General features: G+C 29.0%; 4 protein-coding genes across 11 annotated transcripts; 2 read left to right on the top strand and 2 right to left on the bottom strand.

The window, feature by feature from the left end:
• Nucleotides 1-12,795: 12,795 nt before the first annotated feature.
• Nucleotides 12,796-17,069, top strand: LOC130947609 (LRR receptor-like serine/threonine-protein kinase FLS2). Of its 5 annotated transcripts, XM_057876312.1 has the most exons (3): nucleotides 12,796-12,819; nucleotides 13,796-13,937; nucleotides 15,028-17,069. In XM_057876312.1, the coding sequence occupies exon 3, from the start codon at nucleotides 15,070-15,072 to the stop codon at nucleotides 16,858-16,860; it is 1,791 nt and encodes a 596-aa protein (XP_057732295.1). In that variant the 5' UTR covers nucleotides 12,796-12,819; nucleotides 13,796-13,937; nucleotides 15,028-15,069; the 3' UTR covers nucleotides 16,861-17,069. The 5 variants fall into 5 exon arrangements, with proteins under 5 accessions (XP_057732295.1, XP_057732294.1, XP_057732298.1 ...); XM_057876311.1 differs by lacking the exon at nucleotides 12,796-12,819 and having other exon boundaries at nucleotides 13,707-13,937; XM_057876315.1 differs by lacking the exons at nucleotides 12,796-12,819; nucleotides 13,796-13,937 and adding an exon at nucleotides 14,058-14,240.
• Nucleotides 17,070-18,348: 1,279 nt separating this feature from the next.
• LOC130951899 (high mobility group B protein 7-like) lies at nucleotides 18,349-19,863 on the bottom strand. 2 transcript variants are annotated; one of them, XM_057880648.1, is made up of 6 exons: nucleotides 19,601-19,863; nucleotides 19,427-19,472; nucleotides 19,224-19,340; nucleotides 19,081-19,138; nucleotides 18,935-18,979; nucleotides 18,349-18,853 (listed from the first exon to the last, which is right to left on the bottom strand). In XM_057880648.1, exons 1-6 carry the CDS (start codon nucleotides 19,830-19,832, stop codon nucleotides 18,515-18,517), a joined length of 837 nt encoding a protein of 278 aa, XP_057736631.1. In that variant the 5' UTR covers nucleotides 19,833-19,863; the 3' UTR covers nucleotides 18,349-18,514. The 2 variants fall into 2 exon arrangements, with proteins under 2 accessions (XP_057736631.1, XP_057736632.1); XM_057880649.1 differs by having other exon boundaries at nucleotides 18,349-18,810.
• Nucleotides 19,864-20,197: 334 nt separating this feature from the next.
• Nucleotides 20,198-21,621, bottom strand: LOC130951355 (high mobility group B protein 7-like). Its single transcript, XM_057880006.1, has 6 exons — nucleotides 21,340-21,621; nucleotides 21,184-21,229; nucleotides 20,969-21,082; nucleotides 20,822-20,879; nucleotides 20,671-20,715; nucleotides 20,198-20,589 (listed from the first exon to the last, which is right to left on the bottom strand). Exons 1-6 carry the CDS (start codon nucleotides 21,530-21,532, stop codon nucleotides 20,404-20,406), a joined length of 642 nt encoding a protein of 213 aa, XP_057735989.1. The 5' UTR covers nucleotides 21,533-21,621; the 3' UTR covers nucleotides 20,198-20,403.
• Nucleotides 21,622-55,297: 33,676 nt separating this feature from the next.
• On the top strand, nucleotides 55,298-63,477 carry LOC130948556 (helicase-like transcription factor CHR28). Of its 3 annotated transcripts, none has more exons than XM_057877319.1 (12): nucleotides 55,298-55,436; nucleotides 56,638-56,783; nucleotides 56,876-57,047; nucleotides 57,144-57,745; nucleotides 58,150-58,221; nucleotides 58,290-58,367; nucleotides 58,477-59,383; nucleotides 59,581-59,711; nucleotides 60,525-60,746; nucleotides 61,508-62,101; nucleotides 62,363-62,572; nucleotides 63,062-63,477. In XM_057877319.1, exons 2-12 carry the CDS (start codon nucleotides 56,673-56,675, stop codon nucleotides 63,164-63,166), a joined length of 3,204 nt encoding a protein of 1,067 aa, XP_057733302.1. In that variant the 5' UTR covers nucleotides 55,298-55,436; nucleotides 56,638-56,672; the 3' UTR covers nucleotides 63,167-63,477. The 3 variants fall into 3 exon arrangements, with proteins under 3 accessions (XP_057733302.1, XP_057733303.1, XP_057733304.1); XM_057877320.1 differs by having other exon boundaries at nucleotides 55,304-55,436; nucleotides 56,645-56,783; XM_057877321.1 differs by having other exon boundaries at nucleotides 55,304-55,436; nucleotides 56,908-57,047.
• Nucleotides 63,478-70,592: the final 7,115 nt, after the last annotated feature.

Raw genomic sequence — 70,592 nt, 5'->3', positions numbered from 1 at the left:
ATATTCCATTAGCTCCCTATACTTTCTTATTATCTAATTCTATACCCAAAAAAAAAAAAACAACTATCTAAGTGTTACGGGGCTTACCTAGAACCGGACGGTGGTTGGGCTTGTTTGTGAGACCCAAGCGCTAGAGGAAGGTGGTTTCCGACTTGGTTTACGTCTGAGAGCCGCCTCCGAGTTGTGTATGTGAAAGAATGGGGGGTGGTACCTGCAAAGACACTCCGATGCCTAAGTCAGCAAGGGTGTAAGCAGGTCTAGAGAGTATTGGGCTTAGAGATACCTGAGGGATGTCAATGTATTTATAGTGGCGAATCCATAACCACCGTTGGAGTAGTTCCGCCTTTTAAGGGGAATAACTGTCTCTTTATCTTAGGGAAGTTGAGATATTGCTCCTGGAGGTGGTTAGAGAGATTTTAGGGGCAGTTATCCTCTTGAGTGAGGGTTTACCTGCCAGCTAATCCCTCGTTCCCGACTTCTTTAGAGCAAGTCGTGGTAGGCACCGACTTTGTAGCTTGAAGGTCGGTGTAGGGTGAAGCTCAATCCTTTGGATTGGGCCTTTCGTTGGGTCCTGGGCCTTATCATTGGGTCAGGGTATAAACAGTGTCCCTACTCGAGCCCAATTTCTTTTAAGATTTGGGTTCGAGTATTCTACTCGGGGTCGTAGCCGACCTAGGAGGGAACCGACGTGATCATTGGGAGCCGACGTGACTTTTCGTGGCTTTTAATTTTCACAGTTACGTCTAATCAAACGTCGCGTCCGTTAGAGGTTCGCGTAGGGATTGATTACCTTGGTAACGGTGCACTCATTAATGACCGCTTCTGTTTTTACCATTATGCCCCTAACGTGTTTATAAATACTTTCCCTCTCTTTCGTTGTTTCGTTTCTGCGATTTTTCGAATTTTCTTCTTCTCATCTGTTCGTGGGCATTCCTTGTTTGAAGGCTTTCATCTTCTTCTTCCTTATTTCCAGATAAAGGTTAGTCTTTTCTTCCCTTCTCTTTTTACAACGTGCTTTCTGTTTGCATGCTTTTATTTTTTAGAGAGAAGTTGATTTGTAGGCTTCTGTTTGATTCCGTACCCCCCTTAGAGACTATGTTTTTTATTTTCTTTTCTTTTTCCTTTGTAGGTTTCACTAACCCTTTTAGGAAAAGAAAATGTCTTCCGTAGAAATTCTTGCTCAGTGGGTCGATGTCACAGTCTTAGGGGAGGAACCTTGGGTTGACACTGATTTTATTACTGATCTTCGCACTCATCACCGGCTCTGCACCTCTGATGAGGATGAGCCAAAGTATGAACTGCTTGTCCCGGGTCTAGAAGACCGGGTTTGCTTCGGTAGGGCTTCGGAGGCAGTCCCTCATTTCTTTTATATGTATGAGAGCATGATCACCTGCCTGGGCATTTTTCTTCCTTTCTCTGATTTTGAGATTGCTGTTTTACGTCACTGTCGTGTTGCACCTACCCAGCTTCATCCCAATTCCTGGGGTTTTCTGAAAATTTATCAGTTTGCCAGCCATGCTTTAGACTTTCCGATTTCTTTGAGAATTTTCTTTTTCCTTTTCCATATGACCAAGCCCTTCAGTGGGCAAAATAACAAGCAGCAGTGGGTGTCATTCCGAGCTATACAAGGTCGGAGGGTCTTCACTCTTTTTGATGAATCTTTCCATGACTTCAAAAATTACTTTTTCAAAGTTCAAGCCGTAGAGGGTCACCACCCCTTTTTCTTGGATGAGAATTCTTCTCCTCTCTTTCCTCTGTACTGGTTAGAGGCCTCCTCCTGTGAGAAATATGGTTTGGACGACCTGGATGATGTGGAGGCAGTCGTTGTGGGGTTCCTCCGAGAAGTGTGAGGGAGGGCCCCATATTTGGATACCAAAAAAATTCTCCAGGGGTCACCGACCTTTGTCCAGACACAACTAGGTAGCTTTTTTTATTGATCTACTTTACTTCCGACTTTTTTTTACTGACTTGTTTTTCACTGAATTTTTGGCTACTAATTGTTTTCTTATAGAGATGGCGAAGAAGAATTCCAGTGAGTCTTACCAGAGAGTCCAGGAGGCCAAGGCGAGGTCTCGCGCCAGGACCGGCGGTGCTAGGGTAACTAGGTCCTCTCTTCCTCCTCCTCCTTCTTCTCAAAATTTGGGGACCCCTTTTCGACCTATCATTATTTCCTCCTCGGCTTCTTCTCAGCCGCCCTCTCCCCCCCCCCCCGACCTTCTCCTGAGCCAGAGAAGAAGAAGCGTAAGACTTTAGAGTCTAGCTCTTTTTTTGAAGGTGAGGCTAAGGTGGATGCTCCTGCGTTTATCCGAAAATACATCTATCTCATACCCGTATAGGTATGGATGATGTTTCTATCCGGAACTACCTCACTATTCTGGCTCAGGAGAGTGTCAGGGCGGCGGCGGTGTGCACCAAGTTTCTTGATATTTTTGAGAAGACTCCTCTTAGCTCTCTGGGTTCAACCTTGAGGGTTGAAGAGTTGGAGGAAAGGCTTCTCATATATCACAAAAATGACAAGGAGTTGAAGGAGGAGGTCGCTAAGTTAAAGGAGGAGAGGGATGGTCTTCGGGAGAAGGAGAGCAAGTTACAAGCCCAATGCAATATGGAGGAGGGCTTGAGGAAGAAGGCGCAGGAGTGTTATTCGAGCTTGTTCAAGGACCTCGTGGAGGTGAGGAAGGACTTGTTGAATTCTCGGAATGCTTACGCCGAGTTGGAGGACTCTATTGCTGAAAGAGCCGAGGAGGCCTGGAGGATTTTTAAGGAGCAGGTCAGGGTCCTTGCTCCCGACCTGGATCTCTCTCCTTTGGATCCTGACAAGGTCGTCATTGATGGTGCCATAGTTTTTCCTCCTGCTCCCGAGGTTATCTCTGAGTCAGATTTGAAGACTCGGGGGCAGAGAATCATTGAGTCCCCTCCTCGTCCAAAGGATGCTCCGAGTTCCTCAAGGTTCCACAGAACCTCCTCTCCGTCTCCTATGGATACTTCTCTCCCTGGACCTGATGGCGCTCCGTCTGCTCTTCCCGACTCTGGTGGTGATCCGACTACTCCCTTCGGCTCTGGTGGTGATGTTCTCTAAAAAATTTATTGACTATATGGCGGCCCGGCCTGTGGGTCTCCCCTTTTTTAAACTCTTTTTCATGTTGTGGTAGTTGTTTCCTGACATTTCTCTTGGCCTTTTAAGGCCGTAAACAAAATATTTATAAATACCCTTTTTGAATAAGGGTTTTAAGTTAACGAAAGAATACCCTTTTTTGGATAAGGGTTAAGTTACCTTTTGCGTGCATGCTTTTTAGCTTTTTGAGAAACCCTTTTTGATCTTTTTGAAAACCTTTTTTGGGGCCGTCTGTCCTTTTTTCTTTTTCTCTAAGGACGTAGGACAGTCTTTAGCTTTGACATTTTTTATAGGTTTTTTTTTTATCTCTTTTTAGTATTTCTTATACTCAATTTTAGAATTTATTGAGTTCCTATAACTTAGGTTACTTTTGTGATGCGTTTTCTTTGCTGCTCGGTTCTTCATTCTGACTTATGAGTCGGAATGTTTCCGAGTTCTTCGCGATCAACCTTTATAACCTCTTTACACTGACTTGTACCTTGTCATTTTATCCTGACGACCATCTAGGTCGGTTCATGGGATTTTCACGCTTTGTCGAACTTAAGTCGGCGCGTTTCGTAGAAAGAAAGAAAAAAAATGAGAAGGAATTTATAAGAGATATTATAAAAGATCTTTATTTATTTGGGAAGGTACTTTACTGCTACTAAGGGCCTTTGATAGTCTATTTTCCCTTAGCCTCTACCGTGATGCCTCGTTAAAAACCCTTCTTCAGAAAAAACCCTTTAATTTTTGGGAAAAAATCGTGAAGTTAGGAAAAGAGTACATCAGGGAGTAGAGTTTGTTTTTAACTATAGTACCTTTTCAAGTTACAAGCATGCCACGACCTTGGTAACTCGGTGCCGTTTAGGTCGGTCACCTTATAATAACATTTTCCTAAGACCTCACTAACTTTGTATGGTCCCTTCCAATTAGCAGCGAGTTTTCCTTCCCCCAATTTGTTGACTCCAATGTCATTTCTGATCAAGACCAAGTCGTTTGGAGTGAAGCTTCTTCGAATGACTTTTTTGTTGTACCTGGTAGTCAACCTTTGTTTCAACGCTGCTTCTCTTATCTGGGCTTGTTCTCGGACTTCGGGGAGCAGTTCAAGCTCCTCTTTGTGCCCCTGTATGTTTCCGATCTCATCGTGGAGAATCACCCTTGGACTTTGTTCGCTGATTTCTACTGGTATCATGGCATCTACGCCGTAGACGAGTCAGAAGGGCGTTTCTCCAGTGGCAGATTGTGGCGTCGTCCAGTAAGCCCATAACACTTGTGGGAGCTCCTCAGCCCAGGCTCCTTTTGCATCTTGTAGTCTTTTCTTTAGTCCTGCCAGTATGACTTTGTTGGCTGTCTCGGCTTGTCCATTTGCTTGTGGATGTTCCACCGAGGTGAACTGGTGTTTGATCTTCATACTGGCCACCAGGCTTCTGAAGGTAGAGTCGGTGAACTGGGTTCCATTATCTGTGGTCATGGAATATGGTATCCCATACCTTGTGATGATATTTTTGTAGAGGAACCACCGACTTTTCTGGGCTGTGATGGTGGTTAATGGTTCTGCTTCCATCCACTTTGTGAAGTAGTCTATTCCCACAATCAAGTATTTGACTTGTTCTGAGGCCTGGGGAAAAGGACCTAACAGATCCATCCCCCATTTTGCAAAGGGCCATGGAGAAGTTATACTGATTAGCTCCTCGGGGGGAGCCACGTGAAAATTTGCGTGCATTTGGCATGGTTGGCACTTTTACACAAATTCTGTGGCATCTTTCTGCAAGGTCGGCTAATAGAATCCAGCTCGGATTACTTTCCTAGCTAGCGACCTAGCTTCGAGATGGTTTCTGCAGATCCCATTATGAACCTCCTCTAGTACTTCAGTGGTCCTTGAGGTCGGTACGCACTTCAACAATGGTGTTGATATTCCTCTTTTATAAATGATATTTTTCACCAGAGTGTAATGTTGTGCTTCCCTCCGGATTTTCTTAATCTCTTTTTCCTCTTTGAGGAGGATGTCGAATTTTAGGTATTCGACCAAGGGATTCATCCATCCGAGGTTTAGTCCAGTTACCTCTAGGACATCTCGTTTGTCCTCTACTTTTACCACATAAGGTTCTTGGAGAGTTTCCTGGATCAAGCTTATATTATTCCCTCCTGGCTTGGTACTTGCTAACTTGGATAGGGCGTCTGCTCTGCTATTGAGATCCCGGGTTATGTGCTTAACCTCGGTTTCCGCAAAGTGCCCGAGGTGCTCCAGAGTTCTTTCCAAGTATCTTTTCATGTTCAGATCTTTAGCCGGATACTCTCCATTTATCTGGGAGGTCACCACTTGAAAGTCATTGTATATCATCACTTTTGTTGCACCGACTTCTTCTGTCAGCTTCAATCTTGCAATCAGGGCTTCATATTCTGCCTAATTATTTGAAGCTGGAAATTCAAATTTGAGGGATACCTCTATTTGGGTTCCCCTTTCATCGGCCAGTATTATGCCTGCACCGCTTTCTGTCTTGTTTGAGGATCCATCTACGTAAAGTTCCCATGCAGTTGGCTTCTCTTGATCTCCCGCGTATTCTGCTATGAAGTCGGTGAGGCATTGGGCTTTGATCGCTGTCCGAGTTTCATACTTTAAGTCAAACTCGGAGAGCTCTATTGCCCATTGAACCATTCTCCCTGCAACATCCGTCTTTTGGAGGATTTGCTTCATGGGTTGGTTCGTTTGGACTCTTATCGTATGAGCTTGAAAGTAAGGCCGTAGCCTCCGTGAGGCTATTACTAAGGAGTAAGCAAATTTCTCTAATTTGTGGTACCTTAGTTCGGGGCCTTGTAGAACTTTGCTGATGAAGTACACTGAATGTTGTCCGACCTCGTCCTCCCTTATCAGGGCTGATGCGACAGCTTTTTCTACTACGGACACATATAGGACGAGATCTTCCCCAACTAGAGGTCGGGTCAGGATTGGAGGTTGGCTCAAGAACCTTTTGAACTCCTGGAACGCTCTCTCGCATTCTAGAGTCCATTCAAACTGGCTTCCCTTTCTTAATAAAGAGAACAGTGGAAGGGATTTTAATGCTAATCCTGCCAAGAACCTGAAGAGGGCTGCAAGTCGGCCATTTAGTTGTTGAACCTCCCTTAAGCAAGTCGGGCTCTTCATTTCCAGTATAGCTTGACACTTATCGGGATTGGCTTCAATCCCTCTTTGCGTCAGCATAAACCCTAGGAATTTTCTGGCCTCCACTGCGAAGGTACACTTTGCGGGATTTAGTCTCATCCCGTGCAACCTTATGGTGTCGAAGACTTACGAGAGGTCTGTCAAGAGATCAGCTTCTTCCTTAGTTTTCACTAGCATGTCGTCTACGTAGACTTCCATTAAGCTCCCGAGGTGGGGGGCGAACACCTTGTTCACTAGCCTTTGGTATGTGGCCCCTGCATTTTTTAGTCCAAATGACATGACCACGTAGCAGAAATTTGCTCGGGGCGTGATGAACGATGTTTTCTCTTGGTCTGGCTCATACATAGGGATTTGATTATATCCCGAGTAGGCATCCATGAACAACAAGTATTGATACTCCGAGCTAGAGTCTGCTAGAGTATCAATACTTGGGAGTGGATAAGGGTCCTTGGGACACGCCTTATTTAAGTCGGTGTAGTCGATACACATCTTCCATTGGCCGTTTTGCTTCTTGACTAGCACTACATTTGCTAGCCATGTTGGATATTTAACTTCTCTGATGAAGCCGGCTTCTAGGAGTACCTGTATTTGCTCCTCCACCATTAGGGCTCGTTCCGGGCCGAGCTTGCGCCTTTGCTGTTGTACAGGTCGGGATCTTGGATACACCGAGAGCTTGTGGGACATAAGCTCGGGATCTATCCCAGGCATGTCGGAGGCTTTCCGGGCAAAGAGGTCAGAATTGTCTTTTAGGAGCTTAGTCAACCCTTGCTTTAGGGTTTCCCCTAGGTTGGCTCCTATGTTGGTATTCTTCCCTTCCTCTTTGCCGACCTGTATTTTCTCGATTTTTCCTCCTGGCTGTGGTCGCAACTCTTCTTTGGCCCTTGCACCGCCGAGCTCTATGGTGTGAACCTCTTTGCTTTTTCCCCTCAGGTTCAAGCTTTCATTGTAGCACTTTCTTGCCAATTTTTGGTCTCCTCGCACCGTTGCTACCCCCGCTGTTGTCGGGAATTTCATGCAGAGATAGGGGGTGGATACCACCGCTCCGAGTCGATTTAGGGTAGCTCTTCCGATTAGGGCATTATATGCTGACCCTACGTCGATGACTATGAAGTCTATACTCAGAGTTTTGGATTTTTCCCCCTTTCCAAAGGTAGTATGAAGGGGTAAGAATCCCAGTGGCTTTATTGGCGTGTCGCCTAGCCCGTATAAGGTGTCGGAGTAGGCTCTTAGCTCCCTCTCGTCCAACCCTAGCTTGTCAAACGCGGGTTTGAAAAGGATGTCCGCCGAGCTTCCTTGATCTACTAGAGTTCTGTGGAGATGGGCATTGGCCAGGATCATGGTTATCACCACTGGATCGTCGTGTTCAGGGATTACTCCTTGCCCATCCTCCTTTGTAAATGAGATGGTAGGAAGGTCGGGCGATTCATTCCCGACCTGGTAGACTCGCTTGAGGTGTCTCTTGCGAGAGGACTTGGTGAGTCCCCCTCTCGCGAATCCACCTGAGATCATATGTATATGTCTCTCCGGAGTCTGCGGTGGTGGGTCTCTTCTATCTGCGTCATCTCGCTTTCTCTTCCTATGATTGTCCGACCTTTTCATGAGATATCTATCAAGTCGGCCTTCTCTGGCCAGCTTTTCTATCACATTTTTGAGGTCGTAACAGTCGTTTGTTGAGTGACCATATATTTTATGGTACTTGCAGTAATCGCTGCGACTCCCCCGTTTTTTATTTTTAATGGGCCTAGGAGGCGGCAGCCTTTCAGTATTGCAAATTTCTCTGTATACGTCCACTATAGAAACCTTTAGAGGAGTATAAGAGTGATATTTCCTGGGTCTGTCGAGACCGAGGTCTTCTTTCTTCTTGGGCTCCCTCTCCCTTTCTTTTATCGAGGGAGGGTGCCCAGATCGCCAACTCGACTCTCTCAGTCTGGCATTTTCCTCCATGTTGATGTACTTTTCCGCTCTCTCCTGTACATCACTCAAAGAGGTCGGGTGCCTTTTTGATATGGACTGTGAGAAGGGTCCTTCCCTAAGTCCATTTACTAATCCCATGATAACTGCCTCTGTGGGCAGATCTTGAATTTCCAAACACGCTTTGTTGAACCTTTCCATGTAATCACGCAGAGGTTCCCCGACCTCCTGTTTAACTCCCAGGAGGCTCGGTGCGTGTTTTACTTTATCCTTCTGGATGGAGAATCGTATAAGGAATTTTCTTGAGAGGTCCTCAAAGCTGGTAACCGACCTTGGAGGGAGGCTATCGAACCACTTCATCGCCGCTTTTGACAGGGTGGTCGGAAAAGCCTTGCAACGTGTTGCATCAGAAGCATCAGCCAGATACATCCGACTTTTGAAGTTGCTTAAATGATGCTTTGGGTCTGTGGTTCCGTCATAGAGGTTCATCTCAGGGCTTTTGAAGTTTCTTGGAACCTTCGCCCTCATTATGTCCTCGCTGAACGGGTCCTCTCCTCCCAAGGGCGACTCTTCTCGGTTGCCGCGGGAGTCTTGGGCTTTAAGGGAGGATTCAAGCTTTGTGAGTTTTTCTTCCAACTCTTTTTGTCGTTCTATTTCCTCCCTGAGGTTTTGCTCTGCCTCTCGTTGTCGTTCTAGTTCCTGTTCCAGTTGCTCCAAACGACCTTGGTGGCCGTGGACCAGCCCCATTAGCTCCGTTGCATGGGGTGGCCCTTCCTTTCCGGACTCTCGTCCTTTCGAGGAATTTGCCTTCGGGTTTTTGAGCCCAGAGGTGCCTTCTTTATGCTGGTCGCTGGTTCCTTGATGAAGAGTCAGGTCTGCGTCCTTGTTTTCGGTATCTGGATTTTCTTGCTCGGAATCAGACGCTGTATGTCCATCTTCTGGTGAGTTGTCCGCCATTACTGGTTGATCTCTCGGGTCCCCGGCAACGGCGCCAATGTTCCGGGGCTTACCTAGAACCGAACGGTGGTTGTGCTTGTTTGTGAGACCCAAGCGCTAGAGGAAGGTGGTTTCCGACTTGGTATACGTCTGGGAGCCGCCTCCGAGTTGTGTATGTGAAAGAATGGGGGGTGGTACCTGCAAAGACACTCTGATGCCTAAGTCAGCAAGGGTGTAAGCAGGTTTAGAGAGTATTGGGCTTAGAAATACCTGAGGGATGTCAGTGTATTTATAGTGGCGAACTCATAACCACTGTTGGAGTAGTTCCGCCTTTTAAGGGGAATAACCGTCCCTTTATCTTAGGGAAGTTGAGATATTGCTCCTGGAGGTGGTTAGAGAGATTTTAGGGGCTGTTATCCTCTTGAGTGAGGGTTTACTTGCCAGCTAATCTCTCGTTCCCGACTTCTTTAGAGCAAGTCGTGGTAGACACCGACTTCGTAGCTTGAAGGTCGGTGTAGGGTGAGGCTCAATCCTTTGAATTGGGCCTTTCGTTGGGTCCTGAGCCTTATCATTGGGTTAGGATATGAACACTAAGATTACTCAATCTCTGCCTTGAGGTAAGTAATCATATAAAACAATACCAAAAATGTATAAATACCAAAAAAAAGTAATCATATAAAACACCACCACCTGTTTTATTTTCTTGTTTATTTTTCTCTTGGACATTGTGGAGAGACAAAGAAACGAGTCAATTTTTCAAAAACTTCTAATTTCTAAACCTAAAAACTACAAACGGGTTTGACCAAAAAAAATATCTAACTGAAAGAAAGTTATACTTATATGGCGGTAATACCAACGGCAAGTAAGATTTGAAATTGAATGTCAGAACAATTAACAATACTTAAAAACAAAAATAATATGTATTTTAAATTTTTTTATTTTAACAAATTACCCAAAACTTAAATTTTATATAGTTTTTATAAAAATATTAATCTAATATTAATTAGATAGTAGAAGGCAGTATTTTGAGCTAATAAATTATAGTTTAAATAGCATAATTTTTTTATATTCATTTACGAAGTCGCAACATTTTGGAGTTGGAAGTAGAACGTTATCTTTCTAAGAAAACTAGGGACCATGTCACAAAAAGTCTTGTGCTTAAAAGTCTGCTAAATCGGATCCAAATCTCACATGGCGCAATCATCGCATACCATTATATTCCACCGTCAATTTTTGAATTAATATTACTACTAACGACAAATTGCTATTCAAGTTTGTAATCTTCTAATCATGATCAATAAGGTGATCTCAGCTATACTCAAAGTCGTATAAATTTTTAAGTGGAATTAGAGTTGTGATTAAGCAGTGATTAGCAGAAACAAGAGATATTAGTTTTCAATTTCAAATAAGTGTCCCACACTCCTACCAACTTCCACTTTCCACACTCGGTAGTGTACCCCAATCAAACAAATGGATTGGATCCACACATTGGATAATTAGTCAAATTTGACTTGCAATTACATTTAATTACTTTCAAATAATCACTCAATTTGGCCATTTCATTCTTAATCACTCTCATCTCTTGCCATTTATTTGCCTAAAATTAAAGAATATTTTTCTAATTGAATAAGGTAGCAATATTTGAAAATTCAAAAAATTTTATGTATGTAATAATTTATTTTTTTTATAGAAAAAACTTATTTCATGGATGCTTATAATTAAATACTTGACAATGTATCTTTTGCTTTTTTATATAAAAAAAGTTATTTGTTAGTATGAAAAGATGTATAACACAAAAAATTAACAAACATTAGTTAATTTATAAGAAAATTAGAAAGTAAAAGAAAAAGTTTGCAACCAATAAAAAGGATTCGAAAAATTAGTTGTCATTAATGTAAGTTGTTCCATTTGAGTAATTTTGGAGAAACAATTGTTATTAAGAAGCAATATTAGAATTAGATGCATAACTTAAGCATAGAGTTTTATGTGTTAGGGAAAAAGATGAAAAAGCAAGCAATAGTAGTTGATGACACATTCCATATTAGAAGGCCAAAGTGGAAGCATTTAATAATGTTTCAGATCCAGCCAGCCAGCCATAGCCACAATTTTATTCTTCGTCGTAATTTAATTGAATAACAGCGACAATTCTATATATTGCTGTAAAGGTTTCAAGCTGGGGCTGGCATTTGGTAAGATAGAGTAGAGTTTAAATTTTATTCTAATTTTATTTGTAGATTAAAAATTTTTTTAAAATTTTATTTTACTCTATTTTTAAATTAAAAATTTCTCAATCCTAACCTTACATGCACCCTAAATTTTTAAATCCTACCTTATTCGATTCTATTCGCAGAAAAATAAAAAAAAATTTAAGCAAATATAAAATTCAACCATTCCAAATTTCATACATATTAATAAAATAAAATATAAAAAATTAATTTTAAATTAAAATTAAAAATAATAAAATCTTAAAGAAATCTAAGATAAAATTATAAATAATATGATCATCTAGTTTAGTGGTTATTTCAAGTTTTTATAAGAGAAAAATTGTGTGTTCAACACTCACTTTCTTCTCTACATATCTTACCCTACTCTACCCGCACTACAACAACATTATCTATATATGTTGCTTTTACAACAACAACAACAATAATAATAATAAAATTTAATTATTTTATCAATTTTTATAGTTTTACTAAGTTTTCAATTATATTTTTATACTTTTTTCTTTTTAATTGATCCATATATCATATCAGATTTTGTAATTAAATCTTTGTCATAATAAAAATGTTGAAATTAATAGAATATTACATAAAATAAAATAAATATGGCTAACACTCAACTGAATATTCTATTTTTTTTAACATAATATTCTGTTAATTCTAACTTTTTTCGTAGAGACTTAATTACAAAATATGATATAATATAAAGATTTAATTAAAAATAAAAAATATAAATACCTAATTAAAAATTCAGTAAAATTATAGAAATTAGCATAATAATAATAATAATAATAATAAAAGTTTAATTATTCTATCAATCCTTATAATTTTACTAAATTTTTAATTAAGTTCTTATACTTTTTTTTAATTAACAAAATATTATATTAAATAAAATAAATATGACTAACACTCAACTGAATATTTTGTTTTATTTTATATAATATTTTGTTAATTCTAATTTTTTTTTGTCATAATAAGAACTTAATTATAAAATTTAATATAATATAAGAATTTAATTAAAAATTTAATAAAATTATATAAATAATAATAATAATAATAATAATAATAATAATAATAATAATAATAATTCACTTTGATGTGACATATTGTATGGTTCAAAGAATCACTGCTACTTACAGTTGTCAATATGTCTAATATAATATGATATTTTACATGCCTGGCCCTTCAACAACGGCAACATGGTACACAATCACAACGGCATTATTGTTCTTCTAGCTAATGTTACATTAATTAATTAATTAATTAATTATTATAATATAGTGTTAGTATGTGGGTTTCATTTTCATATTTGATATTTGAGTATTTTAGAAACCATGCTTTTGAGCTGGTCTCCTGTAAATCATGCGCCAAAATCGGTGTGACAAATTATGGGCTAAATTTAATATCGAAGTTATTGCAAGATAGATTATAGAATATAGATAGCTACTTTACTTGGCATTAATCTCAGGTGTTAATTGTAGTACTGCAACTTCCTACTAAAGGTAATGCGTAGGTTTCACTCTCTATCATACATATTTAGCTTCTTATATACATCACTTTTTATTTGTTATGGCATGTTGGTCTACAAATCAATAGGAATTTTTTAAATAAATAAAAATAATCAACCCATTCTAATTTATTTTTTTACTTATTTTTATTGAAGTAATAATGAAAGCTCAAGAAGAAGTAAGAATATTTACTTTACTCTGTTTCTTATATATGAATTAAAATATTGAGATGTTTTATGGTATTTATTTTTGTTACGGTTTAAATTTTAGAATTAGATCTAAAGCAATAGTTTGTTCACATATATTTTCTTTAAAGATATAGTTTTTATGACAATCAAGATAGAATTTTAATAAGATTATGTCTAAATCTAGAACAAATCAAATTAGATTTTTTGAAAATATTATGCCTAATAAAAGGTGCAATATTAGTTTCAAATGAGCGAAATTCTATCTTAATTCTTATTGCCTGCTTATTATATTTAGACAAAAATATTATTATTATTTAATTTTAATAAGATAAATAATATAATAACTAATTTATAATTATGAATAATTTAATGGTAAGAGCATTTTAATTTAAGAAATTAGATATCATAATGTTTAAAAATAAATAAAAAATAAATGTTGAACGGAAAATATAATTTATATCACTTTCTTATTCATGGAGGTTTTGTTAATTTGTCATTGTATTATAGTCAATACTAAATTTTTTTGATAAATATGGAAGTATAGTAGTTACCTTATTTTTTTATAGTCTAATATATAGTTAGAATTTCAAATGAAGTATTAAGCAGGTTTTCCCTCCTTCTGAACCAAGTAAATGATTCTCAATTTCTCACTACAAATAAGAGAAAAAAAAAGGAAAATGATGACAACGACAAGGAGGACAATAACCACACTTTAAACCCTTTTTGCCATTCCTGTTTTCAATCCACTCATCATTCTTTCTTTTGCTTTAAAATATCAAAAGGGGTTGTTGAAGTTGAAGGGGTGGAAATAAGTAGAGGGATGTAAGAGTAAGAGTACTAAGTTGAAGAAACAGAGAAGAAAGGAAATGAAGTGAATGTGTGAAGAAACAAAACACTATAAAGATCCATTACAAGTGAAACAAGGTAGGTTGTGCTATTTCCTTCTAATGTTCTTGTGTAATCTTATGCCTTTGCTTCCATTTTATTTATTTATTTATTTTCTTCTTTCTTAATATTTTGCTTCAAGAATCATTCCACAATATAATGATTCATCACTCTTAACTATCAAAATATAAATGATTGGATTCCCAAATCCTTCTTCTCCAAAACAGAATCATTACATTACATTAATTAATATCTTACAACACCCTCTACTCATCACATAGTACACAAAGCAAACAAATTTTGACCAACCAACCTTCATGGATTCAATCCTACAAAACACAGGTATTGTTTTTGGTTCTGTTAATACCATTTTAATGGGCTCGAAGTTTGGTGTGCTTATTTTAATGCTCCACTTCTCTCTTTTTTTTTAAGAGAAATTGGTAAATAAGAGGGATGTTAAACTCTATTTTGTTTTCCATAAATAATAACAATAATAATAAAATGTGTTCATGTTAAAAGGTGTTTTATATTCTGCATGGCAGACAGAGAAAAATGATGGTCCGTATAATAAAAGTGTGTAATATTATGTAAGCATGAAACATGTGGAAGAAAAACATAACCAGAAGAAGAAGTTGAATTCAATTTTATTTGATATAAAGAAGTTGAATTCAATAAGGTGAATTTGGTAATTGGCAATTTGGCATAGAATGTGATGTGAGGTAAGAATTTTGAATATGGTGCGCTCCAACGTTCAAATACTGCAGAGATCCCCGTGATTCATCAAACGGTCACAAATTTCCATGTGAATTTCTTTATCTCATCCAAGGCTCCATCATAGAATTGCCTCTTATTTCTATTTCATATACTTTGATTAATATGTAACTATAATAACAATAACAATAACAATACTATAAATAAGAGACTGCTCAATGATGCATGCAGATCTGGAACAACATTATAACTGAGTCACACTTACTCTTCTTTCCCCATCACTCTCATCATTATACCTTCTTCTCTAAGTGTAATAATAATAGTAATAGCAACTGGTACTTTTGTTACTTTACTTTCTTTTACTAAATATATATTTATTAGTATTCTTTTCATAACTGAAACTTTTTTATTTTTTCAGGCACCAACTGAGATCAGATCAATCAAGTTCCCAAGTTACAAAATGCGATTTTGGATATGGGGTCTCAACCTTGTTCTCATACTTTCAATCCTCAGCCAGTTCTCAAAAATTGCTGCAGAGGAACAGGCTCCAATCTGTTCAGAAGAAGATAGAGCTTCTCTGCTAAGATTCAAAGCAGGGATACTGCAGGACACAACAGAGACACTGTCTTCATGGACCGGAAAAGACTGCTGTGACGGCGGTTGGGAAGGAGTTCAATGCAATCCTTCGACGGGGCGAGTCAATGTGCTGCAGATACAGAGGCCTGAAAGAGATAGTGACACATTCATGAAGGGAACTCTGTCTCCTTCATTAGGCAATTTGCACTTTCTAGAGGTATTGATTATCAGTGGAATGAAGCATATTACTGGACCAATTCCTCCTAGCTTATCGAATTTAACCCGCCTTACGCAGCTAGTACTCGAAGACAATTCTCTTGGAGGTTACATTCCTCCCAGTTTAGGCCGTTTATCATTGCTGCAGACACTTTCACTTAGTGGAAACCATCTCAAGGGGCAAATCCCTCCAACACTAGGGAGTCTGAGAAACCTTGTCCAGATCAATTTGGCAAGAAATCTCTTGTCAGGTCCAATACCCTTGAGTTTCAAACCCCTTAGGAACATGCAATACCTTGATCTTAGCTACAATTTGCTATCCGGGTCTATCCCGGATTGTATAGGTGACTTCAAAAACTTGACTTATATAGACCTGTCTAATAACCAACTAGCAGGAAGAATTCCAGTGTCCATGTTCAGCCTTGTCAATCTTTTAGATTTGTCCTTGAGCTTTAACAACCTCACAGGGATCATTCCAGACCAATTTGGAAGCCTGAAATCCTTAACAACTCTTCAGCTCAGCAGTAACCAGCTCACAGGACATGTTCCACTATCCATATCAAGATTGCAGAACATTTGGTATCTTAATTTATCAAGAAATGGCCTATCTGATCCCTTACCAGCTATCCCTCCTAAGGGAATCCCTTCCCTTTTGTCCATAGACCTATCTTACAATAATCTCAGCCTTGGAAGTATTCCTGATTGGATCAGAACCAAGCAGCTCAAAGATGTCCATTTAGCAGGGTGTAAATTGAAGGGACCTCTCCCACATTTCAATAGACCTGACTCTTTGAACTCCATAGACCTATCAGACAATTACCTAGTTGGTGGCATTTCAAATTTCTTCACAAACATGTCTAGCTTACAAATGGTTAAGCTCTCAAACAACCAATTGAAGTTTGACATTTCTCAGATGAAAGCACCAGAAGGGTTATCTTCCATAGACTTGCATGGAAATCAGCTAGTGGGTTCACTATCCACAATCCTAAATAACAGGACAACAAGTTCTTTGGAGGTTATAGATGTATCAAACAATTTCATTTCAGGTCGCATACCGGAATTCATTGAAAGATCAAGCTTGAAGGTGCTAAACTTGGGGTGCAACCAGATATCAGGTTCATTGCCAGTTTCAATCTCAAATTTGATGGAACTAGAGAGATTGGATATTTCAAGGAATCACATATCAGGAAGCATCCCTACAGGTTTAGGTCAGTTGGTAAAACTGCAATGGCTTGACATATCCATAAATGGATTAACAGGACAAATTCCAAGTAGCCTGTCACAGATCAGTAATCTAAAGCATGCAAACTTCAGGGCAAACAGGCTATGTGGAGAGATACCACAGACAAGACCATTCAATATCTTTCCACCAGTTGCTTATGCCCACAATTCTTGTTTGTGTGGCAAGCCTTTACAGCCATGTAAGGGAAACCTACAGAAGAAGAAGATAGGTCAGTGAGATGCTGACCGAATCATCAAGCTAGTACAAGTGCTCATGAATTGTGATCACTGTTACATGAGCAATATAGAATAGGCACCACCACATTTCATTCTTTCTTTACTATTTCTACGGTTGACCAGAATCCTTAAGTTCATTTTAAATTCAATACTATTTATATTTATAATAAGACATGCCAAAATCTTTCATTGTTCATTAGATTCGAGTTCCGAATTGTCCAAACAAAAACGGCACATGTGTGGAACTTATACATTGCTCTCACATAACCAGAAAAACTATATTCAAGGCACCAACACACATAATAGAAACGTTACAAGTAATGAATCAATATTCTTAAACGGATGAAAGTTACTTCATCTGATGTAATATTTCATAACTACACAACATTGTTCCTAGAACCAAAGATGTTTTATGTAGCTAAATAAAAACTGAAAAGGCAGTGTTTTCAATTGAAATGGAAAGCAGCCTAGAAAATTGACACCAGAATTTTTAGTTTTTGGTCAAAGTCAAGCATAGTTGTGTAATAGACCAAGATTCTGATTGCTGAGTTCCACAAATAAATTCAATTCTGCAAAACTGGTTTATGAATTTTCGTGTGATATATACATATGCTTTAGGAAACTTTTGCAGAAACAAAATTGGAAACTCAGAAGCAAAATGAAAAATGGAAGAGAAACTCACCTTTCTTTTCTCCTTTGGAGACAGAAATCAAAATACAGAAACAGGGGAAAGAATGAAATTTCAAAGTCAAAAGTCAAAACCAACCAAAATTTGAAACTACCATTGACCAAACCCCAAACTAGTCCTTTACTGTGACATGCAACAAGAAAGGTTCAATTTCGATGATACCTTATCCACCATGCAAAAAAATCAAATTCAACCTACAATTTTTTATTCCGAACTACAACCACATCAAACACTTCTTAAAGTCATGAAAATACTTAAGTTCGTTTTAAACTAAATACTATTTATAATAAGACATGGCAGCATCTTTCATTATTCATTACATTCGAGTTCAGAATTTTTCAAAAAAAAAAAAAACATGAAGTATGCAACCGATTAGTTATAAACATCAAAAGAATGTCACATGTGTGGAACTGAGCCATCACTCTCACGTGACCCGAAAACAGAACTATATTCAAGGAAGGAACACACAAAATAGGAACGTCACAAATGATAGAATAATCAATATTCTTAAACAGATGAAAGTTACCCCACCTAAAGTAACATTTCATAACTACACAATGTTGCTCCCAGATCAAGGATGTTTTAGCATAGAAAGCTGATTGGTGCCTATAAAGTTGATGTATGCCAATTTATGTGAACATTATGTGTCGCATTTCCATCCAATACTACTACTGACAGTAATGCACAAAGCAACCTTCATCAATTGCTAGAGCCATAGAAAGCATATCACACTAGTAACATGAGACATATTCAAACACATCTGTTGGGGAGAACAATGAAATAGGTATTAACCAAGTGCTATTGAAGAATATTCCAAGAGAACAATACAAAAAGATGTTGCAGTGCAACTTCAAAGGCATTTGAACAGTATTAACACCTAAATGATAAAACCCCAAGTAAAGTGCATGCAAGAATTTACAAGACTACACTAGTAACAGTTAAGAAGCTCTTGTACATAGCAACCAGTTTAGTCCTCATCATTCAGCTCCTCCTCTTCACCTGCAGCAGCTTCTTCTTTATCAGATTGTTCATCAGCCCCCTCTTCACCTGCAGCAGCTTCTTCTTTATCAGATTGTTCATCATCCCCCTCTTCACCTGCAGCAGCTTCTTCTTTATCAGATTGTTCATCAGCCTCCTCTTCACCTGCAGCAGCTTCTTCTTTATCAGATTGTTCATCAGTCCCCTCTTCATGCTCTCCTTCACCTTCTCCCTCTTCTCCTTCTGCTTCAGCAGCATTGTAAATTTCCATAGCCTTCTCATATTCTGCTTTAAGTTCAGCAAGTTTATCAGAATAAGGCTTCTTCTCCTGAACCACACATCAAGACACTTGAATCAAAATCACATCACCAGACACATTATAAGAAAAAGATAAACTTTGTATACTTACTTCAGCAGTCATGGACCTCCATTTGGCACGAGCCTCTTTAAAAACCTATATTTTTCCCCAACAAAAATAAAACCAATCAGAACTTCAATTAATTAAATTAACAAAATCAAAATAGGGTACTTGGTGAGCTTCACACTTCCACTTACCCTGTTACCATCCTTTGAATCAGGATTTGCCTCCTTAAAAGATTTCTCAAAATCATCCCTACAACATAACAATACTACTAAGTAAGGAGAATTAAGTAAAAGTAGCAAGATGAACACCGAACACCAAGAATCAGAATCTTTACATGAAGAGAAAGAAGGATGCTAATGGAGGCTTCTTTGGCACGTGTGGATCTTTCACCTTCTTCGTCTTCTCAACTTTGGCCCTTTTAGCCTTTGGTACATCAGATCTTGTCTTCTTCCTGCAACAATTTTTCAAATCAGAAGACCAATCTCAAATACTTGCACAAAACAAAAATTGAAAATATATACATATATAATCAATCACCTCACTGGTCTCTTAGCTTCATAAGGCCGTCCCACAAGTTGTGTCTCTAAATAAACACACACAAAAAAGAAAAAGGAAAAAAAATTAAACTTAAAACAGAAACTCGAAAATTAGAACGATTCTTGAACGAGAAACTCGGAAAAATCAACGAGATATAGATAGAGAGGAGGATACCGAGATTCATTTTAGTTTTGGCTTCGTCGCTGCAACCATGCATGCTGACAAGTCCAACAGGAACGTCCTCTTTGCAGTCTTGGCATTTGACGAAAGCGCTGCCATCCCTGCCGCGAACAATAACCGACGAGGATCGAGATTCAACTGCGTCGACTCTCTGCCCCTGCGATGTGCTGCTTCCCTCTCCCAATTTTCCACTTTCTTCTTCACTTTCATTGGTTCGTGGTTTCATGGCGAAATTTTCTATCAGTTAGTGATGGAACGAGAATATGAAATGAAATCAGAGGGAAAAGCAAATTATTACCATTTTTTATACTTTGGCTTTTTAGCGCCAAAAACCGCGCTTTGCATTTCGCCCATTGTGGGATGCCGCGGATCGATGACGTGTCCCTCTCATCGACCCTTCATTTTATATTGGGCCTTGTTCTAAACCGTCTAACACACATTTTGTAATAGGCTAATTAGTTCGCTTAACGAAAAATTTTAAAAAAGAAGAGAGAGAGAGAGAGAGAGAGAGAATAAGCCGATAACACAATTCTGGTTTCCTCCCCGTCATAGACAGAAGATCATAAAATAATCAATAATCAAACACATCTGTTGGATAGAACAATGGAATAAGTATTAATCAAGTGCCATTGAATTATATTCCAAGACGACAATACAAAAAGATGTTGCAGTGCGACTTGAAAGGCAGTTGAAGAGTATTAACACCTAAATGATGAAACCATGAATAAAATGCATCCAAAAATTTACAACACTACACTAGAAACAATTAAGCTCTTGTGCATAGAAACCAGTTGACTTTACTCCTCATCAGTCAACTCCTCGTCTTCACCAGCAGCATCTTCCTTATCAGATTTTTCATCAGCCCCCTCTTCGTGCTCTCCTTCTCCCTCTTCTCCTTCTGCTTCAGCATCATTATAACTTTTCAAAGCCTTCTCGTATTCTGCTTTAAGCTCAACAACTTTATCGGAATAAGGCTTCTTCTCCTGAATCACACACCAACACACTTGAATCAATATCACATTGACAAACACATCATATTAGAAAGATAAACTTTATATACTTACTTCATCAGTCATGGACCTCCATTTCTCACCAGCCTCTTTACTAACCTATATTTATTTCCCCAACAAAAATAAACTCAATCAGAACTTCAATTAATTAAAATTAAAAAAGAAATCAGATAAAGTACTTGATGAGAATCACACTTTCACTTACCCTCTTAACATCCTTTGAATCAGGATTTGCCTCCTTAAAAGATTTTCTAAAATCATCCCTACAACAGATACAATACTAATAATTAAGGAAAATTAAATAGAATTGACAAGAAGATGAACACTACACACCAGGAATTAGAATCCTTACATGAAGAGAAAGAAAGCTGTGGGAGGACGCTTTGGCGCATTTGGATCTTTCACCTTCTTCGTCTTCTCAACTTTCGGTCTTTTAGCCTTTGGTTCATTAGATTTCGGCTTCTTCCTGTAAGATTTTCAAATCAGAAAACGAATCTCAAACATAAATAAATTAACGACCTCACGAAGCAAAAAGAGGGAAAATATATACATATAATAATCAATCACCTCTCTGGTTTCTTCACTTCCGAAGCCTGTTCCACAACTTGTGCCTCTAATTAACCATAAAAAAACAAAAACAATTAGATCTAAAACAGAGAAACTCGAAAATTAGAACGATTCATGAACTAAAACTCCGAAAATCAACAGTAGAGAGGAAGATACCGAGATTCATTTTGATTTTGGCTTCGAGGCTGCAACTATGCATGCTGATGAGGGCAACAGGAACATCCTTCTTGCATTCATCGCATTTGGCGAAAGCGCTGCCATCCTTGGCGCGAACAAGAACCGACGCAGATCGAGAATCAACGGCGTCCACTCTCTTCCTCCCTTGCGATGTGTTGTTTCCCTTCGCCATTTCACTTTCTTCTCGTTCACTTGTTACTGCTTTCTCCTTTCTTCTTTGTCCACGACACAATGTGAAAATTCTATTTATTAGGGACGGAATGAAACTACGAAAACTACGAAATGAAATCAGAGAGGGACAGGCAAATTATTAGTAACATTTGCATTTTGGTTTTTTTGGCGCTAAAACCCGCGCTTTGCATTTCGCTTATTGGGGGATGCCGCGGATCGATGACGTGTCCCTCTAATCCACCCTTCATTTCATCAAATTAGATATACGGTACCGGTCAACATATTTCGAAATATGAAAAGCGATTTTGGGCCTATAATCCGATTGACCCATTTTATATTGGGCCTTGTCTAACCAACCGAACCAACACCAAATCAAAAAAAGAGGGGGAAGAAGAAGCCGATAACCCAATTCTACTTTCCCGCCATAGATACTACATGCTCTGATTTGAATATGCAACAGAGACTATAAGGTAAGGGTGTTTATTTTTAGACTCATTTTTATCTTGTGTTAGGAAACTTTATTAAAAGATACTCAGAAGAAAATATTAGATTAAATTATTTTTATTTTTTTAAATAAAAATGTTGTTAGAATGAGATGATATTGTTTATAGTCTTTTTAAAGGAAAATTGGTGATTTTTTTCTACATTTTAATTTCTATCAATAGCATGATAAATTTAATGTTTTAGTAAAAAAAGCAAATATATAATATTGAATACATTTGTGTAAATTTGAAAGATAATTAATTTTATCATAATATTAAATATTTTTTTATTTTTTATTTGAAAGCTTTAGTTTGGACTTGTATGCTACAACTAAAGGAGTAGATATCGTTAGGGAGACAATAAATTATTTTGACTGGGCTATTGGGGTTCACCAAGAATCGAATTCTTGACCTTTTGAATCTAGAGCTTTAATACCATGTCATGATATCACTCATCCCAAAATTTTCAACTAATGAATAAAGGTAACACTAATTGTTATATCTCTAATACTCATTTCATTGACTCCTCATATTTTTCCTTTCTGAAATTAGTTAAGTGTAAAACCAAATCCTTTTTCAGCAACAAAAATGTTAAGAAAATAAGACACATTTGTCTCTATTATTAGACAGTAGCCAGTAAGCTATATTTGGTGGTTTATATATTGCTTATAGTAGTTGTCACTGTGAAAATACACTTTGCACCCAAAAAAGAGAAAAAAGCTTAAACTAATTTGGCTTTCCTAAATTGACTTTGAAAATGCAATTAACAGAATAATAGTCCTCCAACTCAAGCGCAAGCCTAGAATTCTAAGCCAATGACAGGGACTATGAAATCCTTAATTAACTATTACATGATCATTGAGCAATATATTCTTTCGGTGCACACTACAATACAGATCTAAATTTACAGAGATTCCGTTAGAGCAATTTTCTTTGCGACACGTGTGTTTTGTCTTTATGTAGGAAGAGCAGCTTGACACACCCCCGCTGGCGCAGGAAATTGATGGCTTGGCTAGGCCTTGAACAGTTGAACCCCTCTCTGTTTTCTTTCTTAACGCGGAAAAGGAAGTACAAAGAAGGGGTTAAAAGGGGTACAAAGAAGGGGTTTGAACTTGGGAACAAGATTTTTCTTTTCTTTTTTATAGTGTAATCTAAAATTCAAAGAAAAAAATTTGTTGATTATTCCAGTTTTTTAAGAAAAACTAGAAAGTAGAAATAGATAAAACACTACACATTTTAACATTTGAACCAAATAAGTATGTTAAACAAAGTTGGTCTTGCATATGATATCTTGTGTGATCATATGTAATTTTGAATATTTTTTTCTGTCAAGATTTTTGTTTTTTTAATTATTATACTTTTATTTAAAAAAAAAACATCACTTTATTTTAAGCAAGTAACATGTTATAAAAAAAAAGTCAAATTCAAAAAGGTTTTAATAAAGAGAAAATGATGCTTCTCTCTTATAAGATATTTAAATGATTAAAAATATTATTTATACACTAAAATTAGCTACTAAAATTAATTACTATATATTTATATATAAATATATGTATTATTTAATTTATTTTTAATGTGTATTTTATATTTTAATATATATTTTATATTAATAGCTGATTTTAATGTACACTTAACATGATTGTTAAATAATAATTCTTTTCTTATAAAAATTAAATAACATTTATTTTAGTCCGTGATTAAAATTCATTTTTATACCTAACATTTATATGATTAATAAAAGATTTCAAATAAAAAGATTAACTATCCAATTTTATTTAACTTTTTTTTAATCACTTTGAACTTTTTACGAATTATAAAAAAATATAATTCAAAATGCACTATATTAGTTATACTTTTCAATTAAAAATATTTATCACCTTCAAGAATTATTAATACTACAGTAACGATTCAACTATTTAAAAATAAAACCCTAATTGATTATGCCAAAATAAAATCAAATACTTAAATTATCCCAAAAAATTTTATTATCTTCATAATAAATATTTAACTACTAATTCAGTGCCAAATAAATGAAATTATGTATTTAAATATCACTTAAAACATTAATTTTTGTATTTTTATCTGTAAATATATATTATAATTTTAATTAATTTTTTTTATTAATTATTTGCATAAATCTTCGTTTATTGTAAATTTTATTTTAGATGTAACAAAAAAGAATTGTGTCATGCGTATTTAACTAAAAACATTAAAATTAAATTTTTTATTTTAAAAATAAAAATTATTTTTTTTGGACTGATCTTCCAATCCAAACAATTTTTTTTTTCTGAAAAAAAAAACACCTTCAAATTAACTACATAATATACAATGTTAAGGTACCTTGATTCTAGATTTCTAGCATAAGAAGTTCGATTCCATGTTTTTTATTGGTTCACAGCAGCATTTTCTTACTATTGGTTATATTTAAATTTCACTCTTATTATTCCAATAAAATTAGTGAACTTGTAGAAATTCTATTAAAATTTTGGTGAACTTTATTAAAACTAACAATTTTGTTGCAAAATTTATTTAATTCACATTCTTTAAAATTGTAAATTATAAAATTTTTAATTTAAATTTTAAGTATATGCATTTTAAATTATTCATTTAATTTAATTTAATGAAAATAAACGTAATCGTGTTGTTATAATAATATAACTATAATAATACAACTACATTTATTTTATTTATATTAGCCATAGTCATTTCTAATTGATTTGCCGACATGTTTTTAAGTACAATGGAATTCCTTTTTTTTTATCCTTTTCTAAATTTTAGGAATAATGAAGCTATTTTTTTATATAATTCTTTTTATCATAAATCAAATATGAAAATTTTTTATTTATACATACATAATATTTATGATTCATGAATATTTCGTGGCTAATATATCATTTATAACTCTTAATAATGAGAATTCAGTTAACAGGAATTGAAGGGTGTGATGGCTTATATCTTATTTTTATTATATTATTATAACAGTTAATATTTTTTATATTTTTATTTTACCATTATAAAAGATCATATATACTAAAAGAGAATCTCATTTTTTACCAATTATTTTTTCCTTGGGTAATTTTTACAACTTTTTTCTTCTTGTGAAGTCTGTCGTAAGAAGGTAACTATTGTGGATACAAGCCACCACACTCTCTAATACCTATTAATTGAGTGCTTATTACTGGGAGTTATATATGATATGTTAGTCACGAAACATTTATAAACTATGGTATTATGTTGTATGCATAAATAAAAAAGCTCCATGTTTAATTTATAATAAAGATTATATAAAAGAAGTAGCTTTATTATTCCTAAAATTTAGAAAAGGTTAAAAAAATTTTCGATATTTATCCTAATCAAATTAAATAATTTTTTTTTAAAGAATTGTTACGTGGGTAATCTGAGAATTGTAGATTGGTCTAAAAGGACTGGGCCAAATGTCAGTAGAAGGTGATCTCCGACTTGTTAGCGTTCGTGAGCCGTCGTCCAAGCTGTATGTATTGAAAGAATGGGGGTGGTATCTGTAAAAACACTCCGATGCCTAAGTTAACAAGGGGTTAAGCAGGTTTAGAGTGTATTGGAACTTAGAGATACTTGAGAAGTGTCAGTATATTTATAGTGGTGATCCAATAATCACCGTTGGAGTAGTTTCACTTCTGAAAGTGGATAACCGTCCCTTTATCTTAGTGTTGTTAAGATATGGCCTCTATAAGTGGGTTGAGAGATTTTAGGAACAGTTACTTATTTGAATAAGTATTATCTGCCAGCTCATCTCTGTGCCGACCTCTTTGAGGAGGTGTCTATATCAAGCCCGACCTCTCAAGAAAAGGTGGGTTGGGTGGTGAGGGCCAATCTTTGGATTAGTCTTTTTTGGCTTATTTGAGCTTACGTCCTAGTATTGGGTCAGAGTATGAACAAGAATTAATCAAATTAATTAGTTGATACAAATAATTAGTATAATTGATTTAATTTATTAAATTAAAAAATTAAATTACAAAATAGTTGATTGAATTCATTATTTGAGATAATTAATTAATAAATTAAAAAAATAAATAGAAAAACACTCTCCTAAAAGATAATATTTTTTAACTAAATTAATTTGTATTTATTGTATTCAATTAGAATAAGTAATAAATTATTTATTTTATTATGCATTTTATAAATTAATGAATCAAAATAATCAATATAATGAATTATAATTAATTAATTAATATAAATTATATAATATTTAAAGGGTGACAAATATTGTTTGGTAAATATTTTCCTAAATGGGTCCGGTTTCTTTCGTTTTTTGTCAGGGCCTTTCAGGCTCAAATGGAAACCCAACGAAGCAAACACAATTGTTTCTCACCCACTAACACCGTAATCTCTCTCTTCTAACGGATCTTCTATGCGCTGCGTGGCTCAACTGCGGAGCCATCTCCTTCTGTTTCGTCTTTCGTGACTTAAGAATCTGTCCATTGCTACGTGTCAATTTAAGACTGCCTTTACTCTATCTCTGTAAAAATACCTCTGTACCATATAAATCACCTATTCTTTTTAGTTCCCAACTATTTTGCACAAAAATAAATGCATAACAAATAAATTGTTAAAAAAAACAAATAATCAAGTGATGTAGCGAGGAGGAAACTTGCCTTTTTTGAGAAAGGAAAGAGAGTACTCTATGACATCATCACGAGGTCAGTAATATTGTAATGAGCACTCGTCCAAACCTACCCAGAACATTGCACAAACCTCTGCTTTCTTCATTAAACTAGCAGCAAATGTGAGTGGCAACTTCCGCAAATCAGATTCAAGTACTTAGGCATAAAAAAAGTCAAGCACTTTCTAAAAAAACCAGCATATTTTTTTTAAAAAAGTACGTACTTCTCGATATATTAAAATTAGAGATGGTCCATACTATAGAAAAACATTAAATTGATTACAATTGATGGAGATTCTTCCATCCATGGATAATACATAAATTCCTGTTAGCAAATCTAAATATTGTGATGTAACAACCAAAATTTTATATGATAAATAAGGAAATATCACCTTCAATGTGATTGAAGACACAAATACAATACATAAGAGCACCAACCAGCAATTTCATACACAAAAATTGCAGCAAAAAAATTGATGACGACATAACTATAACTAATTCAAAATGGAGATTAACACAAACCAACCAACAACAAAAAATAAAAGCAAATGACATAAATAAAAAGGAGAGGGTTGCTTTTCGAGAGCGTGGGATTCACTAACTATAATATGCTTGTTTTTATTTAGAGTAAATACCAAATTGTACTTAAGAAGTTCATAACTAAAAGAAAAAGGAAAAAAGTACGAGGAACCAATAGAATATTTGTACAATGTATACATTAGAGGTTTATGGAGTATTAGAAATATAACCATTAGTACTACCTTTTTCCATCAGTTGAAACTTTTAGGATGAGTGGTATCATGACATGGTATTAGAGCGTTAGATCCGAAAGGTCAAGAGTTTGATCATTGGTGAACTCCAAAAACAGTTTAAGCTTTTGAGAAGATGTTATTATCCCTAATACTCGGATGGTTATTCTAGATAGTACGGGATGTTCATTTTGTAACTGAATAACCCATTGTACATATTGTACAAATAGTACATTATCTCTCTAGCGGGATCCATTAAATATATTTCTCAAAATTTTGATTTATATACATACAGAAAAGTCAAAGAATACTCAAGATAAAGCTAATTAAACTTGTGTATAGTGTTCAAATATTTTGGCCATCTTATTTCAGATACACGGAATACCAAGTTAAATGATTTCAAAAATTTTATTATTATTGTAAAGAAAAATAAGCTATAAAAATATTATCTAAAGAAAAAAATTTGCATCTTTTTTATATTAAGTATTTAACTCCTAAAAAAATCTATTTCTTTGTATTTTTACATTGAAATATTTTAATAAAATTTTAGTAACTTTATCTCTCTAAATATAAAGGTTTATAATATATAATAAATTTTATGAGTACACCTAAATATCTTAAACTCATAAATAATAACAAATTAATAATCTTAATCATGGTAGTTTTTTCATCTTATAATTTTTTTTCAAAGTATTGATCATCTTTTTTATAAATACACCTAAATATATTTAGAGTATTATGTGTATTGTTTTTATGACTAGTAAAAATATTATTTTATACAAAAATTAAAATTAATATAACAAATAATATTTTTTACAAAAAATTTTATAATTGTAATTATAATCATGCCGTATTTTATGACATTCGTGTTTTTTTGTTTTAATATAACATAATCAAATCACTATTATTTTAAAAGATAATTTATAAAATAAAAATAAATTATTATTTTATTTATATTAAAATAATTTTAAATATTAAGAAAACGTATACAACTTTTAGAGTATCAGTTGAGTTAGTGAATTAATTTATCTGCCAATTAAACTTGTGCACAATGTCTAAGTGTTTTGACCACTGTATTTATGTAAAATTACTGAAAATATGTTTACCAAAAATTTGATTATATACATACAGAAAGTCAAAGAGTACTCAAAGTAAAGAAATAAAAACATGGAGTTTGAATATTTATCTTTAGAAAAATTTAGAAAAAATTTAACGCGTTGGGCTCTTTTTTTTAGTCGATCGCGTTAGGCTCTAAATCTAGAGAAAAAGATATCAGCTAGACATTCAAAATGTATTTTGAAATGGCAGTAAGAGAGTCTGGACAAGCTTTTCGTTTGAAGAAAGATTGATACCAATTAAATCTGTATACGATGTCCAAGTATTTTTGTCACTTTATTTCATATACACGGAATACCATATCTTATTTCAGTCACACGGAATACCAAATTAAATGACTTCAAAAAAATTATTGTTGTTCCAAAGAAAAATAAATTGTAAAATATTATATAGAAAAAAAAAATTTGCATATTTTTTATACTAAATATTTAAACTTCTAAAAAATCTATTTCTTTATACGTTTACATTGAGATATTTTAATAAAATTTTTGTAACTTTATCTCTCTAAATATAAAGATTTATAATACATAATAAAATTTATGAATATCTTAAATTCATAAATAATAACAATTTAATAATCTTAATCATAGTAGTTTCTTCATTTTATAATTTTTTTTAAAAGTATTAATTATCTTTTTTTATAAGTACACTCTAAATATATTTAGAGTACTATGTGTAGACTTTTATAACTAGTAAAAATATTATTTTATATAAAAATTAAAATTAATATAACAAATAATATTTTTCATACAAATTTTTATAATTGTAATTATAATTATACCGTCCTTTATGATATTTGTATTTTTTTATTTTAATATAAAATTATTAAATTACTATTATTTTAAATTTTAAAAACACGTGTATAACTTGTTAAATTTTAGTTGAGTTAGTAAATTAATCTATCAATCAATTAAACCGATATGTGATGTTTAAATATTTTGACAATCGTTCATGTACATTGTGCATGGTGTCCAAATATTTTAATCATTTTATTTCAGATATATAGAATATCAAGTTAGATGACTTTAAAAATTTTATTATTATTATAAAAAAAATAAGCTATAAATATTATAAAGAAAAAAAATTTGTATATTTTTTATATTAAGTATTTAACTCTTACAAAAATCTATTTCTTTATATTTTTATATTGAGATATTTTAATAAAATTTTAATAATTTTATTTCTCTAAATATAAAGATTTATAATATATAATAAATTTTATGAGTACACCTAAATATCTTAAATTCATAAATAATAATAAATTAATAATCTTAATCATAGTAATTTTTTTATCTTATATTTTTTTTAAAAGTATTGATTATCTTTTTTATAAGTATACCTAAATATATTTAGAGTATTATGTGTGTTGTTTTTATGACTAGTAAAAATATTATTTTATACAATAATTAAAATTAATATAACAAATAATATTTTTTACAAAAATTTTTATAATTGTAATTATAATTCTACCGTATTTTATGACATTGGTATTTTTTATTTTAATATAACATAATCAAATCACTATTATTTTAAAAGGTAATTTATAAAATAAAAATAAATTATTATTTTATTTATATTAAAATAATTTTAAATATTAAAAATACGTGTATAACTTTTAGAGTATCAATTGAGTTGGTGAATTAATTTATTCGCCAATTAAATCTGTGCATAGTATCTAAGTATTTTGACCACTGTATTTGTATAAAATTATTAAAAATTTATATACACACGAAAAGTCAAAGAGTACTCAAGGTAAAGAGATAAAAATATAAAGTTTGAATCTTTATCTTTAAAAAAATTTAGAAAAAATCTAACGCATTAGGCTCTAAACCTATAGAGAAAGATATCAGCTAGATATTCAGGTAGCGTTTGGTAGAAAGACAGAAATCGAAAGACTGGGACTGAGAGATAGAGATTAAAAGACAGAGACAAAAATAAATTTTAGTATTCTATTTGGTGCAAAGTGAGAGACAAAAATTGAAATAAGAATAAAACTCTAATTTAATTTGCACAAAGGATAAAATTGGAATTAATTAATTAAAATGAGGGTATTTTAAATATAAAAAGTTATTAAAATTTCAGTCTCCATCTCTAAAAATTTCAATGCCCTGTGTCCCTACTTTTTGAGGTACTGAAATACTGAAATTTTAGGAACAGAGACAGAAATTTTAGTACAAGTCTTTGAGCTAACAAACATAATACTGTATCTCAGTCTCCCCATTTCTATCCCAATATCTCAAAACAAACACTACCTCAAAATGCATTTTGACATGGCGGCGAGGGATTCTGGACAAGTTTTTCGTTTGAAGAAAGATTGATACCAATTAAAGCTGTATATGGTGTCGAAGTATTTTTTCAGCTTTATTTTAGATATATGGAATACCAAGTTAGATGACTTTAAGAATATCTTATTTCAGATACACAAAATACCAAGTTAAATGACTTCAAGAATTTTATTATTATTCTAAAAAAAAGTAAATTGTAAAATATCATATAGAAAAAAATTTGCATATTTTCTATACTAAGTATTTAAACTCCTAAAAAATCTATTTCTTTATATTTTTACATTGAGATATTTTAATAAAATTTTTAAAACTTTATCTCTCTAAATATAAAAATTTATAATACATAATAAAATTTATGAGTACACCTAAATATCTTAAATTCATAAATAATAACAAATTAATAATCTTAATCATGGTAGTTTCTTTTATCTTATAATTTTTTTAAAAGTGTTAATTATTTTTTTGATAAGTACACCTAAATATATTTAGAGTACTATATGTAGGTTTTTATAACTAGTAAAAATATTATTTTATATAAGAATTAAAATTAATATAACAAATAATATTTTTCATAAAAAATTTATAATTGTAATTATAATTATACCGTCTTTTATGATATTTGTATTTTTTAATTTTAATATAAAATTATTAAATCACTATTATTTTAAATTTTAAAAACACGTGTATAACTTGTTGCAATTTCAGTTGAGTTAGTGAATTAATCTACTAGCCAATTAAACCGATGTGTGGTGTTTAAATATTTTGACAATCGTTCTTTTGGTCACTTTATTGATAACGGTTCCGATGCACTGTGCATGGTGTCCAAGTGTTTTGGTCACTTTATTGATAACGATTCCGATGATGCACTGTGCATGGTATCCAAGTGTTTTGGTCACTTTATTGATAACTTTATTGATAACGGTTCTGATGCACTGTGCATGGTGCCCAAGTGTTTTGGTCACTTTATTGATAACGGTTCCGATGCACTGTGCATAATGCCCAGGTGTTTTGATCACTTTATTTTAGATTCATGAAATACCAAGTTAGATGACTTTAAGAATTTTATTATTATAAAAAAATAAGTTATAAAATATTATAAAGAAAAAAAGTTTGCATATTTTTTATATTAAGTATTTAACTCCTATAACAATATATTTTTTTATTTTTACATTGAGATATTTTAATAAAATTTTAATCACTCTATCTCTCTAAATATAAAGGTTTATAATATATAATAAATTTTATGAGTACACCTAAATATCTTAAATTCATAAATAATAACAAATTAATAATCTTAATTATGCTAATTTTTTCATTTTATAAATTTTTTTAAAGTGTTGATCATCTTTTTTAAAAGTATACCTAAATATATTTAGAGTATTATGTGTGTTGTTTTTATGACTAGTAAAAATATTATTTTATACAAAAACTAAAATTAATATAACAAATAATATTTTTTACAAAAACTTTTATAATTGTAATAATAATTCTATGTATTTTATGACATTCGTATTTTTTTATTTTAATATAAAATAATCAAATTACTATTTTTTAAAGGTAATTTATAAAATAAAAATAAATTATTATTGTCTTTATATTAAAATAATTTTAAATATTAAAAACACGTGTACAACTTTTAGAGTATCAGTTGTGTTGGTGAATTAATTTATCCGTCAATTAAATCTATGCATAGTATCTAAGTATTTTGACCACTGTATTTATATAAAATTATTGAAAATATGTTTACAAAAAATTTGATTTATATACACACAAAAAGTCAAAGAGTAAATAGATAAAGATAGGGAGTTTGAATCTTTATCTATAAAAAAATTTAACACGTTAGACTCTAAACCTAGAGAAAAAGATATCAGCTAGACATTCAAAATGCATTTTGACATGGCGGCAAGGGAGTCTGGACAAATTTTTCGTTTGAAGAAAGATTGATATCAATTAAAGTTGTATATGGTATCCAAGTATTTTTTCCATTTTATTTCAGATACACAGAATATCAAGTTAGATGACTTTAAGAATATCTTATTTCAGACACATAAAATACCAAGTTAAATGACTTCAAGAATTTTATTATTATTTTAAAGAAAAGTAAATTGTAAAATATTATATAGAGAAAAAAAATTTGCATATTTTTTATACTAAGTAATTAAACTCCTAAAAAATCTATTTATTTATATTTTCACATTGAGATGTTTTAATAAAATTTTTGTAATTTTATCTCTCTAAATATAAAGATTTATAATACATAATAAAATTTATGAGTACACGTAAATATCTTAAATTCATAAATAACAACAAATTAATAATCTTAATCATGGTAGTTTATTAATCTTATAATTTTTTTTAAAAGCATTAATTATTTGTTTTATAAATACACTTAAATATATTTAGAATATTATGCGTAGGTTTTTGTAACTAGTAAAAATATTATTTTATATAAGAATTAAAATTAATATAACAAATAATATTTTTCATAAAATTTTTTATAATTATAATTATAATCCTACCAACTTTTATGACCTTTGTATTTTTTAATTTTAATATAAAATTATTAAATTACTGTTATTTTAAATTTTAAAAACACGTGTATATCTTATTACAATTTTAGTTGAGTTAGTGAATTAATCTACCAACCAACTAAACCGATGTGTGGTGTTTAAATATTTTGACAATCGTTCCTGTACATTGTGCATGGTATCCAAATGTTTTGGTCACTTTATTGACAACCGTTTCGATGAACTGTGCATGGTGTCCAAATGTATTGGTCACTTTATTTCAGATACACGAAATACCAAGTTAGATGACTTTAAGAATTTTATTATTATTATTATAAAAAAAGTAAGCTATAAAATATTATAAAGAAAAAAAATTGCATATTTTTTATATTAAGTATTTAACTCCTACAAAAATCTATTTCTTTGTATTTTTATATTGAGATATTTTAATAAAATTTTAGTAACTTTATCTCTGTAAATATAAAAGTTTATAATATATAATAAATTTTATGAGTATACCTAAATATCTTAAATTCATAAATAATGACAAATTAATAATCTTAATCATGGTAATTTTTTCATCTTATAATCTTTTTTTTCAAAGTATTGATCATCTTTTTTATAAGTATACCTAAATATATTTTGAGCATTATATGTGTTGTTTTTATGACTAGTAAAAATATTATTTTATATAAGAATTTAAATTAATATAACAAATAATATTTTTTATAAAAATTTTTATAATTGTAATTATAATTCTACCGTATTTTATGACATTGGTATTTTTTTATTTTAATATAACATAATCAAATCACTATTATTTTAAAAGGTAATTTATAAAATAAAAATAAATTATTATTATTTATATTAAAATAATTTTAAATATTAAATACATGTGTACAATTTTTAGAGTATCAGTTGAGTTGGTGAATTAATTTATCCGCCAATTAAATCTATGCATGGTGTTTAAGTGTTTTGACCACTGTATTTGAATAAAACTGTTGAAGATGTGTTTACCAAAAATTTGATTTATATACACACGAAAAGTAAAAAAGTGCTAAAGGTAAAGAGATAAAATATGGAGTTTGAATCTTTATCTTTAGAAAATTTAGAAAAAATCTAACGTGTTAGATTCTAACTCTACACGAGGACAGTTAGCACTGAGAGAGAAAGACATCAGCTAGACATTCAAAATACATTATGACATGGTGAGGGAGTCTATACACGTTTTTTCGTTTGAAAAATGATTGATTCCAATTAAACTTGTATATGGTGTTCAAATATTTTTGCCATTTTATTTCAGATACACAGAATACTAAATTAGATGACTTTAAAAATTTTATTATTATTATAAAGAAAAATAAGCTATAAAATATTATATAAAAAAATTGCATATTTTTTATATTAAATATTTAATTCCTATAAAAATATATTTCTTTGTATTTTTACATCGAGATATTTTAATAATTTTAGTAACTTTATCTTTCTAAATATAAAGGTTTATAATATATAATAATTTTTATAAATATACTTAAATATCTTAAATTCATAAATAATAACAAATTAATAATCTTAATCATGATAATTTTTTTATCTTATAATTTTTTTTTCAAAGTATTGATCATCCTTTTTATAAGTACACCTAAATATATTTAGAGTATTATGTGTATTGTTTTTATGACTAATAAAAATATTATTTTTACTATAGAAAAACGTTAAATTGATTACAATTGATGGAGATTCCTCCATCAATGAATAATATATAAATTCCTGTCAGCAAATCCAAATATTGTTGTGTAACAACCAAAATTTTACATGATAAGTGAGGAAACATCACCTTTAACATGATAGAAGACACAAATACAATACATAGGAGCACCAACCAGCAATTCCACGCACAAAAATTGCAGCAAACAAAATAATGACGACATAACTAGAACTAATTTACAATGGAGATGAACACAAACCAACCAACAATAAAAAATAGCAGCAAATGACATAAATAAAAAGGAGGGGGTTGCTCCTCCAGAGCATGGGATTCACTAACCATGAAAGAAAAGAGATATCCACAAATCGTCAGAGAAGAGATTGGTGAACATCATCCGAAAGAAGAAACGACAAATTTGCTACTGCTTTTCATAAATTTTTTTTGGGTTTTAGGAGGCTTATCATTTGGGGAATAAAGCCATCTGTTTCCCTTATTAAAACCATACACTTGTTTTTATTTAGAGTAAATACTAAATTGTACTTAAGAAGTTCATAACTAAAAGAAAAATGAGAATGCACATGAATCAAAGCGTAAATGCTAAATCCACCCAAAGTCATAAAGTTCTACCACCAAATGAAACAATTACAAACAACTTTTTAATTTAAAAGAAAGACATAAGTTATCACAAAAAACTTGTGAATATTAATTGTTGATCACTATTAACAACTTTGATACTTTAACAATTTAACAAGAATACATTATAGGATCATTCGAAATACTTCGACATCAAGTAGAATACCAAATACTTCGACACGAAGATGATCGCAGCAACAGAAAAGAAGGAAAAAAGAGAAACTTTGAGACACAGACTAATTTAGTAACAACTAACAAAGAACAACAATCAAGAATCAACAATGAACAAAATCATATTACTAATTTTATTATTAATTTTATTTTAGATATTTGTCCATGAATAATATTTATTAGAAAAGTATACAGAACCAAGTATAACCATTTAAGAATTGAACAACTCATATTGATAATAACATATATTGATAATAACATATATAAAATCGGGCCTAACAAAAAACTCCTTAACTTCGGGCCTAACTCATATTGGCAATAACATATATAAAACTTGGCCCAAAAAAAAAACCTCAACCACTAATTCCAAACATATTATATTAACATAATAATTATAATTTAATTATTTTTACTTATACAGAATAATGACCCTATTAATTACCACTACTCACATGTTCCACTCCTGCAACAAACACAGAGTTTGTTCCCTTTCAATGAAATCACACATCACATTATGCAATTCATAATTAGAAAATCATACCACCATAACAGTATCATCTCCTTATACGTGTGTCTTCTACATGTATAGAAGGAATCTTCCTTCTACACTCTAGAATTGCAAAAAATCAAATAGTGTTCAAGATAAAGTCAATTAATCCTGTGCATGGTGTCCAAGTGTTTTGGCCATCTTATTTCAGAGATACACGTAAAGATAAAGTCAATTAATCCTGTGCATGGTGTCCAAATATTTTGACCACCTTATTTCAGAGATACAATAAGTTATCAAATTAGATGGTTTCAAGAATTTAATTTGATATCAACATATTACGGAATAGGTTGTGTTCATGTATGTTACACAACATTATTGTTCTTCATATTATAAGTACTAACGAGATAAGATATCAAATTAGATGGTTTCAAGAATTTTATTATTATTCTAAGGAGAAACAAGATATAAATATCATCTAGAGAAAAGAAATTTACATACTTTTTATACTAAGTATTTAAACTCCTAAAAAATTCATTTCTTTGTATTTTTACGTTGAGATATTTTAATAAAATTTGAGTAACTTTATCCTTCTAAATATAAAAGTTTACAATATATGATAAATTTTATGAATACATCTAAATATCTTAAATTCATAAATAATAACAAATTAATTTTAATCATAGTAGTTTTTTCATCTTATAGTTTTTTTTAAAGTATTGATCATTTTTTTTATAAGTACACCTATATATTTTAGAATATTATGTGTATCGTTTTTATGACTAGTAGTAAAATTATTATTTTATACAAAAATTAAAATTAATATAAGAAATAATAAATTTTTACAAAATTTTTTTATAATTGTAATTATAATCTTATGTCTTTTATGACATTCCTATTTTTTAATTTTAATATAAAATTATCAGATCACTATTATTTTAAATGATAATTTATAAAATAAAAATAAGTTATTATTTTATTTATATTAAATTTATTTTAAATTTAAAAAACACGTGTATAACTTGTTAGAGTATTAGTTGAGGGGAAAGTATGAGGAGCCAATGAGATATTTATACAATGTGTACAATGGAGGTTTATAAAGTATTAGAGATATAATTATTAGTGTTATATTTTCCCGAGTTCGATCCTTGGTGAACCCAAAAATTAAACTAATTTTTCGAGAAGATGTTTATTATCCTTTGTACTCGGATGGTTATTCTAAATAGTATAGGGGATGTTCATTTCATAACTCAATAGCCATTGTACACATTGTACAAATAGTCCATTGTCTCCCTAGCGGGATCCTTAGTTGAGTTAGTGAATTAATTCATCGGCCAATTAAATCGGTGTATGGTGTCTAAGTATTTTGATCACCGTATTTGTGTAAAATCGTAAAAAATGTGTTTATCAAGAATTTAATTTATATACATTCCAAAAGTCAAAAAGTACTTAAGGTAAAGTCCATTAAACTTGTGTATGGTATTTAAGTGTTTTGGCCCTCTTATTTTAGATACACGGAATATCAAGTTATATAGTTTTAATAATTTTATTATTATTGTAAAAAAAAAAGCTATAAAATATTATTTAAAGAAAAAAAGATTTGTATAATTTTTATACTAAGTATTTAAAATTCCAAAAAATCTATTTCTTTATATTTTTACATTGAGATGTTTTAATAAAATTTTAGTAACTTTATCTCTCTAAATATAAAGGTTATAATATATAATAAATTTTATGAGTACATTAAAATATCTTAAACTCATAAATAATAACAAATTAATAATCTTAAACATGATAGTTTTTTCATCTTATATTTTTTTTAATTATTGATCATCTTTCTTTATAAGTACACCTAAATATAGTTAGAATATTATGTGTATTATTTTTATAATTAGTAAAAATATTATTTTATACATGAATTAAAATTAATATAACAAATAATATTTTTTACAAAAATTTTTATAATTGTAATTATAATTCTACTATCCTTTATGACATTCGTATTTTTTAAGTTTAATATAAAATCATCAAATCACTATTGTTTTAAATAATAATTTATAAAATAAAAATAAATTATTATTTTGTTTATATTAAAATTATTTTAAATTTTAAAAACACGTGTACAACTTATAGAATATTAGTTGAGTTAGTGAATTAATTTTCTATTCTAATATGATTATTTAGAAGGTAAAGTAGTCTTTTTTAATATAATTAATATTGACTTTTGTATATACTATATATACTACAACTTTACTTTTTAAAAAACATAATTTAATATTATTATTATATTGATTATTTAAAAAATAACTAAATAATAATATAATAATAAATAAAAATAATAATAAAATAAATCAATAATTTAAATCTAAAAATAGAAAGCATATCTCAATTTTAAGGTTCAGATAAGAAGGATTCAACAATAGATGTTCAATCATATATTTTTATATGTCTATTCCATGATCCAAATTTTTAATCTCCTCCACTTCGAGCCTAACTCATATTGGTCATAACATATATAAAACTTTGAATATCAAAAAACAAAAATCTCAACCACTCATTACAGGCACATTATATTAACATAATAATCATAATTTAATTATTTTTAGTTACATAGAATAATAATCCTATTAATTACCACTACTCATCTGTTCCACTCTTGCATCAAACACAAAATTTGTTCTTTTTCAATGAAATCACACATTATTTTTCGTAACTTATAATTAGAGGACTGTGTCATTGTAACAGTCTCATCTCGTTATACGTGTCATCTATATATATATATATATATATATATATATATAGAAGAAATCCTCTTTTTATATCATAAAATTGTAAAAAGTTAAAGAGTGCTAACCTGAAGTCAATTAATCCGGTGCATGATATCCAAGTGTTATTGCCCCTTATTTCTGATACACGGAGTACTAGGTTAGATAGCTTCAAGAATTTTATTATTATTCTAAAAAGAAAGAAGCTATAAAATATTATCCAGAAAAAAAAATTTACTTATTTTTTATACTAAGTATTTAAACTTCTAAAAATCCATTTCCTTATATTTTTACATTGAGATATTTTAGTAAAATGCTAGTAACTTTATATCTCTAAATATAAAAGTTTGTAATATATGATAAATTTTATGAATATAGCTAAATATCTTAAATTCATAAATAATAATAAATTAATAATCTTAACCATAGTAATTTTTTTCATCTTATAATTTCTTTTAAAGTATTGATTATTTTTTTATAAGTACACCTAAATATATTTAGAATATCATGTGTATGTTTTTTATGACCAGTAAACAAAAATTAAAATTAATATAACAAATAATATTTTTTACAAAAATGTTTATAGTTGTAATTATAATCTTATCGTCTTTTATTACATTTGTATTTTTAAATTTTAATATAAAATTATCAAATCACTGTCATTTTAAATAATTATTTATAAAATAAAAATAAATTATTGTTTTATTTATATTAAAATTATTTTAAATTTTAAAAACACGTGTACAAACTTGTTAGAGTATTAATTAAGTTAGTGAATTAATCTATCGGTCAATTAAATCGGTGTATGGTGTCTACCTGTTTTGATCATCGTATTCGTATAAAATTGTTGAAGATGTGTTTATCAAGAATTTGATTTATATACATACCAAAAGTCAAAAAGTGTTAAGGTAAAGCCTATTAAACTTGTGCATAGTGTTCAAGTGTTTTGACAACTTTATTTCAGATACACGAAATACCAAGTAAGATGACTTCAAAAATTTTATTATAATTCTAAAAAGAAAGAAGCTATTAAATATTATTTAAAAAAAATTTGCATATTTTTTATACTAAGTATTTAAAGTTCTAAAAAATCTATTTCTTTATATTTTTACATTGAGATATTTTTATAAAATTTTAGTAACTTTATCTCTCTAAATATAAATATTTATAATATATAATAAATTTTATGAATACATCTAAATATCTTAAAGTCATAAATAATAACAAATCAATAATCTTTATAATGATAGTTTTTTCATTATATATATTTTTTTAACCATCGATCATCCTACTTTATAAGTACACTTAAATATATTTAGATATAATGTGTATTATTTTTATAATTAGTAAAAAATATTATTTTATACAAAAATTAAAATTAATATAACAAATAATATTTTTTACAAAAAATTTTATAATTGTAATTATAATTGTACCCTCCGTTGACATTTGTATTTTTTAAGTTTAAATAAAATCGATGTCAATCCTAAAGTTTAGATAAGAATCAAATAACAGCAAATATATGTCAATCCTATATTCTCATAGGTATATTACATGACCCAAATTTTTAACCTCCTCCACTTCGAGCCTAACTCATATTGGTAATAATATTTATAAAACTTGAATACTAGAAAATAAAAACCTCAACCACTAATTACAGTCATATTATATTAACATAATAATTATAATATAATTATTTGTATTTACACATAATAATAACCCTATTAATTATTACTATTCATCTGTCCCACTCTTGTAACAAACACAGAATTTGTTCTCTTCAATGAAGTCACACATCACATTATGCAACTTATAATTAAAGAACTGTGTCATCATAATAATCTCGTCTTCTTGCACGTGTCTTCTACATGTATAGAAGAGTGCTCATCGTAAAGTCAACAAATCATGTGCATGGTATCCAAGTGTTTTAGCCACCTTATTACTAAGACACAAAATACTAGATTAAATAGTTTAAAAAATTTTATTATTATTTTATAAAGAAATAAGCTATAAAATAATATTTAAAGAAAATAAATTTACATATTTTTTATACTAAATATTTAAACTCCTAAAATTCATTTCGTTGTATTTTTACGTTGAGATATTTTAATAAAATTTTTGTAACTTTATCTCTTTAAATATAAAGGTTTATATTATATGATAAATTTTATGAATACACCTAAATATATTAAATTCACAAATAATAACAAATTAATAATCTTAACGACAGTAGTTTCTTCATCTTATCATTTTTTTATAAGCACACCTAAATATATTTGAATATTATGTGTATTATTTTTATGACCAGTTAAATTATTGTTTTATACAAAAATTAAAATTAATATAACAAATAATATTTTTTACAAAAAAAAATTATAATTGTAATTATAATCTTATCATCTTTTATGACATTCCTATTTTTTAATTTTAATATAAAATTATCAAATCACTAATATTTTAAATGATAATTTATAAAATAAAAATAAATTATAATTTTATTTATATTAAAATTATTTTAAATTTTAAAAATATGTATATAACTTGTTAGAGTATTAGTTGAGTTAGTGAATTAATCCATCGGTCAATTCAATCGGTGTATGGTGTCTAAATATTTTGATCACCGTATTCGTATAAAATCTCGTTGAAGATGTGTTTATTAAAACCTTGATTTATATACATACCAAAAGTCAAAGAATACTTAAGGTAAAGCCCATTAAACCTATGTATGGTATTCAAATATTTTGACTATTTTATTTCTGATACACGAAATACCAAGTTAGATAGCTTCAAGAATTTTATTATTATTGTAAAGTAAAAGAAGCTATAAAATATTATTTAAAGAAAAAAAGATTTGTATATTTTTTATACTAAGTATTTAAAATTCTAAAAAATCTATTTTTTATTTTTTTACATTGAAATATTTTAATAAAATTTTAGTAACTTTATCTCTCTAAATATAAAGGTTTATAATATATAATAAATTTTATAAGTACATCAAAATATCTTAAATTCATAAATAATAACAAATTAATAATCTTAATTATGATAATTTTTTCATCTTATAATTTTTTTTAATTATCGATCATCTTTTTTTATAAGTACACCTAAATATATTTATAATATTATGTGTATTATTTTTATAATTAGTAAAAATATTATTTTATACATGAATTAAAACTAATATAACAAATAATATTTTTTTACAAAAATTGCTATAATTATAATTATAATTCCACCATCCTTTATGACATTCGTATTTTTTAAGTGTAATATAAAATCATCAAATCACTATTATTTTAAATGATAATTTATAAAATAAAAATAAATTATTATTTTATTTATATTAAAATTATTTTAAATTTTTAAAATACATGTACAACTTATTAGAGTATTAGTTGAGTTAGTAAATTAATTTTCTATTCTAATATGATTATTTAGAAGGTAAAGTAATCTTTTTAACATAATTAATATTGACTTTTGTATATACTATATATACTGCAACTTTACTCTTTAAAAAATAGAATTTAATATTATTGTTATATTAATTATTTAAAAAAATAACTAAATAATAATATAACAATGATAAATAATAATAATAATAAAATAAATCAATAATTTAAATCTAAAAATCAAAAATATATCTCAATACTAAAGTTCAAATAAGAAGGATTCAACAATAAATATTCAATCGTATATGTTTATCTCATGATCCAAATTTTTAATATACTCCACTTCGAGCTTAACTCATATTGGTAATAACATATATAAAATTTTGAATATCAGAAAACAAAAACCTCAACCACTCATTAGAGGCACATTATATTAACATAATAATCATAATTTAATTATTTTTACTTACATAAAATAATAACCCTATTAATTATCACTACTCATCTGTCCTACTTTTGCATCAAACACAAAATTTGTCCCTTTTCAATGAAGTTACACATCACTTTATGCAACTCATAATTAGAGAATTATATCACCGTAACAGTCTCATTTCGTTATACGTGTCATCTATCATCTATATGTATAAAAGGAATCTTACTTCTATATCATAAAATTGTAAAAAGTCAAAGAGTGCTCAACGTGAAGCCAATTAATCCTGTGCATGATATCCAACTGTTTTTGCCACCTTATTTCTGATACACGAAGTACTAGGTTAGATAGTTTCAAGAATTTTATCATTATTCTAAAAAGAAATAAGCTATAAAATATTATCTAGAAAGGAAAAATTTACTTATTTTTTATACTAAGTATTTAAACTCCTAAAAATTCATTTTGTTATATTTTTACATTTCGTTGTATTTTTACATTGAGATATTTTAATAAAATATTAGTAATTTTATTTTTCTAAATATAAAAGTTTATAATATATGATAAATTTTATAAATATAGCTAAATATTTTAAATTCATAAATAATAACAAATTAATAATCTTAATCATAGTAGTTTTTTTTATCTTATAATTTCTTTTAAAGTATTGATATTTTTTTATAAGTACACCTAAATATATTTAGAATATCATGTGTATTCTTTTTACGACCAGTAAAATTATTGTTTTATACAAAAATTAAATTAATATAACAAATAATATTTTTTACAAAGATGTTTATAGTTGTAATTATAATCTTATCGTCTTTTATTACATTTGTAATTTTTAATTTTAATATAAAATTATCAAATCACTATTATTTTAAACAATTATTTATAAAATAAAAATAAATTATTATTTTAATTATATTAAAATTATTTTAAATTTTAAAAACACGTGTACAACTTGTTAGAGTATTAATTAAGTTAATGAATTAATCTATTGGCTAATTAAATCGGTCCATAATGTCTAAGTAGTTTGATAATCGTATTCGTATAAGATCGTTAAAGATGTGTTTATCAAGAATTTGATTTATATACATATCAAAAGTCAAAAAGTGTTCAAAGTAAAGTCTATTAAACTTGTGTATAGTGTTCAAGTATTTTGACCACTTTATTTTAGATACACGAAATACCAAGTTAGATGGCTTCAAGAATTTTATTATAATTCTAAAAAGAAAGAAGTTATAAAATATTATTTAAAAAAATTTGCATATTTTTTATACTAAGTATTTAAAGTTCTAAAAATATATATTTCTTTATATTTTTACATTGAGATATTTTAATAAAATTTTAGTAACTTTATCTCTCTAAATATAAATATTTATAATATATAATAAATTTTATGAGTACATCTAAATATCTTAAATTCATAAATAATAACAAATTAATAATCTTAATAATGATAGTTTTTCATCATATAATTTTTTTAACTATCGATCATCCTGCTTTATAAATACACCTAAATACATTTAGATATTATGTGTATTATTTTTATAATTAGTAAAAAATATTATTTTATACAAAAATTAAAATTAATATAACAAATAATATTTTTTATACAAATTTTTATAATTATAATTATAATTGTACCCTCCTTTGACATTCGTATTTTTTAAGTTTAATATAAAATCTATGTCAATCCTAAGGTTTAGATAAAAAAGATCCAACAACAGCAAATGTATGTCAATTCTATATTCTTATTTGTATGTCTCATGACCCAAATTTTTAACCTCCTCCACTTCGAGCCTAACTCATATTGGTAATAATATTTATAAAACTTGAATACTAGAAAACAAAAACCTCAACCACTAATTACAGCCATATTATATTAACATAATAATTATAATATAATTATTTTTATTTATACAGAATAATAACCCTATTAATTACCACTACTCATCTGTTCCACTCCTGTAACAAACACAAAATTTGTTCTCTTCAATAAAGCCATACATCACATTATGCAACTCATAATTAGAGAATCGTGTCATTATAACAGTCTCATCTTCTTGTACGTGTCTTCTAATGTATAGAAAAGTGCGCAACGTAAAGCCAATTAATCATGTGCATATAGTATCAAGTGTTTTGGCCACCTTATTACTAATACACAGAATATTAGGTTAAATAGCTTCAAAAATTTTATTATTATTCTATAAAGAAAAAAGCTATAAAATATTATCTAAAGAAAAGAATTTTACATATTTTTTATTCTAAATATTTAAACTCCCAAAAATTTATTTCGTTGTTTTTTTACGTTGAGATATTTTAATAAATTTTTTGTAACTTTATCTCTCTAAATATAAAAGTTTATGATAAATTTTATGAATACACCTAAATATATTAAATTCATAAATAATAACAAATTAATAATTTTAACGACAGTAGCTTCTTTATCTTATCATTTTTTTTAAGTATTGATCATTTTTCTATAAGCACACCTAAATATATTTGAATATTATGTGTATTATTTGTATGACCAGTTAAATTATTGTTTTATACTAAAATTAAAATTAATATAACAAATAATATTTTTTCAAAAGATTTTATAATTGTAATTATAATCTTATCATCTTTTATGATATTCATATTTTTTAATTTTAATATAAAATTATCAAATCACTAATATTTTAAATGATAATTTATAAAATAAAAATTTATTATTTTATTTATATTAAAATTATTTTAAATTTTAAAAACATGTGTACAACTTATTAGAGTATTAGTTGAGTTAGTAAATTAATCTATCGGTCAATTAAATCGGGGTATAGTGTCTAAGTGTTTTGATCACCGTATTAGTATAAAATCGTTGAAGATGTTTTATCAAGAATTTGATTTATATACATACGAAAAGTCAAATAATGCTCAAAGTAAAGTCCATTAAACCTGTGTATGGTGTTCAAGTATTTTGACTACTTGAAATATCAAGTTAGATCTTCAAGAAATTTATTATTATTGTAAAGTAAAAGAAGCTATAAAATATTATTTTAAAAAAAAGATTTGGATATTTTTTATATTAAATATTTAAAATTCTAAAAAAAATCTATTTCTTTATTTTTTTACATTGAGATATTTTAATAAAATTTCACTTTATCTCTCTAGATATAAAGGTTTATAATATATAATAAATTTTATGAGTACATCAAAATATCTTAAATTCATAAATAATAACAAATTAATAATCTTAATTATGATAAGTTTTTCATCTTATAATTTTTTTAATTATTGATCATCTTTCTTTATAAGTACACCTAAATATATTTATAATATTATGTGTATTATTTTTATAATTAGTAAAGTTATTATTTTATACATGAATTAAAACTAATATAACATAATATTTTTTACAAAAATTTTTATAATTGTAATTATAATTCTACCATCCTTTATGACATTCATATTTTTTAAGTTTAATATAAAATCATCAAATCACTATTATTTTAAATAATAATTTATAAAATAAAAATAAATTATTATTTTAATTATATTAAAATTATTTTAAATTTTAAAAACATGTGTACAACTTATCAGAGTATTAGTTGAGTTAGTGAATTAATTTTCTATTCTAGTATGATTATTTAAAAGGTAAAGTTGTCTTTTTAACATAATTAATATTGACTTTTGTATATACTATATATACTACAACTTTACTCTTTAAAAAACAGAATTTGATATTATTTTTATATTAATTATTTAAAAAATTAACTAAATAATAATAATAATAATAATAATAATAATAATAATAATAATTCAAATCTAAAAATCAAAAACATATCTCAATCCTAAGGTTTAAATAAGAAGGATTCAACAACAGCAAACATATGTCAATCCTATATTCTTCTATGTTTGTCCCATCACCCAAATTTTTAATATTGGTAATAACATATATAAAACTTGAATATTATAAAATAAAAACCTCAACCACTCATTACAGGCACATTATATTAACATAATAATCATAATTTAATTATTTTTACTTACATAGAATAATAACTCTATTAATTACCACACTCTTGCCTTAAACACAAAATTTATCCTTTTTCAATGAAGTCACACATCACTTTATACAATTCATAATTAGAGGACAGTGTCACCGTAACAGTCTCATCTCGTTATACGTGTCATCTATATGTATAAAAGAAATCTTTCTTCTACATCATAAAATTGCAAAAAATCAAAGAGTACTCAACGCTTGTGCATGGTATTCAAGTGTTATGGCCACCTTATTTCTGATACACAGAGTACTAAGTTAGATAGCTTCAAGAATTTTATTATTATTCTAAAAAAAAAAGAAGCTATAAAATATTATCTAAAAAAAATTTACTTGTTTTTATACTAAGTATTTAAACTTCTAAAAATTCATTTCATTGAATTTTTACGTTGAGATATTTTAATAAAATGTTTGTAACTTTATCTCTCAAAATATAAAAGTTTATAATATATGATAAATTTTATGAATACAGCTAAATAATTTAAATTTATAAATAATAACAAATTAATAATCTTAATCATAGTAGTTTCTTCATCTTGTAATTTTTTTTAAAGTATTGATCATTTTTTTTACAGGTACACCTAAATATATTTAAATTAAAATATTATGTGTATTGTTTTTATGATCAATAAAATTATTGTTTTATACAAAAATTAAAATTAATATAACAAATAATATTTTTTACAAAAAGTTTTATAGTTGTAATTATAATCTTATCGTCATTTATGAGATTTATATTTTTTAATTTTAATATAAAATTATCAAATCACTATTATTTTAAATAATTATTTATAAAATAAAAATAAATTATTATTTTATTTATATTAAAATTATTTTAAATTTTAAAAATACATGTACAACTTGTTAGAGTATTAGTTGAGTTAGTGAATTAATCTATCGGCCAATTAAATTGGTACATTGTGTTTAAGTGTTTTGATCACCGTATTCGTATAAAATTATTGAAGATGTGTTTATAAAAAATTTGATTTATATACATACCAAAAGTTAAAGAGTGCTCAAGGTAAAGCCTATTAAACATGTATATAGTGTTTAAGTATTTTGACCACTTTATTTTAAATACATACACAAAATACCAAATTAGATGGCTTCAAGAATTTTATTATAATTCTAAAAAGAAAGAAGCTATAAAATATTATTTAAAAAGAAATTGCATATTTTTTATGCTAAATATTTAAAGTTCTAAAAAATCTATTTCTTTATATTTTTACATTGAGATATTTTAATAAAATTTTAGTAATTTTATCTCTCTAAATATAAATATTTATAATATATAATAAATTTTATGAGTACATTTAAATATCTTAAAATTCATAAATAGTAACAAATTAATAATCTTAATAATGATAGTTTTTTTATCATATAATTTTTTTAAGTATTGACCATCCTGATTTATAAGCACACCTAAATATATTTTAGATATTATATGTATTATTTTTATAATTAGTAAAAAATATTATTTTATTCATATTAAAATTATTTTAAATTTTAAAAACACGTGTACAATGGGTGGGTTATGCTGATTTTGCGGTTTAGCCAGATCGAACTCTTGACCTTTCGAATTTAAACTCTAATATCATATCATGATACCACTCATCCCAAAAGGTTCAACTGATGAAAAAAAATAACATTATTATATTTCTAATACTTCCTAAACTTTCATTAAACACATTGTACAAATAGTGACAAATTCAAAAAATTTTGACAGTGGAGACAAAATATATATAATATAATAATAATTTTTATAATAAAATTATTATATGTATATAAAAATCAGCTATTAAATTATCTATTAACTATTATGTATATGTGTACATACACGTATTTTTTAATTTATTTTCAATATATATTTTATATTTCAATATATATTCTATATAGATAGTTTTTTTTACGAACATATAGCATGATTATTATAATTATATTTTGTTATTGTAAAATATGATTAATCTTTAAAATATCTAATTTATAAATTAAAATACTCAAATAGTAACTTAAACGGTAACATAATTTAAAATTATATTTTTTAGATTTTTTTTAAAAAACGAGTAATCTTTTTCTTAACAGTACAATTGAAACATTTTTTTTATATATATCACTAAACAATTATTTAAAATTTATTTTTCATATAATTAGAAATCAACTCTTACTGATATTCATAATGGAGAAAGTTCTTTCAATTAATGTAGTTGCTACAAAAAAAATGTAGCTAATTTTAAATAATACTCTTTTGAGTTGATTTCTAAAAAAGAACACTAATCTCATTTAAATTGATAATTGATTATTCCAATAGACATCCAATATAAAATTTTTAAATTAATTATTATGTACCAAAAGTTGAATAAAAAATTATTGTGGAGTCAAATTTAATAATTTAATAAGAACAAATAAATATTATTATCATATACTGCTTAAAAATTTTTCAAATTGTAGTGGGGCACTTTCCCCCGCACCCAATAACATAAATCCATCCATATGTACAAATATTCCAATAATTTCTCATACTTTCCCATATACTATATATACTGCAACATTACTCTTTACAAAACAGATGTTAATATTATTTTTATATTGATTATTTAAAATAATAACAACAATAATAATAATAATAATAAAAAAATAAATCAATAATTTAAATCTAAAAATAAAAAACATATGTCAATCCTAAAGTTCAGATGAAAAGAATTCAACAACGATAAACATATATCAATCCTATATTTTTGTATGTCTGTCCCATGACCCAAAATTTTAACCTCCTTCATTTCGGATCTAGCTCATATTAGTAATAATATGCATAAAACTTGAATACTAGAAACAAAAACCTCCACCACTAATTACAGTCACATTATATTAACATAATAATTATAATTTAATTATTTTTACTTACATAGAATAATAACTCTATTAATTATCACTACTCATCTGTCCCACTCCTACAACAAATACATAGTTTGTCCTCTTCAATGAAATTACACATTACATTATGCAATTCATAATTAGAGAACCGTATTATCATAACAGTCTCATCTTCTTGCACGTGTCTTCTACATGTATAGAAGAGTGCTCAACGTAAAGTCAATTAATCCTGTACATGGTATTCGAGTGTTTTGGCCACCTTATTACACGGAATACTAGGTTAAATGGCTTCAAAAATTTTATTATTATTCTAAAAAAAGTTATAAAATATTATCTAGAGAAAAAAAATTTACATATTTTTTATACTAAGTATTTAAATTCCTAAAAGTCTATTTCACTGTATTTTTACGTTGAGATATTTTAATAAAATTTTTGTAATTTTATCTCTGTAAATATAAAAGTTTATAGTATATGATAAATTTTATGAATACACTTAAATATATTAAATTCATAAATAATAACAGATTAATAATCTTATCATTTTTTTAAAGTATTGATCATTTTTTTACAAGCACACCTAAATATATTTAGAATATTATGTGTATTGTTTTTATGACCAGTAAAATTATTGTTTTATACAAAAATTAAAATTAATATAACAAATAATATTTTTACAAAATTTTTATAATTGTAATTATAATCTTATCATTTTTTATGACATTTATTATTTTTAATTTTAATACAAATTATCAAATCACTATTATTTTAAATGATAATTTATAAAATAAAAATAAATTATTATTTTGTTTATATTAAAATTATTTTAAATTTAAAAAACACGTGTACAACTTATTAGAGTATTAATTGAGTTAGTGAATTAATTTTCTATTCTAATATGATTATTTATAAGATAAAGTAGTCTTTTTAACATAATTAATATTGACTTTTGTATATACTATATATACTACAACTTTACTCTTTAAAAAATAGAATTTTATATTATTTTTATATTGATTATTTAAAAAATAACTAAATAATAATAACAATAGTACTAAATAATAATAAAAAAATAAATCAATAATTTAAATCTAAAAATAAAAAACATATCTCAATTATAAGATTCAAATAAGAAGGATTCAACAAAAGCTAACATATGTTAACTTTATATTCTTGTATGTCTGTCTCATGACCCACATTTTTAATCTCTTCCACTTCGAACCTAACTCATATTAGTAATAATATATATAAAACTTGAATATTAGAAAACAAAAACATCAACCACTCATTACATGCACATTATATTAACATAATAATCATAATTTAATTATTTTTACTTACATAGAATAATAACCCTATTAATGACCACTACTTATCTGTTCCATTTTTGTATCAAACATAGAATTTATCTTTTTTCAATGAAGTCACACATCACTTTATGCAACTCATAATTAGAGGACCATGTCACCGTAATAGTCTCATCTCGTTACACTTGTCACCTTTCAATGAAGTCACACATTATATTATGCAACTCATAATTAGATGAGCGTGTCACCGTAACAGTCTCATCTCGTTATACGTGTCATCTATATCTATAGAAAGATCTTTCTTCTACATCATAAAATTGCAGAAACTCAAAGAATGCTCAACGTAAAGCCAATTAATCCTGGGCATGGTACCCATGTATTTTGACCACCTTATTTATGATACACGGAATATTAGGTTAAATGACTTTAAAAATTTTATTATTATTCTAGAGAGAAAGAAGCTATAAAATATTATCTAGAGAAAAGAAATTTACATATTTTTTATATAAGTATTTAAACTCCTAAAAATCTATTTTGTTGTATTTTTACGTGTGTTGAGATATTTTAATAAAATTTTAGTAACTTTATCTCTCTAAATATAAAGGTTTATAAAATATTACAAATTTTTATAGTATTTATAACATTTTTTAAGTCATTTTTTAAATTCTTTTGTATTAGATAAAATATATTTTTTAATTATTTTGTATGGAATAAAATATTTTTTTTCATTTTTAAATTATTATTGACTATGTAGAGTATTTTATTTAAAATTTGAGTACATGGATGTATTTACCTAAGTTATTAGAACATTACAAATTTTTATAGTACTCCTAATATTTTTTAAGCCATTTTTTAAAAATTATTTTGCATAGGATAAAATATTTTTTGTAGTATAATTTAAATAAATTTATTAAAAATGGACAAAAGAGTATTGTATGAAATTCGAATTGATAGATCACAAATATTTTAAAGAAGTCTTGTAATTAAATATTTTGTTAGCTTTTTTTAATGTATGAAATAAAATATATATTTTTTAATTTTTAAATTATTAATTTTTTTAATAAATTATTAATTTTTTTTAACAGCATAGAAATTACTGTGTGTAATTCGAACCAAGCTGGTTCGAATTAGTGTGTGCGTGTGTGATGTGTATAATTCGAACCTACTTGGTTTGAATTAGTGTATACGTGTGTTGTGTATAATTCGAACCTACTTGGTTCGAATTAGTGTGCGCGTTTGCGTATAATTCGAACCAAATTATGTAGAAATGGAGTTCGAATTTAGCTGGTTCGAACTTCATATAAGCGTGCATTGGTGGATTCGTGAAGCAGTTTTCGTTTTGGCTGATTCATGTAAAATTTTGCTCCCCTTGGTTTATTATTGTAATTTACCCTGAATATAATCCAAACCACTCAATTTTTATCTTTATACTCTTGTAAGTTTTTTTTGGACGGGATACTCTTGTAAGTTAGGTTGGAGGAAGTTAGGTTTTGGCAAAAAATTATAAAAATACCCCCTCACTAAAAGAATACTAAACCTGGTGGAGAAATCTGCCCCGATCTGCCAAAATTCGCGATTTAAACAGTGTAGATTAGACGAACTTTTGTTATTTGACGGTCCTAATTTTTCAGCTCAACCAACTTTTTTTGACGGGTTATACGAATCGCCCAAACGAATTTAAGCCCATTTAATAATGCGTCAATGGTTAACTTGCTAGCATTTTTTATGAATGTTCATTAATTTAGAGTTGGAATCAAATTGGCAATGTCAAGGGCATTAATTTATAGGCACGTGCATATACCTGAATAATCTCCTCATTTGCATCTGCTAATAGCACTCTAAATTTTTTGTGGATCCATGTAAAATGGATTGCATTTGTTTGACTTTATTTGATTGTGGCACTATAAAATTTTCAAAATCAGTCACATACCTACTAACGATTTTTTATCGACGAATAATTTCAATTGATATATCACATTTTGTAACACGATAGATTAACGATACATTCTTCGAACAGTAAGTAAAAAGTGTGTCTCAAATGCCACTTCTCAATGAATACGTTAGCTATAGGCTCATTTAATTAATTAAAATCAACGATTGTTCAGTTTGATCAAGTAGTACAAAATAATGGAAATAGATTTTTTTTATTTTTTTTAACACTTAAAAAAATAAAGTGTGATCTTTTACTTTTAATTTTATAAATAGGACCAAAATTAAATAAGAGAAAAAGCACAATAAAAAATAAGATTAAACACCGAACATCATCTAATTTTTTTTCCAGTAAAAAGGATCTACTCTCCAAAACAACCCTTTTCAAATAAGATATAATCCTTTCATGTATAACTATATTCTGTTACCTCTAAACACTATAAAAATGTAAATACACTTACTTAATTACATCATGTGATTAAAAATAACCACATTGTAATTAAATTCTACATGGTACAAGTCTAAAATTTAAATAATTACTACAGATATCCTAATACGGTTCAATATATATATATATATATATATATATATATATATATATATATAATTTTAAACGCGGTACCAATCTTTTAGACTATATCTCCAAATTTGATATAATAAATTGAACTCAAAATGAGATAAATTAATTTCATTATATTTTTCACTTCAAAAATTTTTCTTGCATATATAGAAAGTATAGATGGATGAAATTTAAATTTGACCAGTAAAACTCTTTTGAAACAATTGCTCAATATAAAATGGAGATTCTCTTAAAAAAATTAACTTTACATATATTTTATTAGATTGGTCATAATACATGAGTATATCTAATTATTCTTCAATAAAATAGAGGTCATTGTCTTTTCATTGAATTTTCAGATCTATGTAATTAAAACCCAGATTAATGAGTAAAACTCAAGATAATAGATGTGATCCAGTGTCAACGATTACGACAAAAGACAATTTTTTTGGTAACTTTACGACAAAAGACAAATGTACTACAATATTCGATGAAAAAATAATTTTAAGTAAAAATAATTATCAAATAATAAAAAATATAAGAATATGACTACATCAATAAAAAATTAAAAAAATTATAATTTGTACTTTAAAAGAATTAATTTCAATAAAAAATAAGAATACATTTTTATTTTATAAAAAATAACAAAGAGAAAAAACAAATAAAAAAATCAAATAAAATATTTTGACTCTAAAATTTACAGTTATAAACAATAAAAAAATTATATATAACATTCGACCATACGAAAATTAATAATATAAATTATACAGAATATTGGGCACATAATATTTTCCTAAAATATTATTCACATAAATTTTATTAATTATGTAGGTATGTCTATTAACATTAAATTGACAAATTCTGGTTCATACAAAAATTTATTGTCTATTTTCACTAAAGTTGACTCAAGAAAATGTAAGCAAATAAGCAATGTTTATGATTTTTATTTCTTATTAAATATATAAAATATAATTCATTCTATAATTAAACGATTATTATTTTACACAGTATAAGCCAATTATAATTTACATTTATTAAAATAATTAAAAATTAGTAAAATTTTAGTTATTAAATACTAATTTCTTTATAAATTAAAAAAAATATTTTTAATTAAAATATTTTAAAAGAATATGCATACTAACATAGAATACATTACGTCAATTTTGTTAGCGTCATAATATTACATGTTTTAAGATAATATATAATAATGATAATGATAATAATTTAATCAGCTAATCCAGCTATTATCTAATTATATATCAATATAATTGGATTTATCACCATCATCGATTTAGAATTACATGATAATTACTCCTTATATTTCAAATTAAGTGTTATATATACAGGCGATAATAATGATATATAACCTTAAAAAGGAAAGTAAATGTAATATTAATTATTTTAATAAGCACAATTTTGTCTACTTACATAATCTTTTATCACTATGAAAAAAGTTTTTCATTATTATTATCAAATGGAATATGAATTTAAAAAATAAGATAGTAATTTTTTTCTAGAACAATTAAAATAATTTAATAGGCAGCATTATATATTCCGTAACCATTTCTCTGACCGCATTTATGATCAAAATCTCAAAATCAAATTACATTATCCTAATTTTAATAAGTATATGAAATAAAAAAATAAAAATAAATGAAATAAATATATGACGAAGTGAAAGAAAAGCAAAACAAAGATGAACAGAGTGGAATGAAGACTGAAGAGAAAGAGTGAAGTCGTGAATCCTCGTTTCCCCCGAAGTTTCAGGCTTTAACCCCTTTCGTTCACTCTTAATCGGAATCTTTTCGCTCATTCCATTCCCTAACCAGATTTTGGGTAAGTAGAATCCACTTAACTCCATTAACCCCTCGTCGTTTTTACCTTCTTTTACTCTCTTTTTACTGCGTTTTGCTGTAAACAAGAACCCTAGTCTCGCTTCCTGCATCCGCCTAATTCCTCACCGAAGATCGAATCTTTTCCCCACTCTTAAGGCAATCTTTAACCATTCACTGTGAATTCCTCGCTTTTACTGTGTTCTGTGTTGATTGCTTACTTTTTTAAATTTCGGTTCTCTCCCCCCTTTTACTTTTCTATCGAATGTGTTTGTTCTTTCTATCTAGTTCCAATTGCATTCTGATTTAGTTGGTTGTTTATGTTCGTTTATTTTATTATTTATTTTGCCCCTAATACCGTTGCCATTCTCATTTGGGGTATGAATTTTCTTCAATGGTCGAAGGTATGCGTATCTATATAAATGATTATGCCTATGTTATAACTCTTGTTGCAGTTTTAGCTTGCTGGTTGGTGCACCATTCTTTGAATTGATTGATGATGGGGTTACCAGATTGGTAGCTTATTGGGGGGATATTATTGATGAGTTTGGAGTGGCTGTTTTAGGCATTGTTAGGAACTGATTCTAATTTATTGCATTTCAATTGGGGAAAGGTTTCTTGAGGTCACTGAATGTTTGAAATTAAGCTCTAGTTCTGTACTCTAAACCTAGTTAGGTTGGAAAGACTCTTTTGAGGAGTGCTGCTGTTGTGGTTGTGGATAATATTTAAGTACCATATCTTGCTAATTGTATTGCAGTATGTGTTCTCTTTTAGACATGGTTTATGATAGCACACTATAGTAATCATGTTTTATGAATTATAATCCATGCTGCCAACCCCACCAGCCAGTGAAGGCACAGCAGTTGTTATTCGTCACACTGGGCATGTTCCCCCCACCCCCAAAACAAAAAAACAACATAACACACACATAAAAGGACTGGTTTGCTTTCTATGTAAAGGGAATAATGAATTCATATTATTCAAAAATTTAGTAGGGGATATCCTATTCATTGTAAATTATTGGGAATTCTGACTTCTTTACTAGATAATTGCTTTTTTCTTTTCCTTTACTATGCTGATACCAGATTTCAGAAACTTGTTATCTTGTGTGATGTAAATTTCAGCTTTTATCAGAAAGAAAAACTTTTCATCAATCTGTTTCTCTTATGCTTATTTATTTTTTATTTTGCTCCCTGATGAATAAGCTGTTAGTAAGGAAGCTGGAAAGTGGTTGAAGTAGATGCCCGACAATGGAGACCATATCCATGATTTTGTCAACTCAACTTGGAGATTTTGTTCTTCTTTAGGTGGTTGGATTTCGGGTTTAATATTGAAACCTTGCAAAAAAGTGGTGAGACAAGACATTTTATTTGGAGAAGTTTTTTGTTTTTTCTTATTTGCTGTCATTTTAAATTACAATTTCATGATGCTTTTTGAATTCAGGTTGGCATAGTATTTACGAGTTCTCTTTCTAGGTTGGCTGACGGAAAGGACAATTGTTATCCTGAGTTCATGGATGAATGTATATATATTAGCTCATCAGATGATGACCTTGAGGAGATAGAAGATCCAAAAAGGAATCTCCCTCAATGGGCTGCTGCTGAAAGGAATTCAGGTGGTTGATCTGTTCTAGATGCTCCCCTTCAATGGAGTTTCTTTATAAATTAGTAAGCACTTTCATGATATAAGTAATAAGTAATGTTGTGTGCAGATTATGGTGGACGGCCAAGGCACGATAGTTTTTCAAGAGGCACAAGTACTTCAGGTGCTAGCTCGTCCAATGTTAATAATAATCATTCCCAAATCAAGCTTCATGCTCAACCTGTATCTAGCAAAAATGGACTGAATCAGAGAGTTGCACGTCGAGAAGAACCTTCATATCATGCACAGAATGGAAACACAAGTCAGTCAACTCAACAGGCTTTCAAGCGGGCTCTTCCTCAAACTGTTCATCCATATACATCAAGGGTTCCACCATCTTCGTCGTTTGCACCTGATAGCAGATTAAGTAACTTAAAGGATAACATGAACAATAGTCAGTTTTTCGATACATATAGGAATCGTCCCCATGGAGTAGGACCTAGCACGATGAGCGACAAGGCCTACAACCGTGGCCCATTTATGAGGGGAAGTGATGAAGATCGCTTCATGAATCAAAATGGTGTGATTAGGGTTCTTCCTCCATCTTTGATGCATGGTAAGTCTGTACCTCCACAGTATGCTAGTTCCAGTGAACCTGCATTCCGCTCTGGTGCAGGTGATGAACGGGCTCCTGGAAGTGATGAGAGACTAATTTATGAGGCCATTGTGGAGGTATACACCCTATTTTTTATTGTATGGTTAATTCCGTTGATGTTCTAAGTTGTACGAGCCTCATGTTAAATTCCCTCATATATGATATGTTGCCAAAGTTGACTTCCTAGGAAATTTGTTATAGCCATTCAGACAATGAACTTAAGATTCAGTGTAAGGGGTTGAGGCTTGCTCTTCTTTATTTCTTTGTGGTTTTTGGTGGTAAGAATAAATTTTCTTAAAAGTTTTCTGGATGGAAAATTCAAAATTAAATAAAGTAACATCCTATCATAATATGGATCCCTAAGTCTATAGACAATATGCAAAAAGCACAACTAGCATATATTGGTGTACTTGTAATCATGTCCTAAATCAACATACTTTTTGTGGAAGATCTTTCAAAGAATGTATTTTGTTTCTTGCAGGATCTCAGTCAAAATAGAATAGAAGTTGATGTACCTGAGGGTCACATGTGTGTCTCTCTTCTTAGACATCAGGTATTGTGGCTTGTCTATTTGTAATAAACTTTCAGGGAGCCATTCATTGATATAACTCTACATTGCAGAAAATTGCATTGGCTTGGATGCTTCAGAAGGAAACCAGAAGTTTGCATTGCCTTGGGGGGATTTTGGCTGATGATCAGGTCATCTTTTACGTATTTAATTGATGTTTTTTTTTCTTTTTTTAATCAATGGTACTGATGATTTTCATCTTATTGCTTTTAACTGAACATCAAACCCTTGTTCTAACAGGGCCTTGGCAAGACAGTTTCAATGATTGCCCTCATCCTAATGCAGAGGTCACTGCAATCAAAATCTAAAACAGACGATGCATGCAATCATAAAACTGAAGCTTTGAATTTGGACGATGAGGATGATCGTGCTACTGTTGATTTGGAAAAGCTTGAAAATAAAGAAGAATCTGATGATGTAAAACCTAGTACAGAACCTAGTAGTTCAACACGAGCACCAAGTAGGAAAAGGCCGGCTGCTGGCACACTTGTTGTTTGCCCTGCAAGTGTTCTTCGACAATGGGCCAGAGAGCTTAAAGAAAAAGTTGTTGAAGAGCAGAGACTTGCTGTTTTGGTTTATCACGGGGGCAGTAGGACAAAGGATCCTACTGAACTTGCAAGATATGATGTGGTCCTCACAACATATGCTATTGTGACTAATGAAGTTCCAAAGCAGCCGTTGGTTGAGGAGGATGATATTGATGAAAAAATGGGGGAAAGATTTGGGATATCCTCTGAATTTTCTGCCAGTAAAAAGAGGAAGCAGTTATTTAATGGAAGTAAGAAAAGTAAAAAGGGTAGAAAGGGATTAGACGAATCTTCAATTGAATCTGCTTCTGGTCCTCTTGCAAAAGTAGGTTGGTTTAGGGTTATTCTAGATGAAGCTCAAACAATAAAGAACCATAGAACTCAGGTAGCTAGAGCTTGCTGCAGTCTTAGGGCCAAAAGGAGGTGGTGCTTATCTGGAACACCTATTCAAAATACAATTGATGATTTGTATAGCTACTTTAGGTTCCTGAAGTATGATCCTTATGCTGTGTATAAATCGTTCTACAATACAATAAAAGTTCCGATATCCAGAAATTCTATCCAAGGGTACAAGAAGCTTCAGGCAGTTCTGAGGGCCATTATGCTTCGCCGTACAAAAGGTACTTTTCCTTTGGTGCATATATTGTTTGCATGTACTTTTTCCTGGCTATAAGAGTGTCCTATCACTCCTGCTGTTCTTTTAATTAAAATTTGTCAATTAGATATTCTTTCTTAAATTATTTTTATATTTCATGGTTAAGTTTGCCCTTTGGTACTATGACTTCAATTATAATATCAAATTCTTGCATTTGTTAAGGAACTTTGATCGATGGGAAGCCAATAATCAATTTACCTCCTAAAACAATTGAGCTGACTAAGGTGGATTTCTCCAGTGAGGAGCGGGCCTTCTATATGCAGTTGGAAGCAGATTCACGTTCCCAATTTAAGGTTTATTTGCTTTATTTGTTTATATCATCGTGGAAAATTTGTAGTGATATGTTTTTATAATTATAGGATTCGGTAAGTGTGCTTTTGCTATTGAGATTTTAAATAATGTGCATTGGAGTTTTGCCTTCTTGCAGGTAGAAATTAGATTTAATATAAATTGTAATCTTGGCAGCTTACAGAATAAATTCAACCTTGCGGCCTCTATAACTGAATTTCAATTCTATATTCTTAGTTTTGATATTCAGTTTAGTTGATATTTGATGTTTTGTAGGGAATGATCAATAAAAGAGACTGTAGTCCCCCTAAAGTATTACATATATTGATATGGTCTATTTAGGATATGAAGCAGTAATGACAGTTTGTGATATGAATTTGGTCAAGTACCGAGTACAAAATCCTCTGGTAATTTTATTTATTTAGTTTGATAAAAACAGCCCTTTAGTGCACTAATGCCACTAAACAAAGATAACAATTAGGAAATTGAAACATTATTAATTTAAGCAACAAATTTTAAGATTGTTCACTAATTAACAACTAGATGCCTGATTTGAGTCTAAAATATTTTCTTAAGATCTACTAAGATATGTTTCAAATATTCTAAGACATATTGAGCATATTCGCAGATATTTTCTAGACATTGCAACAGATTCGTTAGTGTGTGGTGCTATTTGGACCTATCTACTTGGCTTCTTTGAATCAGGGAAATAATTTGTAGGATTGGCTAGAGTGTGATTTAGCTTTTATTTAGTTAGATTTCATTGCTGTTACGGCTAGTACTGCATCAGTTTTAAATCAATGACATATACCTTGCAGGCCTATGCTGCTGCTGGCACGGTGAATCAAAACTATGCAAATATTCTTTTAATGCTTTTGCGTCTTCGTCAAGCTTGTGATCACCCACGTCTTGTTAAAGATTATTATTCTGATCCTCTTGGGAAATCCTCTGTGGAAATGGCAAACTCACTTCCAAAGGAGATGTTGATTAATCTGTTTAATAGTTTGGAAACGACCTTTGCTATATGCTGTACTTGTGAGGTCAGTTAATTTCTAACGTGATGTATTCAGACATTTGTTTTCTTTGTTGTTAATATGAGCTCTAAAAACTTGATGGAATAAATCCTTTTATTATAACATGGAAGTTTAATTCTATGTATGGTATCTTTAATGTATTTTGGTGAAAAATTATAGTATCTAATAGGTAAACTTACAATGTTAAGTTAAACTGCTGCTGAGAAAATACACAAGTATGTGCCTACGCTTGACAGTGGTCAAAACTTGGATTGTCACATATATTGTCAATGTTGTTATAGAATTGCATGGTTAGCACACTCCCAAGCACGTTGCAGGAGTGGATAAATGGAAGAAAATGAGTGACTAGATGGAGATAGATCGCATACCACGGGGGAATGTAGTTGACTAGTTGTGAGCTTTCACTTAAAACACAAATGTTTCCCATCTCAGTTTTAATAATAAAAAAGAGAATATGGGGGGATGCTGTACGGTATAATGTCCAAACCCATCACTTTCAAGTGAGTGTGTTGCTGATCTAACCAATTTTTTCTTCTTTAATCTCCTGAAGCTTACAGTTCTAACCATGCTTATGGATATTTGTTTTTTAGGAAAATTTCTATTCTGATGCTATGATCTATTGGTTAATTAATTTGTTCACTAATCACTGGTTGATATTTTAGATTTTGATTTCTCAGTTTATCCGTCTAGGCATATAGCTGTATAGTAAACCAATAGCAATACGTTGTTGGTATGGGTTTGGTTGATTCGTACTGTGTTTTCAACAGGATCCACCTGAAGACGCAGTTGTTACAATGTGTGGCCATGTCTTCTGTTATCAATGTGTATCAGATTACTTGAATGGTGATGATAATACATGCCCTGCTCGTGGTTGTAAAGCAGCACTTGCAGAAGATGTTGTTTTCTCCAAAGCTACTTTGAGGAGTTGCTTGGCTGATGAACTTGGTGGTAGTAATTCCATAAAAGCGCATGATTTTGATCATTCACTAGTGCAGCAGAGTGAGTACAGTTCATCTAAAATCAAAGCTGTCCTTGAGATTCTGCATTCAAATTGTAAACTGAATAGTCGTAGCTCTGGTTTACTAAATTCTGGTGGAAGCCATAGAGGTTCGCCATCTGATGATGATTCATATATTGAAGATTGCGACTCAGATGTTAGGATTATGAAAAACACAAGAAAATATTCAGACTCCACAACTGTAGGACCAATAAAAGCTATAGTTTTTTCCCAATGGACTAGCATGTTGGACTTGGTTGAGGCATCATTGCAACAATCCTGTATGAAATATAGGAGACTTGATGGGCGGATGTCTCTGATTGCTAGGGACAGATCTGTTAAAGATTTCAATACTGATCCCGAGGTTTGATCTTCTGTTTTCCCTGACATTATTAATGCTGATAATGGTTTTATGCACAATTATAAATATATAGAAAGTAGTAAGAGGACCTATTTGGTGGTAGCTGAAGTAATATGAAATTTAATCTTTGTTTATCATTCTTTCGCTTGATTTTATTTGGGAATCAGTGTGCATTGCTATCACTTCTTGATATTGCATTATTTACTATTCCAGTGCATTTAACCTGATAGTCTGTTGGTGTCTGACAACTGAAATTCCTTCCAGGTAACTGTTATGCTGATGTCACTAAAAGCAGGAAATCTTGGTTTGAATATGGTTGCTGCATGCCATGTTATTCTTTTGGATCTGTGGTGGAATCCAACAACTGAAGATCAAGCTATTGATCGAGCTCATAGAATTGGACAGACTCGTCCTGTTACTGTGACACGGCTTACTGTAAAAGATACAGTTGAAGACAGAATACTGGCTCTTCAGGTAATGATATCTGTCTATTTATTTTCATTTCATGCGTTAAAACACGGGCATACATTTGGAGTAATTGGATTTAGGGTCACCAAAGTGGGGCTTTGCTGCTTTCGATTATGATCCAACTTTAGTAAGTCCTGATTTTTCTCCCTCCTATATTTTCCCTTTTTAAATTTTAATATTGCTCTCTGTTTCAAATTTTTTAAACAGAATGGTACAAGTTGATTGATGCATTTTTAGGCCAACATTTTTGTATTTGTTTTTATTTATTTATTTTGCTTTTCTCAAGTTGTAAAAAGTAACAGACTAATAAATATTATAACCTGCAACAAGGGCCTAGTAGGGATCAGCATGAGTTATCTTGTGGTCCAAGGGGAAGTTGGTCTCATAAATTCCCATTCCACTTTAATTTGTGTGGTTGCTTGCTTTCATCACAGCATGTTTGTGTGTGTATATCAATGATAAACTGATGTTGTCTTACATTGGAAACTATGGCAGGAAGAGAAGAGGAAAATGGTTGCATCTGCTTTTGGGGAAGAACATGCTGGCAGTTCTGCGACTCGCCTTACAATGGATGATCTGAAATATCTTTTCATGGTGTAGAACTTTTAGATGATCGCTTACTTGTTCCCACCATGCATGGTGAATGGTGATAGCTACCTCAAGATTTTGCTTTTGGAGGGTTAGGTTTGGAGAGAGTTCTGATGCATGGCTTCTTTTTTTTGGTGCCTGCTGACATGTGTAGCTCAAGTTGGCTGGTGAGGTTGGTTAATCCAACCGGTAACTTTGTCTATTTTGGAGCCCTTAAAGGGCATTTTTGTCCTCAGAACATCTATGTAGCATAAAGCTGCCTGTAAATATCCTAATTACATTTATTATTATGGAAATGCTACCTTGTATAATTTTATTGTTCAGGTGCACGTTGTGCTGTTTGTTATTGCTTCCAATTCTCATTCTAAAACAACAAATTCAAATTAATTAAACATTTTCCTTAATTTGAAATAAGTTTTATAAAAGGGGAAACACGTCATAGCCCAAATTCATTATAATTATATTTAAAAAGAGATCAAGAAGTTATTTGCAATGATTTCAAATATCATTACTTAGCACCACTCTATAATGAAAGCAAATGGTATCATAAATTAATCTACAACAAACATTGTGTCTTATTATGTTGTATTATGTCTCAGCGATATTATTAAACATTAATACTTGCATCATTTTTTATTTCTTCATGTATAGTCTTTTTAGTTTTTTTTTTTTATTATTTGTTGCCTGTCTATTTTTTATTTGATTCACCATCTTGGGGTGTTTTGCTATTTTTTTTCTCACATGCTTAAATAACTGATGAGATTTTACCACCTTGCCTACAACAGGTGTTACGCTAATCTTCTCTCTTATATCTTCGTTTTTTGTTTTGTTCATATGTGTGTGGCTATTTTATCTCTGCCATACTTAATTTATGTTTAATACTTTGATTCACATAATATAGCCACTAGCCAGTCTAATAACAGAGTTTTATAAAATTTTCTTTTATAAGAGGCTAAAGTTTCAATCTACAATTAAATTAAATAATAGTAGAAGACACTAAAACAGGAATAAGATGATAGGAAAAAAGGTAGAAGGTATGCACAAATTGATAATAAATCAAAAATAATTTCATCGTTTATATTATAATATCCAATTTAATACACCTCATATTCTATTAGTCTATTACGAACCCTACAAAACCCTGAACGAAAGTATCTTGGCTAACCAACCTATAGTGTGCAATATTATTGACATTTAGCTTCACCTAGAAAAAGAAAATGACCCCCTAAGCAAGTAAGAAAGTATATTCAACAATTTACATTTACAGGTTAGTGAATAATAAGTATGTTCGGATACTTCAGGCTGGAATTTTCATATATAGCATCAGGAATTTAACATTCTGACCGAATCTATCTATAGCAGATCAGGATGACATTAACTTTTCCAACTAACTAACTATCTTTTTCTAGACTTGTGCAAGAATGACATGAAAACAATACTAAACCATAAAGGGGACAACCTCATATAATTTGAAAACTCTTGCTTTCACTGCTGGGTATATATGATAGCTCTAGGTGCTAATTTTGCAAAGAGTTTTTTATTAATACAAAATTTACAATTAAGTGAACAGAGTAATAAAGCATCATCTTAAATATGTACATGCTCCTGCACAGCATATGAATATGATGCTGGCACTGGCTGCATGTCATGGATTGGAAGCTTAATTGATCTTCAGATATTCTCAACTGGAGGAACTGCATCTTAAATTTGTTACAAGTGCTTGGTAGATCAGTAGATCAGTAATCCAAAACTGCAAGTGTTTCTTTTCAATTTGAAAGACTTGTTGCTGCAACAAATAACTTCTATCAATCTAATAAGCTAGGAGAAGGAGGTTATGGACCAGTGTATAAGGTATGTTGGTAAACAACGAATTTCACCATGCCCCAAATCATGAATTTTTCTAAATTGTTCTTTAGGGAACATTGGAAGATGGACAGGAAATAGCAGTGAAAAGGCTTTCAAGATCATCTGGGCAAGGATATGAAGAATTTATGAATGAAGTTATGGTAATCTTGTTAGACATTTTGGATGTTGTATAGAAGAAGAGAAGATTTTGATTTATGAGTACATGCCAAACAAAAGTCTAGATGCATATATGTTTGGTTAGTTCCTACAAACCATCTCCTCCTTCTTACCTATCAAAGATGTGGTAAGAGGGACAAAAACTGATTTTATGAATCTCTACAGCTCTTAAATATATATATATATATTACATTTTATTAAAGAAATTATAATTCTATTAATTTAATGGCTTGACAGATCAATCAAACCAGATACGGAATTGAGAAAAAACGTTTTGAATTTGAATCCTCTAAATTTTGAATTTTCACTTTAGAGTGTAAAGTGTGATCTCTCACCTTTGAATAATTTCTCTCTCATGTTTTATTTTGGTCTCACTGAAATAAATGGTGACAGATGATGCTTTTGGTCTCATTAACAGAAAGATAATATTTGGTTTGCATAATAACAAATATAAAGACGGTAGGGATAATTTAAACTGGAAAACAAATTTTAATTTTCAAACCCAAATAAAAAAGTCAAATATATATCTCCATTCCTACTTTATTGGGGTTTATAAGATTTGTTAGTTAAAAACTATTATGAAATAGGGTAAAAAACCATATTAAGCCAAATGAGTCAAAAAATAACGTAAATACGCCAAAGCAAAAATCGTTTCAGCAATAAGCCAGAAGCTATTTTTATATAATTCGAACCAGCTTGGTTCGAATTCCATTTCTACATAATTCGAACCAGCTTGGTTCGAATTATATACAAACATATACACACACATAATTCGAACCAGCTTGGTTCGAATTACACATAATTCGAACCAACTTGGTTCGAATTACACACAAACACACGCACACACTAATTCGAACCAGGTTGGTTCGAATTACACACAGTAATTCATGGTATAATTCGAATTATGCTGTTAAAAAATTAATAATTTATTAAAAAAATTTATTAAAAAATTTATTAAAAAAATTAATAATTAAAAAATTAAAAAATATATATTTTTATTTCATACGTTAAAAAAAAGTTAACAAAATATTTAATTACGAGACTTCTTTAAAATATTAATGAGCTATCAATTTGAATTCCATACAATACTTTTCTGTCCATTTTTAATAGTTCATGAATATTTTTTAATAAATTTTTTTAAATTATACTACAAAAAATATTTTATCCTATGCAAAACAATTTAAAAAAAATGGCTTAAAAATGTTAGGAGTACTATAAAAATTTGTAATGTTATAATAACTTAGGTAAATACATGCATGTACTCAAATTTTAAATAAAATACTCTACATAGTCAATAATAATTTAAAAATGAAAGAAAATATTTTATTCCATACAAAATAATTAAAAATATATTTTATTCTATACAAAATAATTTTAAAAAATGGCTTAAAAGATGTTATGAGTACTATAAAAGTTTGTAATATTCTAGTGATTTAGGTAAATACATGATAAAAATATTTTTTCTTTAATTTCTAAATTATTAGTGACTATGTGGAGTATTTCTTTAATGTCCTAAGTCATTAGGACATTACAAATTTTTATATTACTTCTAACATCCTTTAAGCCATTTTTTAAATTATTTTGCATAGAATAAAATATTTTTTTGTGGTATAATTTAAATAAATTTATTAAAAAATATTCATGAACTATCAAGAATGGGTAGAAGAGTATTGTATAGAATTCGAATTGCTCATCATATAATTTGAATCAGAGTAATTCGAACTTCCCTATGCGTAATTCGAATCATGTAATATCTCACCATATAATTTAAATAATTTTATTAAAAAATTATCATGAATATTTTTTAATAAATTTATTTAAATTATACCACAAAAAAATATTTTATTCTATGCAAAATAATTTAAAAAATGGCTTAAAGGATGTTAGAAGTAATATAAAAATTTGTAATGTCCTAATGACTTAGGACATTAAAGAAATACTCCACATAGTCACTAATAATTTAGAAATTAAAGAAAAAATATTTTTATCATGTATTTACCTAAATCACTAGAATATTACAAACTTTTATAGTACTCATAACATCTTTTAAGCCATTTTTTAAAATTATTTTGTATAGAATAAAATATTTTTTAATTATTTTGTATGGAATAAAATATTTTCTTTCATTTTTAAATTATTATTGACTATGTAGAGTATTTTATTTAAAATTTGAGTACATGCATGTATTTACCTAAGTTATTATAACATTACAAATTTTTATAGTACTCCTAACATTTTAAGCCATTTTTTTTAAATTGTTTTGCATAGGATAAAATATTTTTTAGTATAATTTAAAAAAATTTATTAAAAAATATTCATGAACTATTAAAAATGGACAGAAAAGTATTGTATGGAATTCAAATTGATAGCTCATTAATATTTTAAAGAAGTCTCGTAATTAAATATTTTGTTAACTTTTTTTTAACGTATGAAATAAAAATATATATTTTTTAATTATTAATTTTTTTAATAAATTTTTTAATAAATTTTTTTAATAAATTATTAATTTTTTAACAGCATAATTCGAATTATACCATGAATTACTGTGTGTAATTCGAACCAAGCTGGTTCGAATTAGTGTGTGCGTGTGTTTGTGTGTAATTCGAACCAAGCTGGTTCGAATTATGTGTAATTCGAACCAAGCTGGTTCGAATTATGTGTGTGTATGTGTTTGTATATAATTCGAACCAAGCTGGTTCGAATTATGTAGAAATGGAGTTCGAACCAAGCTGGTTCGAATTATATAAAAATAGCTTCTGGCTTATTGCTGAAACGATTTTTGCTTTGGCGTATTTACGTTATTTTTTGACTCATTTGGCTTAATATGGTTTTTTACCCTATGAAATAGAAATAATTTAATATCAGAATCTTTGCTTTTGTTTATAGTATTTATATGTGTACTATGATTTTCATAATTTTTTAAGTTTTAAGTCAACCAAATATTTTATTTTCAAGTCTACTTATCCATCCACTTATCTAGTCTAGTTTGATTATCCAAAAATTTAAATAGATATAATTTAAATTTACGATTTAATTTAATTTAACAAAAATAAATGTACTCATTTTATTATATTCATATGATTAATTATGATTAGTATTTTAATTTTCAAAACCAAATAAACATAATCAGAAGAGAAAGAGGTGGTTTCTAATTTTTTTTCAGATTGGTATAATTTCTCTTTACCTCGCTGAAATTCAATTACTTTTACCATTTTTTGTTGAAAAAGAAGTTATAATAGCTTGATTTGGGAAGGAATTATTTAGATACACTTGATGACAAAATGCTGAAGCAAATAGCAGTTTGAGTTTGGTTCATTAACTGTTCTCTATAGCTGAAATGTTGAAACTACAATTCAATGCTTGGTAGCTAGTCAATGTCATTGGTGGTGCTTCAGAATAAAAAGATATTCATCAGGAATCTTTTTAACCACAGCTCAGGTCTCTTTTTGGAAAACATATTTTCTAATGCATTCAAGTTAATTGAGACATATGTTTATAATGTTGTTACTTTAAAAAAAAATCTATCATGCTTGTGAATTTAGTTGGATTGTCAAGCTTACTAGTTCTGCTTTAAAAATTGCATTGAGTTCTTAAATTTCACATCTAGTCTAACAATTGATATCTTATTGCTCAAATATTTCATTAAAAAATTTTACTTTAATATATTCTTTACTGTTGATTAAAACATGCAACTATTTGACACTCATTAAATAAAATAATTTTTTTATTTCTAATTTATAATTTTAGGTCGTCATGTGCTTAGTACTTATTATGGTTTAGCTGATATGATACTATTTTTTTTACAAGCCTAATTTCAATATTTTATTTGAATTAGTCAGTCTGAATTATGAAGAGATTGAGAGCTACTAAGATGAAGCATTAAAATGTGCATTGGAATGAAGAACATGTAAGTACTTGTGTCATTTGACATTCTACTACTGTATTTTAAATTCTGATTTTGAAGATAAAAAGGATTCCAATAATATTGAAATGCTATTTCTTCATTTATTACTATGGTCATATCCTTGTGTATATTATCATTATGTAAATTCTGGTCATTTCCTATGTTTAAAGTACAAGCCAATTAAGTTTGGCAGATTTAGTTTATTCCCACCATTCTTAGAGTCAGTGGCGGAGCTTGAAACGAAATTTTGGGGGCAGATAAAAGATAATTGTCAAGATACTTTTGATATGAATCCTATTTAAGATAAGTTTGTCTAACCTCATCTCTTTGATTTGGGTATCGTTCTAAAGAATTAAGGTCAAACTCATCATATGTAACTCTTTAAGCTTTTGAAGGTTGTATCTTACTCTTACTTTCTTCGTGATTCATTAAAATAGAAGAACAATCTACAATTGTTGATATTGTAAAAGTTATATTTTTTCTTCTTAATTATTAGCCTTCTTCTTAAAAAATGCATCATCAACTCTTTGATTTTTTATGACTATTTTATATAAAAATTTGAATATATATCCGGTAAAATATGTAAAAAAGAAATTAAAAGGACAAATATTAAAATTTATAATATTTATTGATTTTTTTTTATCAATTTATACAAATACAATAATATCAATACTTATTGAATATTCTAATATTTTTTATCATATAAAAAATTAAATTAAATAAACAGTAAAATATAAAATAATATTAAATTACATAAATAAAAAATACCAAATTTTTTATATTTGAACTCAAAGGTAAAGGGAGTGTTGCTTATTGAATAGAGAGTTGCGAAATGCAAATACAGTTAATTCAGTCCAAATCTAATATGTTTTGAATGTTTAAAACTAAAAATTATTGTGCAATAAAAGCAAGAGATGAAGATTAAACTTTAGTATTTTAAGTCATAATAAAATATTTGAGCCAACTGAACTATTTTTTATTTTTTAAAAAAGTATTACTAATGTTTTTAAGAAAAGTTTGGGGGGGGCCATGGCCACCCCTTGTCTGAACTAAGCTCCACCACTGCTTAGAGTGAATGATCATTTTACAATGTTAAGTATTTTGCTTATGAAAATTATATTGAGGTGCATTCTATATAACTAGTAGCTTAATGTTTACAAATTCCAAATGTGCATACAAGAAGGAGAAAAGCTTTGTTTTTAGCCTGGTTGAATATATCATCTAACTTTCTTTTATTTTATCTGCTTTTTTTTTCTCTTCTTTTTCAATTCACAAATGAGATATAGTTATGGATAAAAATGTCTATTAAAACATTATGCTTTCTAACTTCTAATACTTTGGTGCATTTGTATGTGCTTCTATAATAGAAAAATATCAAGAAAGAAAAAAAATTAAAATAAATATGTAATTTTTTTTCTGAAACTATCTTTGTAATTAGTTTGTTCTGTGTAATTGTTTTTTGTTTTAACTTCTTGGCTAAAACCCATTTGAAAAATTTGTGTTTGTTGAATA

The sequence above is a fragment of the Arachis stenosperma genome, chromosome 9 (assembly GCF_014773155.1).
Source record: "Arachis stenosperma cultivar V10309 chromosome 9, arast.V10309.gnm1.PFL2, whole genome shotgun sequence".
Classification (NCBI taxonomy): domain Eukaryota; kingdom Viridiplantae; phylum Streptophyta; class Magnoliopsida; order Fabales; family Fabaceae; genus Arachis; species Arachis stenosperma.
This window is presented reverse-complemented; position numbering and strand designations above follow the sequence as displayed.

What these genes read in the sequence shown, in the direction of transcription:
- LOC130948556 (XM_057877319.1), top strand. Translation starts at nt 56,673, where the DNA reads ATGCCCGACAATGGAGACCATATCCATGATTTTGTCAACTCAACTTGG. An exon ending in TCTCTCTTCTTAGACATCAG is followed by an intron (nt 58,222 to 58,289) that starts GTATTGTGGCTT and finishes TCTACATTGCAG; the next exon opens with AAAATTGCATTGGCTTGGAT. An exon ending in ATTTCAATACTGATCCCGAG is followed by an intron (nt 62,102 to 62,362) that starts GTTTGATCTTCT and finishes AATTCCTTCCAG; the next exon opens with GTAACTGTTATGCTGATGTC.
- LOC130951899 (XM_057880648.1), bottom strand. Translation starts at nt 19,832, where the DNA reads ATGAAACCACGAACCAATGAAAGTGAAGAAGAAAGTGGAAAATTGGGA. An exon ending in GAAGCTAAGAGACCAGTGAG is followed by an intron (nt 19,341 to 19,426) that starts GTGATTGATTAT and finishes AAATTGTTGCAG; the next exon opens with GAAGAAGACAAGATCTGATG. An exon ending in GGAGGTCCATGACTGCTGAA is followed by an intron (nt 18,854 to 18,934) that starts GTAAGTATACAA and finishes TGTGTGGTTCAG; the next exon opens with GAGAAGAAGCCTTATTCTGA.
- LOC130951355 (XM_057880006.1), bottom strand. Translation starts at nt 21,532, where the DNA reads ATGGCGAAGGGAAACAACACATCGCAAGGGAGGAAGAGAGTGGACGCC. An exon ending in ACAGCTTTCTTTCTCTTCAT is followed by an intron (nt 20,880 to 20,968) that starts GTAAGGATTCTA and finishes TATCTGTTGTAG; the next exon opens with GGATGATTTTAGAAAATCTT. An exon ending in ATTCAAAGGATGTTAAGAGG is followed by an intron (nt 20,716 to 20,821) that starts GTAAGTGAAAGT and finishes AAATAAATATAG; the next exon opens with GTTAGTAAAGAGGCTGGTGA.
- LOC130947609 (XM_057876312.1), top strand. Translation starts at nt 15,070, where the DNA reads ATGCGATTTTGGATATGGGGTCTCAACCTTGTTCTCATACTTTCAATC.